Source organism: Corapipo altera, unplaced genomic scaffold (genome assembly GCF_003945725.1).
Source record: "Corapipo altera isolate COAL_440 unplaced genomic scaffold, ASM394572v1 0, whole genome shotgun sequence".
NCBI classification, from domain to species: domain Eukaryota; kingdom Metazoa; phylum Chordata; class Aves; order Passeriformes; family Pipridae; genus Corapipo; species Corapipo altera.
The window spans coordinates 27237188-27309276 of NW_020884872.1; the positions used below are offsets into that span (position 1 = coordinate 27237188).

A 72089-nucleotide genomic window follows, 5' to 3' on the forward strand; every position below is an offset into this window, starting at 1 on the left:
TCCGTGTTTAAAGTCTGTAACCGCAAAAATTTGTTGCAATGTTGTCATTCAGCCTTCAGCATAGTATCAATAGTTTGGATTTATAACACATGGAGGGTTAATGTAAGTTAGTGAATCAGCTTTGGAAATCAAACAAATCGTTTTAGAACTTTTAACAATATAACCACTTTTGGTTGCACGAAAGTTTATTTGCTTTAAAAAAATTGTGCTTTCAGTTGTCGTCTTGTGAAATTTGCTTGCGAGCTAAGGGCATGGTGAAACCAGTGTTCACACACGCAGATCACCCATGAAGAACAGTTGTAAGGAGGGATGGAGAGTGGCTTAGAAAATTGGTCTCATGAGAATAAAATATCGGAAACCAAAAACCGTCTTGGAAAATGCCAGCAACACAAGTATATGGCAGGACACTTCGTAGGAGAAAATGAAGATAACTTTCAGCTGCAATAGAAGTTCTGGACACAAATCTGCCATAATTTTAAAGTGGTGCACAAGGCTTATAAATGCCAAGTATTTTGTGTCATGGTATTGTATTTTGATAATTAAACTGCCTAATTAGTGCAGTCTCCTGTATCAGATGATACTTTCAGTTAGAGGGTACGCATTTTCCTAAAAAACAAAGATAGAAAGCTAACTAAAAATAAATAAACAAATAAAAAGAGATAACTTTATGCAAGAAGCATTCTATCTTCCTGTTATTAATGGTAGTGTCCAGGACTTTTTTATGTTGAGGGATTTAAAAGCACAAAAAAGGGAGTTGAAAGCATCTCACCACAGAGTTGGAACAGAACAGCTATTTAAAGTGAGCAATATATCCTGGGCTGTAGAGGACCAGAAGATGCAGATACAAGGACGGACGTTAAAGAAGATTGTGAGAGTGTAACTTTCCCCTGAATGTGAATGAAGCACTTAGCTAGCATTAAAATGGCTTTTTCAAAGTTTTAGGTAGCTTGCCTTTGCTCCCTACAGAACTGACCTGTAGGAAGATACCTCTAGTGGCATCCACTATGGGGAAAGGTAAGGTGCATTATTTACCTGTGTTGAAAACAAGGGTCTCAAGTATGTGCTACAAGTAATAACATTTTTTTTTATGCAACATGGCAACCCTCATCTAATTATTGAATTTCTGATACCACACATTCTCCATACCATGTTTTGTAGTTCTGCAGATGTGCTTCACAGTATCTCCTTCACTGAGCTTTCCAACAGCTCACTTTTGCAGCTCTGCCTATGGTCAGCTAATGAAATCATTCCGTCCCATTTTGCATAATGAATAGGTTCATACTGCTCTTTGTTTAGTTTTAGTTACTCACTCAGTAGCCTTTTTTCAGATCTGTGATGAATCTCTGTGCAAGCTGTATAAATGACAGAATATGTAAAGAAGGATGGACCTGTAAATTGCTTTATTTCTTTTGCGTACTGATATCTGTGCATTGCCTCAAGGTGCCTTAAAAACCCTCAGATATTAAATATCCTTCCAACTAACAAAGCTCAAATGACTATGACAATTCTGGTTTTTTATCTTCTGATTAATTACTATTTAGTTATATGAATGTGATGTGATCTCATATCTGTTTTGCTGTCCTACATAAATACTGACATCACAGTACTTTTATAGTCTAGAACCTAAAAGGGTACAGGGGCAATATGATACCAGTGTCAAGTCAGGCCTATACACCGAAAGCCTCCATCCTCTTTACCCTTCACTACAGGGCAGATCCAGAGCTGTAATATAGCTTCACCTTTCCTCAGTGCTTTATTTAAACATACATTTCCATCTTCTTTAAACATAAGACTGTTATATTAAGTTCCTTCTGATGTGTTTCATAGAGTCTGAGAAGCATTAATGTTGGAAAAGACCCTTAAGATCAGAGTCTAACTCTTGAACTAACACTACCCAGTCCACCACTACACCATGTGCCCCCCCACATCTACATGTCTTTTAAATACATCCAGGGATGGTGACTTCACCACTTCCCTAGGCAGCCTGTTTCAATGCTTAACCAACTTCTCTGTGAAGAAATGTTTTCTGATATCCAATCTAAACCTCCCCTGGTGCAAATGGAGACCAATTCCTCTTGTCCTGTCACTTGTCACTTGCAAGAAGAGACTGACCCCCATCTTGCTACAGACTCCTTTAATGTAGTTGTATAGGGTGATAACATCTCCCCTCAGACTCCTTTTCTCCAGGCTAAACAACCCCATCTTTTTCAGCCACTTCTCATAAGAGTTGTGCTCCACACAAGTCAGCTCTGTTGCCCTTCACCAGCTCTATTGCTCTTCTCTGGACGTGCTCCAGAATCTCAATGTTTTTCTTGTAGTGAGAGGCCCAAAACGGAGCACAGAATTCGAGGTGAGGCCTCACCACTGCCGAGTACAGGGTGAAGATCACTAATCTGGTCTTGCTGGCCATACCATTTCTGATACAGGCCAGGATGCCATTGGCCTTCTTGGCCACCTGGGCACACTGCTGGCTCAGGTTCAGCTGCTGTTAACCACACCCCCAGGTCCTTTTCCTTAGGGCAGCTTTCCAACCACTCTGCCCCAAGCCTGTAGCTCTCCACAAGTTGCTGTGACCCAAGTGCAGGACCCAGAATTTCACCTTGTTGAACCTTGTAGCAGGAAGAACATAGCAAAGGGGTTTGGGACTTGTAGTTTTCCGGGCTCTCACACATGCTCAATGAAATACTTTACTGTCATTGGTTGAAAGATCATGTGACACGTTTTAAGCACTGTATTAAACTGATACCCTTTGTAATAAAATTTAATTCTGCTCTTGCACTCCCTGGTGTGACTAGTGGGGTTCGTGCAACAACAAGCACTTCAGAACCTCATGCAATTGTCCCCAGCTCATCAATCCAACCTGTCCAGATCCCTGTGCAGAGCCTTCCTACCCTCCAGTAGATCAACACTCCTGCCCGACTTAGTGTTATTTGCAAAGGGACAGAGGGTGCACTCAATCCCCTTGTTAAAATCATTGATAAAGACATTAAACAGGATTGGCCCCAGTATTGAGCCCCAAAGAACACCACTGTGACTGGCTGCCATCTGGAAGTAACTCCATCCATCACCACTCTCTAGGCCCAGCCATCCAGACAGTTTTTTAACCCAGCAAACAGTGCACCTGTCCAAGCCACAAGCAGCCAGTTTTTCCAGGATAATGCTATGGGAAACGGTGTCAAAGGATTTACTAAAGTCTAGGCAGACAGCATCCGCAGCCTTTCCCTCAACCACTAAGCAAGTCAACTTGTCATAAAAGATCAGGTTGGTCGAGCAGGACCTGCCTTTCACAAACCCCTTCTGACTGGGCCCGATCTCTTGGTTGTTCTGTACATGCTGTGTGATGGCAGTTAAATGTTCCATAATCTTCCCTGCCACCAAGGTCAGGCTGCTTGGCCTGTAGTTCCCTGGATACTTCTTCTGATCCTTCTTGTAGATGGGTGTCACATTTGCCAACTTCCAGTCACCTGGGACCTCCCCACTTACTTGCTGGTAATTGATAGAAAGTGGCTTGGTGAGCACTTCCACCAGCTCCCTCAGCACCCTTGGGTGGATCCTATCTGGCCCCACATACTTGTGTGTGTCTAAGTGGTGTAGTAGGCATCTGATAATTTCTTCTTGGATTACGGGGGCTTCATTCTGCTCTCTATCACTATTCCATCTCTGGGGGCTGGGTACCCAGACAATTATTATTTAATTATTATTTAATAATTAAAATTATTAAATTATATTATTTATTATTAAACCTCAGTCTTTTCCTCAGCCTTTGTCCCTATGGTTCTTCCCACATCCAATAAAGGATGAAGATTCTCCTTAGCCCTCCTTTTGTTTCTGATGTATTTATAGAAACCTTCTTGGTTGTCTTTTATGGCAGTAGCCAGATTAAGTTCTAGTTGGTCTTTAGCCCTCCTGATTTTCTCCCTGCATAACTTCATGACATCCTTGCATGTCATCCTGAGTTGCCTGCCCTTCCCTTCAAAGGTCATAAACTTTCTTTTTGTTTCCTGAGTTCCAGCCAAAGTTCTCTGTTCAGCCAGGCTGGTCTTCTTCCCTGCTGACTCGTCTTTTGGTGTATAGGGATGGGCTGCTCCTGTGCCTTTAAGATTTTCTTCTTGGAGAATTTCCAGCCTTCCTGGACTCCTTTGCCCTTCATGTCTGCCTCCCAAGGAACTCTCTCATCCAACATCTTAAGCAGGCCAAAGCCTTCCTCTGCAAGTCCCAGGTAGATGTTCTTTTGGCACCCTTCCTTACTTCAGTGGCAATTTCAATCATCACTGTATTGTTCAGAATTATTTTGGGATTTTTTTTGCAGAAACCAGCTTAAGTTTGACCTGCTTGAGATGCTAAGGTTTGTCAGAACTGGTTAATATTAGTATGGTCAGACAAAAGCACTGCAGAACCTAAACTATCCCTCGAAATCCTTTGTGGACTGCTGGTGGCAGCAATATAATATGCCAGTCATTACAAGTAACAGTGGAAAGGGACCAATATACATCTGGGAATTTTATTTATTGGAAGAAAGACCTTCAATATCTAAAGTTTTTCATTTCCCCCTATAATGACCTTGCATTGGAACTTTTGACTGCGACAGGATCAGAATTGATGGTGGTGATTTACACTTTACTCTCCTTCTTGATTCCATTTTAGTGTCTATACAAGATTATTGACTTGCAAAGTGTTTCTTATTCAGTTGGGTCTTGGAGAGTGAAGACAAATAATTAGTCTCTGGGAGCTTTTACTCTAAGCTTTTGTTCTAAGAGCTTTTGCTCTAAAAGAAATACGTGTATCATTCATATGATTTTGGAGGAAGAGGATATTGCAACAATGAAATAAATGTTTTAATTCTGTGTATATTTGAACACAGTACATTTCCTGTGGAATTCCTGATAGTTGTTGAGAAGGTCCCTCTGACATTTCACTTACATTTATTGCTCTTGAGATAATTTTAAAAACTTACAAGGCATAGAACTATGGCACAAAAAGGCTATGAATGAAATATTTGTGTTCTGTTATTACAAGTCAATATATTTAAAAAATTCCATGTTTCAAGTCTTTTAAAGATTACTTAAAATATGTAAGTTCTAATTATTCTAATTAAGTCCTTTTCCTGTATATGTACTTACAAACTTACATTTGTGTCTACAATTAGTTTACCACTCTCTCTTCACTTCTCTTAAAATTGCTTCAATGTTCTAGATATTATATTGTACCCACTGGAAAAACTCAAGCAAGGTCTAAAAAGGGGAGACATTAAATATTAGCTAGTTGAGTAGCTAATCTGTGGACCATGCAAAAAATGCTAGGGTTTGTTTTTTTTTAAATACTTGGCCAAGAACAGGAGACAAGTATAAACATAAATCCTGGTTTAAAGTGCTTACAGGTTAAAGCCCTTCAGAAAATTACCTACACAGGGATGAAAAATCTAATTAACATTAAAGTTATGCACCGTAAAATTCAAGGAATGGTTGTTTTCTATCACAGGATTAGTATAAATATATGATATTGGCGGCATACATTTAACAGGCTGTCTAGGGCATGTGCTATTATTCCAGGGTTTCTTTAATAATTGGCTTCAAAGAAACATTTCAGTATTTGAAAGGGAGGACAGTTGTTCATTCTTAATGTGCCAGCAATGGAACTCAAATGTCTACTAGATCAGGTATACACAGTAAACCTCCAAGTCTTAGATAATGAAAGGACAGATAAATTATAAAAACAATAGTGCAGACCTTAAAAACAGACTGGAGAAATGAAAAACTACAAAGTTCATTACCTGCTAATCCTGCAGGATTCACATTTCATTAAAGAGGAGATCATTTTAGGCATTGAAGCAGAGCACTGAACTTATAAGCCTCTAAGGTGTTTTACAGGAATGTTGGAAAAGGGTAGGCAGCTCATGTGAAATTAAATGCCTCTTTAAACAATAACATTATTGTAACCAATTAGCAATTGCTAATTTAGCAGTAAATACTGTGCAAATACAGTATTTGACTGGAAGAGGGCATCTTTGCATAGCAACTTGACAGTTTTATAAATCTACTACAGGAAATAGTTCTGCACATCAAATTGTTAACACCATATTGCACCCACAAGGTCATACAAAACTTGTCAGACATTACTCAGAATAAATGAGAGCCAAAGAAAAGCCAGCTTTTGAATTAATTGTGCTAATAATATTGTACTGGGGAAATGGCTGTTGAAGCAGAAGACTAGGGATATATTTATTATTTCTAACATTATTTATATTAAAACAGAATGTAAATATTCTAGAAAAAATTAAGACCTCCTTAGGCATATTGCAGCCACATAGGAAAAGATGTTGCCTTAAAGACCTTAAAGCAAAATCCCAGAATCCCAGAATCCACCAGGATGGAGAAGACCTCTGAGATCGTCGAGTCCAACCCATGACCCAACACCACTCTGTCAACAATGGCACTAAGTATCACATCCAGTCTCTTCATAAATACCTCCAGGGATGGTGAATCCACCACCTCCCTGGGCAGCCCATTCTAATGTCTGATCACTCTCTCTGTAAAGAATTTCTTTCTAATATCTAACCTAAACCTCCCCTGGCACAGCTTAAGACCATGCCCTCTTGTCCTACTGCTGGTTGCCTGGGAGAAGAGACTGACTCCCACCTCTCTCCAACCTCCTTTCAGGTGGTTCTAGAGAGCGATGAGGTCTCCCCTGAGCCTCCTCTTCTCCAGGCTAAACAACTCCAGCTCCCTCAACCTCTCCTCACAGGGCCTGTGCTCCAGTTCCTTCACCAGCCCCGTTGCTGGACCCTCCAGCACCTCAATGTCCTTCCTAAACTGAGGAGCCCAAAACTGGACACAGAACTCAAGGTGCAGCCTAACTAGTGCTGAGTACAGGGACAGAATCACTGCCCTGGAGCTGTTGGCCCCACTGTTCCTGATACAGGCCAGGATGCCATTGGCCTTCTTGGCCACCTGGGCACACTGCTGGCTCATGTTCAGCTTCCTGTTGATTAGAACCCCAGGTCCCTCTCCACCTGGTTGCTCTCCAGCCACTCTGTCCCCTGTAGGGCTGCATGGGGTTGTTGTGGCCAAAGTGCAGGACCCAGCGCTCGGTCTTGTTAAACATCATACCATCAGCCCATTTATCCAGCCTGTCCATGTCCCTCTGCAGAGCCCCACTACCCTCCAGCAGACTGACACTCCCCCCCGGCTTGGTGTCATCTGCGAATTTGCTGATGGTGGACTCAATCCCCTCATCCAGATCATCAATAAAGATATTAAAAAGGACTGGGCCCAACACTGATCCCTGGGGGCACCACTAGTGACCGACCACCAACTGTTTGCAGCACTGTTCACCACCACTCTCTGGGCCCAGCCATCAACCAGTTCCTAACCCAGCAGAGAGTGCTCCTGCCCAAGCCATGAGCTGCTAGCTTTTCTAGGAATATGCTGTGGGAAACAGTGTCAAAGGCTTTGCTGAAGTCCAGGGAGACTACATCCACACCCTTCCCCTCATCCACCAGGTGGGTCACCTGGTCATAGAAGGAAATCAGGTTGGTCAGGCAGGACCTGCCCCTCCTAAACCCAGGTTGGCTGGGTCTGATCCCCTGTCTGTCCTGTAGGTGCTGTTTGATCACTGTGTGACCATGCATTTCAAACAGAATAAACAAGATGACAAAAATCAAAGAGGTACAGTGACTTTGTTCTGACCAGGTAACATGGGAGTGATAGGACGACAAGTCTGGTTCATTTCTGATCTAGAACAGTAGCATCCAACACCCATTTCTGTAAAAGTGCCCAAGATGGCCTAGGACACCAAAGGCCCCTTTGGATGAATCTGCCACCTGTCTGGTTCTCTGGTACTGCAGACAATGACATTCCTTTCCTGGGCCCATTGCTCCTGTTAGGTTATAAAATGGGACATTTAAGAGGCATGTAACCTGATTTGGCATTTATTATTTTTAATAGCAAAATATAAGCCATACTTGTGCTTAGCTAGTTTGTATGAATGTTTGCCCTTGTCCTGCCATTCTATTCCTTGTAGCCTTATATATATTCTCTTCTTCAGGTGTATGGGAGTAACTCTCACTAACAGGGACTTTCTCCCTATATATTTGTGTTTTTCTGCAGCACAGTGATACTGCAGGCATTTGACCTTTGCAATAATTGTCAAAACCAACATAAAATCATAAGGAGAAATTACATAAGGAGAAATGAGACAAATCCAGAAGAATAGTGCAGTGCAAAACTTTGTTATGCTAGAATAAATAAATATAGGTGATCCAAACCCTTTCATGATCTCCCGCCCTTAGTGACAGCTTGGGAAGAAAAAGATGGGACAGAACGAGTGTGAAGACTCTAAAAAACTCATATGCGTCCAAGGCCTGCTTCAGCCCTCTCTAATGTATCCTGTAGTGAAATCCAAATGATTTCACTAGAGGATACATTTCACTACCTATATGAGTTCTGTTCTTGTCCTCCTTGTCACAGACCTTCAGTTCCAGCTGCATATATATAACATGGTGGATTTGAACTTAAAAAAGCAATTTCTTGATGTCTTAATGACTATTAGTTACAGGGACTCCACTACTTATCTAGAACTCTCCATACAAAATATTTATATACAGGCCATTGCTAGCTACTGCATAGGTGAGATGGGTGTAGCACAAACACATCTAATCTATCCATTCCCATCTTCATTTGTTGGAAATGTCTTGATTTAGAAATGAAAGTTAACTTGTCATTAGTGACTATCATTATTCCCAACTTGCTTTGCCTCCATACATATATTGTTTAGTAAAGCCTAATATTTTTTTTTGCTCTTGATACAGGCCTTTGTTACCGTACAATGTCCTGTGTGACTGGAAACCATCCCAGACTATGTGTTTCAAATGAGTCGGTAACTCAGAATTTCTGCGTTGATACCATCTGTCACAATGGCTCGTTGTGTGATTAACAAGAATTTATTATTAATGTGACTTTTTTTTTTAATATTCCATTACAGTTGGTAACTCTTTAATTGCACACCCACTGTTTTTTTCCAGGACTACTCTGGCATACAGTGACAGCAGAGACAGGACCATTAGCTGTCATTACTAAACTGAGTAACGGAAATGCTCTGCATTGTCCTGGTATTGCCATTCAGTATTGTATTGCCAAATGCCTATTTTCTCTGACATTTCTTCTCATGACTGCAGATACTGTAATTGCTGTGAGACCTCTGCATTTTTATGTGCTCATTTTTAAATGAAAAAAAATGTTGTGAAAAATACCTTTTACTGACAGTTTGTCTAGTCTTTTCAGTATTCCTTAGGTTGCTGGAAAACAACGTAAATCTACAGGATGAGTGATGCAGCTGTAAATGCTTTACCAGGTAAAGTAAAAGGGAATGACATAAGAGATCCTTCAGACAAAGCCCTTCTTTCTGAACACATGGGCTAGAAGACAACTAATTTCTGGTTTTACCTTGCTAATGGTGTATGTATTTTTCCCGTAGTGTATCTGAATAGAAATGGCTCATGAATGAAAATTAGTTATAAAAGGGCAGTGCTGAGTATCCCAGGTTTTGAAGGAAGCCTTCATGCAAGATAAGTTAAACATATGTTGTAGTCAGTTCATCAGTTGTAGGACTGAACTGTTTGTGTGACCCAGATTTTCTTAAGTTTGTATTTCTTCTTTGAAGTAGGTTAAGGAGATATGGTATTGCAGGAGCAGTCATTCAACTCTTTTTAAAAATTAGGTCCCCTTAAAATGTTATCGTTGGAATCCTGTGAGAGGTTTTGTACAGGAATGAAAGCTCCATCCTTCCTTTTTTGCAGAGAAATAAGCTCTTTATGAAAACATAACTTCTTTATTTTCTTATTCAAATGTTATGTTATGCTGCTAAAATGATATTTCCATTATGTTATAAGCAGTTTTGATTAAGCGAAATCCTTGAGGACACTTCACCAGGAGTAGAAAAATGGATTTTAGACTGATGGAAAATACAAATTTGTTTTTCAATCCTAAAATTGGGTAACTGTGCTTGCTCCTCAACGTGGACTCCTTACGTGCATAGCTGCTGTAATGAGTGCATAAACAAACATCAGATACTATACAAATATCATATTACCTTACACAGTAGAGGAATACAAATAAGTATTGGTAGTAACCACTACAAAATATCTGGATGATTTGAATTTTAACTCATTGGGTCTAAATCTTTCTCTCCTTGTCTCCTTGTCTCCTACATCATCGTGTGATGACAAAAGTGGCTGTTGATCATTACTGGAGTGGGAAAACCACATTGTAGAAGAAGTCAAATTAAGATACTCTGGATTTCAAAGGTAGTGGTGTATATGAGAGCAAAAGAAGGAAACCTTAACATTGTTAAAGGAGCAATTGCATGTTATACTGAGCAGTTCCACTGGCAATGTGGAATTGCTCAATATAACATGCAATTGAACCCAGTAGAACTTCATTGATTATTTTTTTTGCGTGTGATTCTGTGGGATGATATGGTTTTTAAAGATGGCTCTCTCCCATTACTGACTGACTGTTGGTAGGTTATATGCAAGTTCATACCCAGAAAACTCACTATGGTGATGAGGAGAGACTTATTCACTATGTTTGACCATAGATCAGAACAACACAAGTACAAAAGGACTGAGACAGAGGCAAGACTGGGAGGCTGCAGGCACCTATTCATTACTCTCACCATGACCATGCTCCTGTCCAGCCTCAAAGGAGGACAAGCCTTATGCAGTCATGGCTCTGCAGTGGTTAGCGACATAATATAAAGTGAGTATCTCTGTTGTCAAAATAGCATCAATCAAAGATAATCTGTGTTTTACCTAATCATGCTGAAATCACAGGAAGCTATGTAACTGGAGCTGTCCCATTCCTTGAATAGCAAGCCCTCAGTGACACATCAGGTTTTTTTGGAGCATCTTTCCCTTGAAGTCCTTTTGAAAATTCTGTCCAATGTTTTGATGGATATGAACTTCTGAGTAGCACAAACTGCAGTTCAGCTCTCTAATCTCTGTTATTAATACATAGACAATAATTATATTCCATTAGTAAATTGGCAGGATATATTCAATTTCTTTTGCTTGCAATGAAATTCATTAGCTTGTCAAAAAAATGACCTTGGCCATTTTCAAATAAGTAAATGAATTTTAGTGCTTCAGCTATAACCATAGAAAACTCTTACTTGGAAGAATTAACAAATGGTTGAATGCCATTATAAATTGAAGGATGCCACTCAAACTTAATTCAAATGGGGTTAGACTCCTAGGATGATGTATATTAGGACCAGGAGCAACGTGAAATGTAGGTCTGTGACACGCAGGACCCAACCGTCATTGCTGTTTCATCCATAGTAGTATTTTAGCACTACTTTTGCTTTTTGCCTACAATATTCTAATTATTTCAGAAATTCAATTATGTGATGAAAAATCTGCCTCTGATTCCCACTGAAAATCTATTCTAATGTATTTTATACCCATATGTCTTTTAAGATTATGTTTCTATCTGAAGTATCTCCTCTTATCGCTCTTTGTATATGTAGATAATCTAATCACTCTTAGCTTCCTATACAAAGTGATTTTCTACTACCAAATACTTTGTAATGCTGTTTTTATGCACTAAGTACAAAGTTGAAATAGCACCCCTGTTTTTCTGAGCTTTGACTGCTTGAGGAAGAATCTATTACCCACTAATTTTTTGCCATTGCAAGAGTTTTTCTTTCCTGGTCTCTGCCACATTACAACACCCCCAATTAAAAGATTCCTGGCAAGGGAGTCTGTAGGAGGGAGTGCCACTGGACGTAGATTTTCATGGAGCTCAAGGGCTTCTCCTATTTTTTGTGACTGTGAAGACAAGGAGGAGTTTACTAAAATGAGAGCTCTATTTCCAATATGGGAGCCAGCTTTTGTGGTAGGGCTGTAACCATGGTGACCATGCTGATCCCTTGGGTGAGGGCTAGATCCCACTCTGCCAGGACTACCTAATCTCTGTGGGGCTATGCCTGTGAGACAGAACTTCAGATGATGCTGAGTGATAATAAAATAAAATCTTTATTTTTAATAGATGGACAAAACAGACCCAAAACCAGACAGTATTTTCCTGAAATGCATGGGCACTATTGAATACAACACAAATGAAGTCAAAACATATATATCTATATTATGCTTCCTATCTGCTTCATTAAGTATAGTCTTAATATAACATTTCTGACACAGACAAAAATATACTTTTTTTTTAACAACAGCCACAAATACTGCCCTGATTAATAGCAGACTTACAATAACTTACTAACTGCACATGGAACTTGATCAATACAGTTGAAGGGCAGAAGGAAAAATGAATAACAGTTTTTTTCCTATGATACTTTTATTTGAAATCCTAAATTGTTGTACTATATGAAAATAAGACTAAATCTGACTTTTACTTTATTTGATCCACTTAATGTTTACATTCAGTTCAGGTTCACAAAAGTATTTTTTATTTATAATACATATACCATCCCATTTGGACAAATATAGATGAAATCATAACTTTTTTGACATGTCAGCTATGTTTTTAACCTTGATTTTATGAAAACATCTCATGCAAAAGAGGTAAAAATCCCTGTCAAATAAATGTTATTCACAAATGCTAAGAACATGAAAATAAAATGCATGATTGTGATATGAATATTTTATCTAGACATTGAAGGCTCACAAACAACAACCTCAGTGTCTGAAAATGAGCTGTTTGCTTCACTGATTATAGATCCAATTTACTGCACAGTACTACTGTCTACAAATTGTAAAAGTGGAGAAGGAGTGTCTGATAATTCCTCTAAAAATAAAATCTACTTGAAGAATCACATCCTGTTGGCATTTTGCTTGTGGAAGCAACTCAGTTGTATTTTGTTCCTTTTTTTTTTTTTTTAAACCCACATCTATCAATCACAGATGTAGCCTTTGGTTATATGAACAGCTCCATACAAACTTAATGGTAGGAAAGCTGAACTAAGGCAAATAAAACCTATAAACAGACTTTGCATGGGGCTATTTAGTTTAGCTTTTGTAGTCATCCCATCCACTGTGCAGCCCACCACTGCAACCATGGCAGGCATTGTTGGACTTGCACAAAGACACACAAACAGAATTGGTACGTGGAAAGCAGAGTTAGGGTCACAGGATAAACAGATCACTTCCCTCCTTTGCATGATAAAGCTTCCATGGTATGCTATATGAAAAAGTGCAATAACTTTTCAGTCTCTGCAGAGAGTACTGAAAAACTTTATTGGAACCATTTTTCACACAGGGAATGCGTAGTTCCATCGGGGTAGGAATATTGTGCAAAACCACATCAATTTAAAAAATTTTCTATAGGATAAAAATGTAAAATATTCTAATAATGTCGAAAGCATCTGGGTTGAAATTTTTGGACTAACACCTTTATTTTTTTCACTTACCTTTTTTTGAGCATTATAGAAACATTTACATTTTTATCGCAACAAGAGAATACAAAAGAAAAAGATTTTTATTTTTCCATCAAAATGTCTCAATATAAAAATGTTGCAATATTCAAAGCATCTGGTCACTATGTAGTTTCTCATAGTTAAATTCTAGCAATTCCTGGACAAAACTCAGGTAAGAGAATATTTTTTTAGGAAGACCTAGAGGTGAGTGTAAAATGGAATTCTCTAACTTAACTTGGAACTGCGGCGTAAGGCATTGGCTGTGTAAGCAGGCAAAGATGTGGCTTGATATGTTCTTGTAAGAAGGGATTTAGGCTAGAGGATCTGGGTAGGAAATGGACAATAATTCAGCAGTGGCTCTGTTCTCCCCCTCTTTTTCCTATACAATCTCTTTTCTCATCTCTCCGCTGTAGTTCATGGGGGAACGAATACTGCTGGGCTTATGTTTGGTTTGTGATACCCAGCACCCTGAATTTTGTAGTCGGTTTGTTCACTCACCTTGCAGGAATTATTCATTTCTTTGTTATATTGGCTCTTGTGGGTTTTTAGTGCAGATCCTGATTTTGATTCCCTCCACCCAGAGCACACTCAATATTTGTTAGCACAGTAGTACCGCAGGTCACAATGCATATTCAGAACTGAGATGCAATGTTATTTTTAAATGCAGTGCAAGGAAAAATAATCAACATATCTAAAATTAATTTTTTCTACATATAAAATATATATATGCTGTTAAGACTCCACAAAAGGAGCAAAAACATACCTAAGAATTCAGCCTTGTGAAAGCTTATGTCAACACTGAACGCACAAGTTGATGGCTTCTTCCTTTAGCAGCAAAACCTATTCTTACATCTACTACCCTCTAGTATAGCTCCTCGTGCTGTGAGTGTTAAAAAAAGAAATTTCAGCAGTGACCAGCAACACGAGGATGTCTGGATTTCAATGGAACATTTTGTGTCATGCGCAGAGTTTAAAAAGAATTATTGGAGCATAACTCTTAACTGTACAGAAATCTAGCTACTAGAGCTCCCACTGTGAAAGGCACATACCAATGGGGACAGACACAATCATCTTGGCCGTGGGCAAATGGAAACGATGTTGCGTGTTCCCTGCCAGCCAGGGCAAAGACAGGAGAGGCCTCATCTCCCTGCTTTGCTGCCTTTGGCCATTCATGAGCGAAGTCTTGTCAGCATCCGGCCACTGGTGATGCTCCGCAGCATTACTGTGATGGCCAGGAGCACAGACAGTAATGAAGGAGTCCAGCATTTAGTGGAAGACACCACTGTGACTTTCGCTATGCTTGTGGTTTCAGCTTTCCTCTGACTTCCTCTCCAAGCTGCTTTCAGAGGCAGACACTTACAGATGTGGAAAGCTGTCCAACAAGCCTGTGTTTTGAAAAATTTTTGAGAAAGAGTGATTTTCTATGGAAAATCTACACTTTCCAGAGTAATCCCAGCAAGACCACACCAAAAGACTTTTCGATAACTTAGAGAAGACTTTTTTCAATATGTGAAAATGTCTTTTCAAGACTTCTTGACTTTCCTTACTTTTCAATATTTATTCCATTGGTGCAGTTGCTTGGTGTCAGAGTGCTTTACTCAGTGTTCATTTTGATGATAACTCAAGATAAGACTTCTTTTCTCAACACTGAAAATTTCTATCTAGTTTATCAGGGTTTTTTTATAAGAATAATTTTTAACAAGCTGAATTTCAACTCCAATTATTGCTTTAAGAATTTTTGAGACAGCCACTAACCACAAGAAAACAAATACCTATATTAACACACTTTGCTTAAGGTTGTCTTGCATTAGGTGCAACAGAATTTTAAACTGGTGAATTAATTTTAACTTTTTTTAAATTAATATATGATGTTTAGCAGTCCCGTAAGGTATTTATTACTATTTGTGCATTTTGCTGTCTCATACAAATAATAAAATACTAGATTGTGTTATTTAAATTTCTTTATGAGAAAAAAAATGACCAGACCAAAACTCCAGGGACGTTATCTATCTGTCTTTGCTCAAGCAACTAGCTCTTTAGTGATAAATCACTTCCAGCTGTGACAATATATTTTCACTTAATACCAATAAAATGATGACTGATAATATTTCAGAGTGACTGTATTCTAATCTCTTAATATGATATCCTAGCTAAATAGCTGTTGCACATTTTCTGCTACATGTATTTTCAATTGTAAATATTTTTTTAATTGCACAGTATATAGTTCAGGGTGCAAAGAATGGGATCTGAGTGTATATTTTTGTAAAAGCTCTATGAACTAATCCAACATGTTAGATAATAACAGAAAAGAGTTTCTCTCATGCTCCTGCTCCTAGAAACAACTTGAATGTGCAGTGGTATTTTATTCCCAATTCTTCCTTTTCTTCTGATAAAATGCCTCTTACTATTCTTTGTAGAATATCCTGTTTCTCGTTATTTTGCCTGTGGCTACCAGATTTTTTTAATTATCTTCAGTGTTGGACAGCTCTGGACTCGAATCAACGTAGTTGAAGGCTTCCTTGTTTGTGAAAGTTGAGCTCAAAGTTAGACTGTGTCGTGGATTCACAGGTGCAAGTTCATTTAGTACAATATTGTCACTTTTTACAAGAGTCGCTTTGTCCATGTGTTCTCTACTGTACCTGGCAACAACAGCATCAAGGAAGTCCAGCTTTGGTGGCAAAGTCCCACTTTCAAATAAGTATTTGGCTAAGTAAGAGACTATAACATTAGTAACGAAGGAGGTGAGCATAGCAAGTGTTTTAAATGGGAATCGCTGGACATAGATATTATTATCATCTTGATACCAGCCAGGATAGTAGATCAAGGGCTGAAGGTAGAGGTACGGTTCTCCTCCAGTTATTCTGAGAACAAGGCCAAATAAGTATCCTGCAATGGCACCATAGGTGTTGGTTCCTTTAATAAATAACACACACAGGAGCTGGGGGAATATGATGATATATACGAGGTCAGAGCTGAGGTACCACAGGCCGTACACTGATGAAGCCAGCAGTGCCATTGCTGTTGCTGATGCTCCAAACAGAAGAACAGTGATTCTCATGACCCACACAATTTCCCTGTCTGAAGCCTGCAAAAGAAGGGCAGTGTTAGGTGGTTTTTTTCATGATGAGACATGTATGCCTACATTTATGCACAGTTAATATAAGATGCTGCATTGTAAGAGGAAATTTTGCATGATTCATTCAATAATATTTACAAAGTCATATCTCTATCTCCACTGCAAAAGAAAACCCAAGGGTTATGGTTGCCATTCCAAAAGTCATTAATTTTTGAACACAAGGGAAAATTTGAGAATGTGTCAAAGAGAAAAAACAAAAGTGTTAGAAATAACCATTAGAAAGAAACACAATATGGCTCAACTAGAAAAATAACTGTCAGCATCAGAATTTCTTCTTCTCCATTTCCTAAGAAAAACTCCAACTCACTAGATAGACCATTTTGTTGTCAAATGACTTCCTGATAAATGAATAATTAGAAAAAATGTCTCATTTTGTTAAGGATTTAAGTAAGACTTATGATGCAGTGATAATAATTAGCTCTTTGGATAAACTGCAGTGCCATGACAACTCTTGAAAGCTGCTCTTCCCAAGCTGGCTTTTTACCTCCATCATCAGTCACAACCATAAATATTTTTATGACTTTCAGTTTGTTCAATAAACTGTTAGGAACTAAATGACATCCTTTTCCTAGTCATAGGCAGGAATATGAAAGAGGTGTTTCATTAGGAAATTACACCATAGTCAATCACCTAAAATTTTCTCTAAAAATAGAAACAAAAATGTTATCTCACATTTTGCCGAAAGGAAAGCTGGTAAATGTTCCGAGCAAACATAGAACTTGCTGATAAAATTGAAGAATCAGCTGAGGACATCACTGCAGCAGATACAGCGCCGAGGCCAAAGAATGAGATATAGACTGGGCAAAGGTACTGCAGCACGATCGGTAAAATCATATCTGCTTCTTTTTTACTCTTGGGGTCAGGGACACCATAATCAGTCTGGTTCCAAGCTACAATATGGACACAGGTATGTTATTAGTAACATTAGTGGTCATTGGCTACAGCATCGCTTGAATTCATTTGTAGTGAGCTATTCATATTGCCACACGTTCATTCACATTCAATACCCAAACTGTTATCAGGGCCAGACCAATACTTTTCAGAGAGACAGCATCCCACTGATTTCTGTTAGGCAGATTTAATTCTGCTCAGCACTTTTTCTTATCTCTAAAATAAGTCTCACCACAGCCTGGGGTTATCAAGTAGAAAGTTTAATATTAAAACTTTGCAATGCTTGCAAATGTAATTTTCTTCAAAACAAATCTGGTGTTCATGTCCCCTAGTGATGTGTTTAACTACCCTCTTGGATTACAGACAGGGTTCAAAGCCATGTGTTAAACATTTCTATCAGTTTAGCTACAAGGTCACTGTGATGGGGACAACTCTTACTATGACAAAGATCTTGACAAGGATATTTTGGTCAAGATAAGAAATTCCTGAAAAATCATAGAATCATTTATGTTGGAAAAGACCTTTGAGGTCATTGAGTCCAACCGTCAGCCTAGCACTGCAAAGACCACCGCTAAATCATGACCCCAAATGCCATATCTACACATCTTTTAAATACCTCCAGGGATGATGAATACACCCTGCGCAGCCTGCTCCAAACAAGCCTGCTTGACAAACCATTTGGGGAAGAAATTTTTCCTAATATCCAATCTACACCTCTCCTGGTGCAACTCAAGGCCATCTCTTCTCATCCTGTCACTTGTTACTAGGGAGAAGAGACCAACCTGCACTTCGCTACAACCTCCTTTCAGGTAGTTCTAGAGAGCAATATGGTCTCCCCTCAGACTCCTTTTCTGCAGGTTAAACAATCCCAGCTCCCTCAGTCACTCACCATCATTACTGTTAGGACCAAATAAAAGTACCACAATCTAACTCAAACATTGAATAGAGATATTATGTCTGTAGATACCTATAATGTGCACATGATTTCATTTCACCCACTGGGGTGGGAGCAATTTCCTTTTGGAGAAATATTCTATACTGTTATTTTTATGTGTAGTTTCCTACCCATAAAGAAGTCATGAGTTGATTAACAGTGCCACCTGACTATCTAACCTATATGTCACCTATATCTAACATAAGCTTTGTTTTTTCAAACATTGCACTATTCATTTTACATTTATTTTACTACTGATTTTTAATCATTTACCTGTAGATGCTCCAATTGCACCAATGAGTACTGCAGGAATAGCCATCACAAGACAGCCAAAAGCAGCCAGGAATGACAGAACTTGAGCATATGTGGCAGAAGATGAGGAAAGAACTCGCTGGAAATATGCTTGCCATGGTATTCCTCCTAATGTCTGCAAACACAACAGGCAGAATGCTGTCATTGGGAGCTAACTGGATTTTTTTTGCTGCCACCATATAGAAAGCATGTAGAAGCATCACTTGAATGCTGAAAGCCATGTTGCTACTTTTTAATTTATTTAGCCAGTAATAACTGCAACTTTCATTCTCACAAGAAATGTCAAACCTGTGTAAGTCCACTTAAATCCCATTCTTTTAGACAAGTTAATTTTTTGTATGGTTAGAAGCAACACTTTGTGCTTACATAGTCTCTGTAACCCCCAAATACTTAATAAAGTCTTACGAAAAGTTATAAAATACTATTGTCGTATTTCATATTTGAAGAATTTGCCTCCAATACCCTTCTCCCATCAAAATTAGATTGGACTCTCCAATAGGATTTGAAAGCAAGAGTTTATCTTCTTTGAGAATGCATGTGGTCATTTGAACAAGGCAAGATGTTCTGTATACAGTCAACTCAAGAATCTGAAAAATTATTCTCCCACTGCCTTAAGCAAATACAATAAAAATAGAAATTGAAGACAGAGTAGTAAAAGCAAGTTTTCTTTTATGGTAGAAACCCTTATCTTTTATTTCTTCACTGTTATATAACAGTGAAGATCTTGATGAGACAAAATTATTTCTGCAAAATACAACACAGGAGAGTATTAGCAAATGTTAAAAAACCAAGTTCTTACAATTCTGTCTTGCGAGCAGGATTTGAATTGTCTCCACAAAATAAAAAAGTGTCTGTTACTAAACAGCATGGAAAGAAAACCAAGCAAAGTGCTCACTAACTGGACACTGTCCAGTTCTACACACTAAATGAGGTAGGAGGCATTTGGAGCAAATATTGTGTATACAGGTGTTTCATGTATGTTTCATGCACATATAGGGACTAACATAATGTTTCACAGACAAATCTCGTTTTGACTTGCTATTTGTGACTGTTTTCCTTTGCTGCCTTAATAATCCTTTAACAAAGCTTTCCAAGGATGTGTAAATTTCTTGAGCTATAATGAAACAAACAAGATGAAACCTTCAGGCTTACCAGAGAGAATACAGCCACTTGAGCTAATGCCATACTTTGGATCTCTGAGAGAAAGCTGGATAAAATAATGTATTTTAATAGCCCAATTATCAGAAAACCCTAAAGATTTTTTATTGAGATGATTTAAAAAAAAAGACAGAGAAACTAATCCCGAAGTACAATAAAACCAGTTCAGATTTGCATAAAGACACTAAGAATGGAAAATGTTAGCATGTGTTTCTAGATCTTCTAATGGAAAGTACTTAATAACCATTGATCCCACGTGTAATACATAGTTATTAAATAACAAAAGCCCTTGGTTCATTCTGGGATTTGTGCATGTATGAATTCATCCATCCTGCCATCCACCTCTGCACAGCTTTTTCTACTTCACCTATACCTAAGGCATATTTGATCATTTGTATAACATATTTATTGCCTTCTGCAATATATAAATTCCTCTGCCAACAATGACATCAGTTAAGTATTAGCTGCACACTTTTATTTAATTTTAACATGTCAACTCTTTCAGCCTGATGATATCTAAATTGTATTCCTGGCAATGATGACTGATATGTCACTGAAATCATTCAAATGTGCAGAAAGACTGAGCAGGAGTCAAGAGGGTTTCAGTTTGCTGGAAACTCTTAACTAAGCTCTATTACTTTCAGTTGTCACAGTAACACAGTGTGAATGTATAAATGCTTCATTCCTTCATACAAATCACCACTTACCAGTAAAAAGAAATTGTCCAACCATGTGTAAATGTCAAGTGAGTTGATAGATCCAAGCCAAGGTGCTTGGTACACCTGGTGCACAGCTGTGAGCCCAATGTCTGTTACTGCAGGATGGGACATCGCAAAGGGGACACTGATCCACTGTAACCAAAGAGAAACATTCTGTTCATGTCTAAAGAAGACATTCTAAATTTGTGAAATGTTGATATTAACCCTGATCTAGTTTTCTTCTTCTTGCACGCTACAGATTGAATGCCAAACTGCCACATTGACTTGCAGTAAAGTCAAGTTATGTGCTGGAGGAACATCTCTGAAATCCAGAGAGCTTGGTAGTGGATAGCTTACGTCTCTCCTGGAGACTGTGAGAAGAGAATTAATCAATGTAAATCACAAAATCAGCAGGGAAGATATATTTATACATCTTCATTTTATTTTCCCTGAACTCCTCATATATTCTTTACACTCTTTCCTGGACCAGACAGTAGAGAAATATTTACATATAAACTTGCATGTAATAGCATCAGGATTTGCCAGTTTACAAGCATGAGACATCACAGCTGAAGGCTTGGGAATTTGTTAGTAATTCAGTACAAAACTGTATCATGACAAGAGATATCAAAAGAGATACAAAACTATATTGTGACAAGATCAAACTCTCATTAGCCCAGTGTTACATCACTTTTCTGCCTTGAGGGTGTTTTCTCGGGATCTCCTGACCATTTTTAGTCTCTCTCTTTTTTATCTAGGCCAAAAAAACCTTTCCCAGAGACAGTTTCTGCCAGAAGGTCCATTTCCTTCTCCAACTGACTTTTTGTGCATTTACTTGCCAACTCGTTTTGCAATGGTATAACTCCCTTTCTATGGAGGAGAAAATCAGCAGCTCCTACCGAGATGAAAATCAGGCTTTGTGCTATATGGGCTAGACCATCACGAGCATAGCATCCTTAAGAATCTAATGATATCCAAAACCACACAGATTGCTACAATTCAACTGATCACAGTTAAGTATATGGGGTCAACAGGAGCAAGGAAGGGAAAAATCACCTTTCTCTAATTTGTTGCACAATTACTGCAATAATGTATGAAGAATATTTTGCAGTACTGCCTGTTATTCTGGCAGTTTAACACACACCATAGGATTCTGTTCTGCTACATGTTAAACTTCAATTTAAGCAGTTGGGCAGAAAGATTCCCTTCTCACTCCATGCTTGAGCTTTTCTGTGAAAGTTCACCAAAATGTTTCAACTGCCTCCAAGATATTTTGAGGGAAAAATAAATATATTTTCAAAATTAATGGATATTAATACTGTTCTTACTGAGAAATTAATGGGGAACAAGGATGTCAAAGGATTTTTTTATTCTCGTTTCTGAATCTCAAACATGTCCGACTGATGAGCTTCTGAACAGCTGTAGTTTGACCATACTCCACTGGGATTTTCAGTGGGGTAAATCTCTGAAAGTCTATCTGGACTCTGCATGCCACAACCCAGGATTTAGTAGGTATTGTATTGCAAATGCATTATGAGCTTTTGTAAGCCATTCCAGTTCCTGACAGTAACCTAGCTTTTTGCGGTCTCGAGGACTACCTTTACGGTAGTAAATAAAACAAATCAAGACACTTTCTCTGGCCCTGCAGTTCACTGGCATGTCATGGTTTATATCCATACATTTAGACTCCTTTTCCTGGAAAAAATGACAAACCTCAACTGTTTCTGGGAATTATTTGAGAAAATAGAGAGTACAGAATGGGGAATTAATAATACAGATGAGATGAAGAGTCAGTAAATAGTGGGGATACAGTCAAGGAAAGTCTCACCAGGCAAGATAAAGATAAAGAGATGAGAACTCTAGATGTGGATACAAGAGAGTGAGGAAGGTAGAAGAGACACTACATGAGATTGTAAAGAGAAAACCACGGATGTACATATGGCTGGGGTTAGAGGTTATTGACACATAAGGAAGAAGTTGTGTCTGAAATGAGAAGTCAGGGTAGGGAACAGAAGTGATTACAACAAGTGTTTCCTCCTGGGTAAGGAGCAGGAGAGAAACCAGACATTACAGGAATCAGCAGTAAAGCTCTGCATCAGTGGGTATAAAAACTGCTCCAGGGCCTGCAGGAGAAGCTAAGTGTAACTGTGCCATCTTCTGCTGTGACATCTACTTTGAAAGTATTCCATCTCATCTAAAACTGCCTGACCTAGAGCACGACCATTTAGATACCGAGTCTTCCAGCCTCACTGATGACTCTCTCAAGTTCATGAATGTGGTTTATTCTACAGTTGTATTATTATGGATTATTTCAAACGGGAAATTACATAAAGAGCCCAATCTGAACTGAAAAACTATAAAGCTACAGATCCAACCATTTAGAAGACTGCTATACAACCTTCATTTCCTTTTTCCTGTCTGTCAGTTTCATGCTGATTTTAATGTTGTTATTCCCATGGGATCAGCGTCTTTAGCAGTTCAGAGGTTGATCTCACTGAAGAAGCATTTTGATTTATCTAAAATGTTGGGAATTTTTGTAATGCATTCCATCTGTAGAAAATGAATGTTTCACAAATATTAACCTTCATGGTAGGAAAGGAGACAGTATTTTCCTTACTGTATAGGTGAAGAACAGAGGTATGAGGAAAGAAGATCTGGAATAACTTCTCATTTGACTTGTCCAGCTGGAACTTTGGTTTGCTTTTTCAGGGTATTTAGCACCATTTCCATTAAGTCAGTTACAAGAGGGAACACTCAGCATTTCTGCAAGTAAGGCCATAGCCCTCACAGTAAGATACCACAGAGTGAGGACACACACAGAGCTGGTTAGTGACCACCTGTGCGAGTATTGGGTAAACCAATTTCCCTAAAGCTGCACAAGAACTCTGCTGAAAGTACAGAAAGAACTCCAGGTCCCCAAAGTGCTGTTTGGCTCCTTCACACTGAGCCACCTCATTTATTTTAGGCTATCTCAGTTCTCTGCACACCTGTGACTATCTATTACTGCCACTGGCAAACAAAGACAGCAGCTGCTTTGATTGCACCCTAGTGATCTGGGTTCTGTTACACTGGTGTTTTTCAGTGTGGGTCTTAAAGAACAGCACTAAATAAAAGGCTGCCCACTATCATTAGCAGCTGATGAGGGGATATTCATACTACCATATTAAAACAGCCAAGACATCTGGTAAAACCTCCTGTGTTACGGTCACCAAGGATGGTGGAGGGAAATGAGGAAAAACCCAAGAAAGTTAGCTAAGTTAACAGGAGGTTAACTAAGCTGCATGAGTAGGTAACAACCAGAGAAAAGAGAAGCAGGCGAGTATCACCTCTGCAGGTCCAATGCCAGTATTTCAGGCATAGGACTGCTTCCTATGTCTAATGCTTTCTTCCAGTGCCTGTGTCACAGTCCCATGGACAGACAGGGAAGGAGTCAGCTCCAGTCCTGTTCGTAGGAAAAAAAAGCCAAAGAAACAGACCTCTTGGGCAACATTATTTTTGAAGCACAGACTGTACCTTAAGGCAAATGCAGACTCTTAAAGTCAGTCTCCACTGTGAGTGGAGATATTCCTTTTCCATGCTTTCAGTGAAGAAAGTTCCAAAACTAAAACTGAGCAATAGGTCTCAGCAATCATCTTAATGCTCAGGGCAAAATTCTCAACAAAAAAGGAAAAAAAGCACCAAACTTACCAGTCCCAGGAAGATGCAGAAGAGCTGAACTACATCGGTGTAAGCCACAGAATAAAGCCCACCCACAAGTGTGTACATAGTTGCAATCAGGGCAGAAATAATAACTGAAATATTGACGTTAATGTCAATGATCACACTTATAGTTGCACCTAAGGGGAAAACCAAAGTACTGTGTGTTAGTGTAAGTCTGATGAGAAGGTACACCTTTGTTAAGTTGCATATATAGGTGCTGGTCTGACACTTAATAACAGTACTAACATATTCCCCCCTCTGTACACCCCTTTCTGCACCTTTGAGGGGAGTGGTAAAAGGGATGCTCCTGTTGGTGCAAGTTTAGCATCTGTCATTTTGCAGGTTCTTAAGAAAATGAGGATGGAAGGGTCCCAACAGCCCTTCCTTACAGTGCTCAAGCTCTGTAAGGACTACACTCTCTTGTTCTGCCTGGGGAAAAGCAGCTATGCACAGACAGCTGAAGGTTCCCTGGGTGAGTAGCAGCCACATGGGAGCAAATGTATCTTTGCAGTAAAGGCTTTTCTTGGGGATGTCTGCTGCATCCCACTTATGCTGTGAGCTAGCTCCTTTTGGCCAAGGAAGGAATGGTAGAGGAGGCATCTGCTAAAATGTCCACTGACATTTCTAAAGTGCTCTTGAATTTTTTATGTGGGACAAAAGTGGGTTTTTTTGCAAACTTCAAAATCCATCCTGAACTTTTCCAAGCATTATCAAGCAGATTTCATTTGTAGAAAGCAAAGCGCAATGTTGAGCTGACCACAAAACAGCTCATAGAATCAAAGAGTTGCTGACACTGAAGAACACCTGTAAGGATTGTCTCTTACAAGTCCCCACACAAGCAGTGTCAGATGAAGCAGGTTGCTCAGGATCACGTTCAGTCAGGTCTTGACTATCCATAAGGGTGGAGACTCCACAGCTTCTCTGTGCAGTCTGTGACAGTGGTTGATCTCTCACATTGTTAAAAAAAAGAAAGTTTCTTTAAATTTAAACAGAATGTCATGTAGTTCTTTTTGTACCTATTTCCTCTTGTCCTATCTTTGGGTTACACAGATATGAGCCTGTCTCCAGCTTCTTTATCCCAAATAAATAAATAAATATAAAATCAGGTATTTATGCAGATGGATAAGTTCCCCCTGAGCCTTGCCTTTTACAGGCTGAACAGCCCCACCTCTTTCTTTGTATACCAGATACTCCAGTCCCTTAATAGTCTTTGTTGCTCTTCAGTAGTGTCTCTCTGGTATGGCCACATCTCTGGTATCAGGGAGCACTGGATCCAGTATACCAAATGCGCTCTCAACCTGCTGGCAACGGTCCTTCCAATGCAGCCCAGTATGGCATTGGCTTTCTTTGACACAAGTACACATTGCTGGATAATGGTCAGCTTCATTGCCTTCTAAGACTCCCAGGTCCTAGCTGCAAACATGGTTTCCAGCTGGTTAACCCCCAGCCCGTACCAGAACATCAGGTTTTACCTTCCCAGGTACATGATTTACCATTTCTTTTTGTTGAGCTTCATGAGGATCCTGTTGGCCCAGTTCTGCAGCTTCCTGAGATCCTTCTGAAAGGCATTACAACTATCTGGCCTATTAGCAACTCCTTACCATTTTTTATTTTCTTCAAACTAGCCAAGGATGCAATTGGTCCCATCAGCAAGGTCATTAATAAAAACATTGCATAATATAGGAGTCATTGCATAATACAGGACCTCTGGGATGGACAATTGGTGACCGGCCACCTGGTGGCAGCCAGGACCATGAACTTCACCATCTCATGAACACTGCAGCCAACTCCGCCTCTGACCTTCACGCCCTTAACTAGTTCTTCCTTGTCTGTAGGTAACAGGTTCAACAGAGCACCTTCCTTCATCAGCTCCTTGATCATTTGTGTGAGGAAGCTGTTAGTGCACTCAACAAACCTCCTGAATAGCTTGTGTCCTCCTGCATTGCCCTTGCAGCAGCTGACAGAATGGTTATACATCTCTCTTAGAAGTATTAACTATTTCAAGTGATTGCAATGTTTTAAAACCATGCTAAAAAATTCCTCTCCTTCTAATTAGGATGATTTAAATGAAACATCTTGCAACAACTTTTAGGCCTTGCAGTTATTGTAGATGGATATTCTGGAGCACATATTTGGAAGAGTTCTGGCTACAGAAGACAACATGATGTGTGATGTATATTAGAATTTCTGGGAGCTGACAGGTGTGGTTTTTGCTGTACAGTGAGACTTCAAAGTTCATGTGCTTAAGGATAACAAGCTCAGACCTCTTTCACAAGTTGTAAGACCTGCTTCCCTTCTACAGCCCTGCCAAGCAAGGAGTCATGATGAAGATCAAGTAGTGAAGAGCACTGGGATTAAACATTCATCAATGAGGATAGGTGTGCAAATCAGGAGACATAAAAATTAGTCACAGAATAGTTAAATCAAAATCTTCAATGACCTTCATAATCCTTAACTGTCAGCTGTTAATATAAATCCAGAAAGGCACTCACACCACTTGCAATGAAATAAAACAGAATGGCTTGTCCTCAGTCAAAAATAATCCAAACATTCTGAGTGTTCTTCAAGTTATTCAAGTCCTATCACCTCAGTATGCAGTTTGTTCTTAGTCTTTTAAGGGTTTTGCGATGAAATTGTGGTAAACAAGCTCCCCCATTGCTTTGCAGTTCATCACAGCGCAGTTGGAGAGTACCTTCAAAGTTTATTTTTTGTTTAAAATAGCTTATGCTAGAAAGCATTACCACATGCATGTGCATTATTAGTATGATTAGCTGGTGAAAGTCAATTACTGGTGCTTCAACTCAAGGGCTTTCTCAGTTCTTGAAGGGATTGCTAAATTCAGGCCTGAAATATAATTAAAACCCCTGGAAGTTGATTTTTTTTCAGGACTGGATGAGTAGTTGGGTGATTTTCTATTGAGTCATAATTTCACTAATTCTCTGAATCCTTTCTTGAATCCCAAGTATTTTCTTCATTTTGTTAAGAAAAAAGGCATTTAGAATTGAAGAATTCTTCAATTTATTGATCAGCATCTGGTTTATTTCTATTATTTGTGTTATGGAAAGTTCTGTATATGTAGATCTCCTATATGCAAAGGATTATTTTGTTTAGATGCATTGGCAATGATGTTACACATTGTTAAGGGAAATTCTGACTGGCTTCTGTGATGCCAGTGGTGTCAAAGAAAAGCTGGGTCAGATAATACAAAAGGGGCACTTCGATTCACTCACATCACTCTCACAATCAAAGGAAATTTTTTGCTAAATCTTTTCATGCTCTTTGAAGAGGAACAACTTAAAGGTATGTGAAAACGATTAGATATCTTGCACGTCTTTCCATTATCAAAATAATTAATGGGGTACCATTTCTGGATTTAATTACTAGTTAGCGCATGGGTCTTAGAACTGTCACACTCTGAATCATTTGGCTTGAATAGTCAGCATTTGAAGCCAGAATTTTAATGCATTTCTGATATTCCTAATATTTTCTACCTGTGATAAATTAATATTTATACTGCTTATTCCTTACCTAAGGCAGAGAAGATGGCAGCAGCCCAAAACATTTCTCCCATTAAAGCTGGAATAAACAGTAGTCCTCCCATCCTTTTTCCATAAAGCTGCTGAAAAGGGTCTAGCATTGTCACATAGCCTTTGGATCGCATGGGTTTTGCAAAAAAAAGGCCACCTGCAAAGAAAAACAGTATAACACACCAGCTGCAGTTTAGAAATGCATTGCTATTAAGGCATAAAACACTCATTGTCAGTTAAGGGTACAAAAATATCAGCAATAGTGATTTTTTTTTGTTTCTTTCTTTGTTTTTTTAAAGTAAAAAGTACAGTTAAAATATCCTCTGGGAACTCTCACCTTACATCTGTCTACAGAGTTACTTAAACACACCCTTCCTGCCCATTAATATCTATAGTCTGATAATAAAAAATAAATTTTTTTCTTATTTTGTCTGGTTCAGTTTATGTAATCTGCCATTATGGATGCTGTCGGAGTTTTGTCTCATTTTGCATCAGCCTAAGGTAATGCCTTTCTACCTAATCCTGTTGATTCTTAGAGCAGAATCCAGCACGAATTTTCATACAGCCCTACTCTAAAAATAAAACTGTCTGAGATTCCTGGATCAGAAGTACAAGTTCATATGTGGTTTACATAGCAAAACTGATTCTTTTAGGACAATTCAAATTTATTATGTATGCTTAAAACAACCTTATTACACCTTCAGGGTAGGTCAGAGGTGGTCTGGGCTCTGCAGATGTCAGTTTTCCTGAATATTTGTCATACGCTTATTTCACTTATGTAAGTTCAGGAATTTTGCTGTATCACAATTCTGCTCCACCTGGCTTGTATATAGGCTTGATATGTACATAAATGTGCAAAGGCCTCCCCTCCTAAAATTCTTTCTGGCTTGGAAAAAAAAAAAGGACATACCTCAGTAAAGCTGAAAGATCACTTGTATGGAAATCTGTTTAGTTGAGATCTGCATGACTATAACTAAGTAGACTTCTACCACAGTAAAACTGCTATATAAGATACAATAAAAAAAATGGTAAACCAGTCAGTTCCCAATAAAATCTACTGTACATTATTTGGCAACCCTTAATTAGGTTCTTTATCACAAGATATGTAATGTATTCATCCTATTGTGCAGAAGATTTTCCACATTTCTATGTATTGCCTTTTATCACTCATATTTCTTCATTACATTAGGTTCCCTGAACAGAAGGTACTGGCTTAACAATCATAATTTACACTGTTTATGTGAACACTGTCTTTAGGTGGATAGATGCAGAAACTCTCCAGCATCTTTTACTATACTTGGATTAGTAATGGATCCCTTTGCTATTCTACTTGTTATGCCATAATTACAATAGACAATTAAAGAAGAAAAACAAAAGAGTCACTGGTATTATAATCTATTACGGTGTTCAAACACCTGTCAAAAGAAATAGGAGATATTGCAAATTTTTAAACTAAATTGATTGAAAAATTAGGAAAAGTGGTATGGAGAACAACACTGAACAAACAGGGAGATTATATAAATTTTAAATCCTTCCAGTCTGAAGCAATAATATTTCTCCTAGAATTTTATTTATAATTTTGATTATTTATTTTTCTAAAGAAGAATAAGCACTCCTCCACTCAAAACTTCATGTACAGCTCATGCCTACAGAAATGCTTTCCTCTCTGTGCTCAGCAGAGAGATCTATGGTCCCATGATACAGACTTCTTTACTCTGTAGCTATTGTAATTTCCAGGAAAACAAGTCTGGATATCTAAAAACATCTGGAAATGAGCAGAGAGGCTAACTCAACCCCTCCTGGGCTACTATTAATTTGTGTCAATTCTACAAAGGCTGAGAGTCAGCAAGATGCTTGTGACTACAATCCTAACAACCAGTTAATGACATCGATGGATCATGACCATCGTGACCTCATAATGACATAAACCGGTCTCTGGCCAGACAACCACTGTTATTATTTTCCTTACAGGAAATAGAGCTGTTCTCAGGGATGGGAATCACTATTGGAACTGGAGCTGGCGTGCACATGCCAGAGAGGAACATCTATGATGGGTAAAGCTTCTGCCTGGGAAGAAACGATAACCAGGACAGGCCATTGGAAAGCATTTTCAAGGGGAAAAAAAGAATGAGGAGGGAAAACAAGCGTATAGGAAGAAAAAAAAATACTGTGAAAGAAGGTCTGGATAAGCAACCAAAGGAAATAAAGGGACAGATTAGGTGGGAAAACCATGAGAAAAGACTCAGAATAGACTGAGAGGTCAAGTAATATTGGAAAAGCTAGTACACCGGGCACATTAAAGGAACATGAAAAACAGGATCTTTTTTGTAACAACACGCTTTTTAAACACTTGCATCATTACTGCAGCATTAAAAATTATAATGCTGTCTGTGTCTTACACTCTGACCTTGCATGTGGCAGGATTGTGCATTTGCATTTTGACATATGATTTGGAGTTTTGTACTGCAATTAAGAGGACGCATGGTCCAATTTTAAGGAAGTAATCTGGTTATACTACAGACTTCCTACACAAAACTAGAAAAGTTACATAGATTCTTGGTGAAGATCTGTATAAGCACTCTCCTAACCTGAAAGGATTTCTGTCTTTCTCGAATTCCAAGATTATAGGTGCCCTGATTCCTGGGCACCTGGGTCATGATACAGATCATGTAGGCATTCAAAGAAAACCCAAATATATAAAACTTGGTATATGTAATTTAAATACTCCCTCCCCCCCAAAGGACAATATGATTGTAATAATCAAATAGGTCTTGACAAGGAGTCCAGGAGACTTAGGATATCAAACTATTTATAGTTATCTTCTGCTTTCTTTGCAATAGAATGTATCGGCAGAAGGGATTCAGTTTATGTCAGCATCCTTTTATCAGACCCTAGTTGTTTCATTTGACATAATGAACTTTTCATCAGAACTGTTTAAACTGAGAAGCTATTAGTTTTAGTCTTTGCTTACCTAAAATCAGGCTAAGGGAATACCCAATAGGTGCCTGAGCCCAAGCTAGACCGTAGTCTGGAACATACACAGCTTCTGCTGTTCCATTGATGTAACCACCTCCTACCCATGTGGCTGAAAAGGAAGAGATGGAAAAGTCTTTAATGTACAGAAAGAAAGAAAAGCTCACACATTGTATAATGAAATTGTCATTACTTATAATACTGTTATTTTTTATTACTTGTACTGTACAAGTGCCAGGCACAGCATCATTCTATAAAAGGCAGCCCTAATCTGAATTTACAGCTTAAGCATATGAAAAAAGAAGTCAGATGGAACTGAGATAATCATCAAAGTGTCTAAGTCTCTGTATAGTCAGTGAAGGTGTGAGGGCTGAGTCCCCCACTACTTATTTTCCATTACTATTCTCTTTGTGTTAGTTCAAATGAAGGAGAGATGTAAGGGGGAATCTGAAGAAGAACAATAAACACACAGTGGAAAAAGTCATCCCAGCTGGGAAAACTCAAAAAATTTAAATTAGGCAAGAGTTTAATGAATGTGTAATTTATTTGGGCCTTCATGAAAAAAAAAATTGCCCTTAAAACCTTGCTGAATATTAAAATTGTTGTTACATGAAGTACATTCAGTAAACTCTGAGATATCTAAATATTTCTCTACAGGGTTGTGTTGCTTTTTTGTTGCTCTGTAAATTCTAAACAGTGAGTAATTTATTTTTGTTCTTCCTGAAGACATATTCATGCTATCTGCAATATTTCTGATTTTCTCTCTCTCTCTAAAAAGCAGTCTTTTTAATGTACCAATCACTGACACTTAATGAATTGATTCTTTGCCTTTAAGGGAAGTTTCTATACTTGACAATTTGGGATCTACAATATGTATGAGAGAAAAACTCCAACATAGAAATGTTTTGCAATTACATCTGCAAAAATATTTCATAACAAATCACATAATAAGGTTTACCTCTTCCTGTTTGCAGATTCCATGCAAAAATTTTTGATTATGTCTAATGTATACCAATAAGTTTTAAGAATCTAGGTTTGTAGTTTGAACAAAGGCAGACAGATCATTACAAGTCCTAGCTTTTTGTAATTCTGTTTTGATTTGTGTCAGAAACCTTTACTTTCTCATATAAAAGTAGCTCAGGCTTTCTTTGTAAACAGTCACAATTGTTAGAAATGTATTTTCCTTAAACATTCTTCACAATTTTCCCATCATCCACCATCAAACAAGCAAACTTGATTTTGTGTTTAAGACAAAAAATTGGACAGAAACACAAATGAAGAAAAATTCCCTCAGAAATTTAATTAAAATCTAAATTACCACTCTTTTCCACTTAACTGTGATATTTCCCAAGTAATACCAGAAGGTATTTTGCTGAATTTCACCATGGCTTTAGAAACAAAGATCTCTAGGGATGGGGCATTCACAACTTTCCTGGGCAACCTGTTCCAGTGCTTCACCACCCTCACACTAAAGAATTTCTTCCTAATATCTATCTAAATCTATTCTCCTTTCATTTAAAACCGTTACCCCTCATCCTATCACTACATGCCCTGATAAAAAGTCCCTCTCCACCTTTCTTGTAAGACTCCTTTAGGTACTGCAAGGCTGCTATGAGGTCTGCACAGATCTCTCTCTTCTCTGAGGAAAACAACCCCAACTCTCTCAGCCTGTCCTCTTACAGAGGGTGCTTCAGCCCTGTGATCATCTTTGTGGCCCTCCTCTGGACTCATTTCCACAGGTCCAAATCTTTCTTATGCTGGAGACCCCAGAACTGAACATGTTAACCCAGGTGGAGTCTCATCAGAGAAGAGTAGAAGGACCTGCTGGCCACACTTCTTTTGGTGCAGCCTGGGATGTGATGAGCTTTTTGAGTTGTGAGTGCACGTTGTTGGCTCATATTCAGTCTTTCATTTACCAGTATCAAGTTATTCTCAACAGGATTGCTCTTAATCCACTCATAAACCAGCCTGTAAGCATGTTTGGGTTCACCCCAATCCAGGTGGAGCACCTTAGACTTGGCCTATCACAGGCCCATCTTGAAAGGCCTGTCCAGATCCCTCTGCATAGCATCCCTTCCCTCTAGATTATCAACCACAGCACTCATTTTAGTGTCATCTGAAATCTTGCTGAGGGTGCACTCAATCCCACTGTCCGTGTCCCCGACAAAGATGCTGAATAGCACTGGTCCCAGTAGGAACCACTGAGGGCCACCACTTGCTACTGATCTCCACCTGGACACTGAGTTGTTGAATGTTAAGTCTGTGGCTACCTGGGATGTCTATTGTGTCTCAAGCAGCACAGGCTTATGGCATAGGCAGTAAACACCTCTATACAATATTAAAAGTAAATACTTAGGAATTATATTTGTCTCCTTCCCTGAAAATGCATGAGCATGAATTCTACATAAATGGTACTCAGTTACAGATGGGCAATAATATCCCATAGTCAACGACAGATGTCCAGCATTGCTGCAGCTGTGGTGCAAGGGGCCTTCAAGTTCCAGCGATGATTTACCTGGGCTTGCTACAGAGGTGGCAGTTGTTTTGCCAAGTGAACTTGGATGCTATGCCTAGCTGCCTCATTTTCTTTTGGAGAAGAAAAAGTCAACTCCTTTCTGTGTGATGTTGCAGAGGTCATTGCTCTCCCTGGCTGGGGAAAGGAACAGTGTCCTGCAGGCAGATATTACATAAGGTGGCATGGAGAATTCAGCCTTTATTTTTAATTTCTTGATTTCTGGATTGGAGTTTGAAAAATAGCTGCTGATCAATTTTTCTGTGCACACGACTGTATTGAAACATCTGTCAAGGACCATAGAGCTCTACAAAGGTTCTCTATGTCTTCTTCTGAGGGGGTGAACACGTAGTCAGCACATACATTGACATAAATAAATACATTAGAAGCAGAATAATGGGATGGGATTTCAACCTGGGATATTAATTTTCTGATACTCAGTTTGCTAAGCCACAATTTAAAGTTAGTTTAATACCTTTATTTTTGGTGAAATTATTTTTTTAATCATAAATTGGACAAAAGGAATATAATGTTTAGTAATCTATGGAAGCATTCATGTGGTAATCTATTTTAATCTTCTCTTTGTCTGCCATCTGAAGAACCAAAAACCACAGCAAATACCAACATCCATTTAAAACATGCACTCTATCAGACAAATACTGAGGATGTGAAGTGCAATTCTGCTCCTAGTTCTTATGAGGCACACAGAAGTTGATCTCAGACTTCTTTACATATATTGACATATATTAGAAAACCAGATATTTTGGCACTTCTTTGGGAATGATCCACTGATCGTCTGACCACTCAAATTATTTCATAAAATCATCAAGTTCTGTAAAATGAAAATCCTGACCCAAGGATTAGAACAAAACATAATGTTGTAATTTTTTTTTTTTTTCTTATTACCTTTTGGGTCATGTTTGTGAGCATTTGGTCACGTCATGTCAAATATTTCCTTTGGGTTTTAAACTCAATCACCAAAATCAAAGTAGACTCAAGTTTTTTGCAGTCTTAATTCTTCTTAAGAATTTAATTCACAAAATAAGGAAGTCTAATATTTAAAGCAACATTTTATCTATAATTATGTAAAAATCATACACATTAAATGCATATCTTCTATGGTAAGGTGTTAGTTCATTTTAATATGAGCTGCTGTGATCCATCCACAATTCAACCTTTTCACTCTTTCTATTTTCATAGTTGCAGACACACTCAACTTTCAACAGATTTGTGTTCAGTATTTCAGTAGCTAGTTGATACAGCTACTTCTTCAGGATCATAGAGTATATTTAAATATATCCATAGCTGTTACTCATAGGTAGTGCTTTAAGATTTTTCAATGCTGTTTAGAGAATCAACTATAATTACTCAGGAATCTTGAGTTTGATGCTTATGCTCCGATCTGTATTTCAAATTTATAGGTTAAGTGCTGTCATCCTCTCAACCAAGTAGTCCTGGAAACTGCTACTACTTCTGTAGCCAATATCCATGGAACATTGCAGTGTTTGTCTCAGGAAACAAAATTAGGCCTTATCTCAAGGTGCTTCACATCCATACAAACAATATTCTTTCTGGGGATCTTTAAAAAAAAAGTCTTGTTTTCCTCTTTCAGGGTAGGTTTTGCTTTTTAGTTCGTATTTAGATAATTAAACCAGTAGAATATAAAGACAGTGTTGGGATACTCCTGTATCTTTGTTTGCAAGGTGCCATTTCTGCACCTATCATTTTTTGAGGAGCAAAGTATACCCTTGAATAATGTGACCATTTTGTAAAAATTATAAATCTGTAAAAAATATTGCATATTTTGATTAGCTTACTTTCATAATTGTTTTATTATGACTTTACAAATTGAGTGTCCCAAACACCCTCACTGAAACAAAACTCGGACTAACCCCTGGTTCAGGAGATTTGTGCCCACGTCTAGCTTCATGTGCCAGGCATGGCTCCCTGCAACTGAAAGTGCAGTTTAGTTGCCATTTCAAGCTTTAATTGCCATATCTAATGAAGGCATAGGAGAGAAAGTGTGTAAACCCTGACAGTATAAAATCCATGACAGTTTTAGCTACACGAAGGCTTTGGGATAAGTCGGACATTCTACTGCAGAGATGAGATACTGTGCCATCCCTAGAGCTTCCACGAAACAGAATAAGCATGTGTGGATGTGAATTGTGGTGGTTGTAGTAATTGCCTGCAAATAGGAAGCCCCAGTTCAAGTCTCATCTGTGCTTCAGCTGTTACGCAAAGTGCTCCTGTAAAATAGGATTAAGGAGACCAGAATTTGTGTCTTCTTCATGCAAAACCATTAGACCACTTCTGTGGGGCGTGCCTTGTTTTATCTCCACTCCCTCTATCTAATGTTTACTGTTTTGTGAAAACCAATATTTCTGCAAAATATTTTTGTTTCAGTGCTCTTGAGAATATTTCATTCAGCAGAAAGCAGTCCAATCTGTTCTTGTTAGGAGTAATCTCATCATATCTTATGCTTCAGTAGCTGATGGATACGTGATACAGTAAATTATAGGAAAGTGCAAAAAGTAGAACTGACTGTATTCAAACTTTATTGACTTTTACAAACATTCTTTACTCAATATCTAATATTCAGTCTCTGAATGAGCGAAATGCCCCTGCAAAAGGACGAGAATTTATCTAGATTAAAGAACGCAGAATTTTGGCCCAAGTTTTACGTGGCTCTTCCTTATTAAATAACTCTGAAAGCAGAGTAGGGAAAAACTGCAAAACATAAATACAACTTGATAAATTCAATTTGACAATTGAAAGGGTTTTGCCTGCATAGGATTTAGAATAAATTAAAAAAAAAAAAGGCATGATTAAAAATTCAATAGCCTAAATAAAAATAGTGTGCTAATTTATTGTTCTTATAATGCCTTTTTGTTCCAATACCATAATGTAAGTTTTAAGATTTTAGACTGCATTGTGAATATCTTATTTACCCAGGGAAGGCAGCTGGTTTGACTGGCTCTGGGAAGCCAGACAGCACTGTTCACAAAATTAGTGAAGAACTCTTCATTAACCTAGGCTTTTCTTACTGATACTACTATTGATAGTAATGTATTATTTTTTCAAATTGCTGCAAAAGAAGCTGAAAGAATCCACAAAGTAAGTTTGCTGAAATGTGTAGAATTATGAGTTTGGAACCACAACAATTTTCTTTTAGAAAGTTGATTGATGTTGCACACCCTCCTCTCCACCCCCCCAGTCTTTTTCCCTATAAACTTGGTGTTACTCAGATTAAACAAAACCAAAAATAACGCACAAATTTGGATGGCTTTAACAACAATAATTTAATACTTATTAATCTATACAAATTCCATACTTCTGTCCTGAACATATCTGATCCACAGGTAAATATGGAAGCAATGAACACTAACATTAATATATTCTTCTTTTATGATTTACAAATATTTGTTGTTTTATACAGATGCTACATTTGGCTGTTCACTAAACAATTGGATAAAAAGTATATGCATTTTCTCCATTTTGCATTATTCAAAATGCAGGTTACACTTCATTCAGATGGAAAACTGACAAGTTATACACTGGCTAAGAAAAAAAAAAGGAGTGTTTTTTACATACCGGTCATTGTAAATCCACCAACTAGCAAGCCAATGTCTCTTCCACCGACTATAATAGCTTCGCTGCGGTCTCCTTCGCTGCCAGTGTTCTTGGTTTTCCAAGCAGCCCATATCCCTACTGCCAGGATAGCCAGGTAGAAGACAACTATGGCCACCAGTCCCTCCACATGGAAAGCCATATTGAAGTCTCAACTGTTTCTTTTATTGCAATTTCATTAAGACCTCTGGAGAGAATACAATAATAGGTCTGCTTTTAACAAACCTGACTTTTAGAATCAGTGTACAAAACCCCCTCAGATGGTTATTCCAGTGAATTTATGAAATGACAATTTCAGGTGTAATTGAGATTAATGTTGCATATGAATTAAAACGCCTGTGGAGCAACAACCAATGGTTGTAGCCTCTGATTACAAAGGGGGATGAATGATATGGCTGAAAGCTACACTATTCTTAGAAATCAGTTATTGAGCACTGATTTTTTTTTTAGTGTCACCAAGTTCTCAGTGTCTGGGAACTCTTCAGTCAAGGAATACTTTGGTACAGAGAATAGAAGAACTTGGCCATATGGACTAATACAAAAGTCTCTAGCTTGAAGACAAGCCACAAAACTGCTTTAAGTTATATAAGAACTATGGATAAGTAATAGCTACAACAGCAAAATACATCTTTTACGTCTTTGTGTTGGAATGCTGAGTCTTTTCCCCCTTCTATCATCTCCTGTATTTTAAAATCTGCACTTTCTTTTTTGCAACATTCAATTGTCCAGCATGAAAAGTATCAGTCTGTTCTCTCTCGCAATCTGAGAAGCAAACGGAAAGCTTACGAGCTGTCGGACGGCAGAAATGTCGAGGTATACGAACTACAGCTGGGGGAGAACTCCCGAGCGACGCGGACAGCGGCTGCCCCGAACCAGCCTCTCCCAGAACCCGCTCCCAACCTCGACTCGCCGCTCCGCGGTCGCTCCCCCAGGGCCGCGCCGGCGAGACCCGTCCGCGCTCCCGACGGATCCCGCGGACCATCCCTACCTACCGGGGCGCTCCGCGGAGGTGCCGCGCCCTCGTGCGCGGCCGCGCATCCCGCTCCGCGCCCGCGGCAGGACCGCCCGCCCCGCCCGCCGCCCCCGCCGTCGGGCAGGGAAGGGTGTCCGCGCCCGCCGCCCACCTGCGCTCCGCCGCCGCGCTGCCCCCGCGGGGCACGGCCGCACATCCCGCGGGGCGGTGTCGGGGCCGAGCCGCCGGGAGCTTTGCCCCCCCCCCCGGGGGTTTTCCCGCTTGCGGGGGCAGGGAGGGATCAAAGGCAGGATCGTCTCTTTCCCCTCTGGTGGGGAGGTGCGCCGAGTGCTGAGGCTGCGACGGGGGGCTCGTGGATTAAAAAGAGGAAAATCTCTTTTATAAAGGAGGAGGGTTCAGTGGGGTGAGAGGACCGTGTCCGTCAGAGCTAGGGGGAGGAAGGGGGAAAGACGTCAGAGTGCTAGGGGACGCTGGGGGGGAAGTAAGGATGACTCAAGGGAGACTGATTGTCGTGTCATGGCAGGGAAGCAGGGTTAGGAAGTGGAACTGGGGTGAGAAAACAAAAGAGAATGAGGGGAGACAGGAAGGAACAGGATCATGCCAAACCAACGGGAAAGAGGAAGAAGAGAAAGGGCTGATCTAAAGAGATATGCTGAAAAGAGAGGTGAAGGAAGGGGAGAGAGTGGAGGTACGGAGAGGGAATGTGAGCTCTGTGCTCTCTTTGCTCTCCCTGGCACCCTTGTCGCTCCATCCCTGGGCCTAGCATTGAGCAAGCACCAAGCCAAGGCATGTCTATGAGAGGCTGGTCAGGACCATCTTTCGTCACAGCTCCCTTTCAAACCTGGTTAAACATGCATCGTCTTCTCCCACATGCAGGACAGCTAGTTCTTGGGGAGTCTCCATTTTTTTTGCGATGCCTGTCATAAATGTCCCCTGCAGAGCTACAGTAATACAAGCTTTCCTGTTATAGGACTCTTGCTCTCTGTCTCCAAATGATGCTGGACAATGAATCTCTAAGTGCCATGACTAAGGGTACATGTGCAAAGAAGACCCATATGTGCCCTTACCCCAGTTTTTACAAAGGGGAGATCATGCTGAGCTGTAGCAGTCTCAGCTCTTAAGACGCAGTTAACATGGGCCATTGGCTCATGCAAGTTGAAAAGTAGAAATAAGAAGCCCACAGGAGTACAGAATTGCTGTTGACAAAAGAACTAATTTAAAGCAGAAAATATGAAGTCATATTAGACTCAAGAGGAAAACTGTAGTATGGGAAGATGTAAAATCAGAGAGAAGGAAGGTGGCAATTCAGGAAAGCTCAGCCCACTGCAAGAAACAACCCAAGGGCTGGCACTTTCCTGCATATTTGCCAACTGCCTGGCCAGCCTGGCTGGCAGAGCAGCTTCATCTGGCTGGTCACGAACTGCTGAGCACATCACACCACATTGGCCCCAGCCATTTATTATGTACATCATGCACAATAAATTATGATTGCATACTCATAAATTGATTGTGTGCATAAGACTGCTTTCAAGTCTGGGGTCAGTTGAAGGAGCCCAAATAAAGGTGGCCAAAGCATTAAAGGTTAGAAATGTTACTATTTTTGTCAGCCAAACTTGTAGGTTGTTAAGTGACGCCAGTGATGCAATGTTTGCTTTGGGAGTGCACAGTAAAAACCTCCTCCCAGTAAAAGGCAACTGAGATGCTTTAGACACAGGTGAGCATAAAGGCATCACCTAAACAGAAATCCTGTCATAAGCAAACACCATAATATAAATAAAATGTAGAAGTCACACACCTTGGAAACGATGTTGAGGGTGTCTCAATTAGAAATAAACAAGTTTCAGCAATTAAAATGTGATAGAAAATGCTTGGATGCTAAAATGGATGTTAAATTAAATTCACATAAACTTTTAATTAAGAAAGAAGTCATGACAACACAAAGCATGGCTCAAGTCTGTCTGAGGCAAATTCAAAAAATGTTGACCTGTGGAAAAGAATCCTTTCTTAGATTAAATTCCAACTTTGATCTTCCCTGAAGACTATAATTAATTTCTTTTGTCCTTAGTAGGTCATATTAACACTTGTTTATGGCACTGGAGTGGGGAAGCTACTTTTTAAAAATAATTATTTCTAGAAAATAATTAATTTTGAATTAATTATATTTTTAATTAATTAATCAAAACTAATCCTAAATGTCTATTATTTTTAATTTGTGTAGCCTCTTTGGACAAGTTTTGTCTCTTTGATTCTCAAGAGTGGTTTGCAGCCTTCCACCCAACAAGTCAATTGTGCTGACCAAGTTTTACCTTACATGTGTACTCTGCTCCTGTAATTACTTAACTACAAATAAGTTAAATCATACATTCTCTCATGAGATATCCACTTAGACTATAGGTTCCTTGAGTCGATAAGGCCTTCGGTTATGAAATCATCTTCACCTGGATGTAGCTGAGAAGGTCTGATACAATTATTTTAGTGAATATTTGTTGGTTTATTAATTTACTATCCCTTCTTTGCTCATCCACTACTACTGTATCAGGTAGTTTTCTAATGCTTTCTTTTGGGAAAGGACCCTGCTAAACTGGATGCCTGTGTGCATTTTGCCAACTGCATCCCAGCAGCATCCATCACCCACAGCCATACACAAAGCTCATTTCTCATAATATCTGAAGGTGTGCACAAATGAGTACCAGTACATTTTATGGTTCTTGGGAAAAGATCTGCTTTGGTGCCAGAGATACTACATGCAACTGCAAGACAGCGTCCATACTAGACCTGAGTCCATTTCCAAAGAGAACTGCTGTTGAAACGCTTAGAACTGAGGTCACCTTTTCCAGGAAAGAAGTAGTTAATTGGCAATTTGTGGCTTCTAAAATAATTGTTCTTTATTTGAATGTAATTTTCTTTTTTTAAAGAGCATAGATTGAAAATATACTCTTCAAAAAGAAATCCTGAAACTTAGTTTTGTTTATATTTAAGAAAGGACACACTTTCCAGTGGAAGGTGTTCCTACCCATGGCAGGGGAATTAAACTGAATGATTTTTAGGTCCCTTCTAACCAAACCATTCTATGATTCTATGAAAGCTGGCATGGATGCCTGCATTAATCACATTTCTTTATACAGCTCTCAAGGAGTGTTTTGTGGAAAGAGTGGAAATTAGCTTTCATGTACAGTACTTGTCTTTTAAGCAAAGATATTACAGTATGTCCAAAAATTTATTGAGCCTACATATGATTATTTGGACTCCCTCTGAGTAACAGTAAATATTTTTGCATTTTTAAACCTATGTTTATCACTCAGACTTTACTTAGAAAAAGGTCACCCTGGATACAACTCATGGAGCTGATAAAGATATTTGTTTAGGGACAGGTAGCCTAAACTGTCATCCAGTTTCTTTTTTTCTAATGCCTTCTGCTAGTTGGTCTCTCAGAGGTGTTTGAACAATAGGAAATATAAGGGGCACAATGAAGCCTAATCCCAATGAACATTTATGTGAAGGACTGTAATTCGCAGTATTAAACACAGGTTTAAGTCATGATGTAGAACATCTAAGTAATAAATATGTTTATGGCTATATAGATATTTTATGTATATATTTACTTATATATTTTGCCTTTGAGGTAAAATTCTAATTTCTCATAGATTTCTATGTTTAAAATTTTCAATGTGTAATTATGCATTTTATGAGATTGGATTACAGAGTTGCTTAAAATTACACTAGCTTTCTTAAGAAGAAAACCAACCAACTAACAACAGCAAAAACAAACCCAGTGTTTTGATGCTGCTCCCTTAAGAAAAAAGCTTTTACTACAGGTTAGTTTAAGGCCTGTACTAAAAACTTTCTTGAGACTGATGCTACAAAAAGGTTTGCGATAGAATTATTCTAAAAAAAGGACCTCTCGATCAATTTGTAGTTTTTGGGGTAGTATCCATCTTAGATTCCTTCTATAATTTCTCTATTAACCATGGAGTCCCCAAAGAAATGATTGATGCTCAACAGCTCAAAAAACACCCATCCAGATGAGAACTCTTTTGGAAGATATATTTGATAGGTATTAACAGTCTCTGGTTATCTTGCAGAAACATAAGGCTGCAGTTCTGAGCTTTTAGGGTTCCAGATGGCGTAGATCACTGATGTGGCTTGTTTCATAGTAAAATGGAAAAAGTGTGAAAGAAATAGCTCTTTTTTCCCTATTGTGGCAAATGTTACATGTGACATATTTTTAATACTGTGCTTTACATACTTTCTGTAAGTTTGTGGTATAAAACAAACAGAAATCCAAAGTAAAACAGTGAAGAACTGTAAGAATCTAAAGTTTAGTACTTAAAACCATAAAAAAAGGAGAGTTGAGACTGTGCATGAAATCTTAATACACTCTTCTTTTCCATGTACTTTTTGAGCCTTTACCTGCATGATCATGTGCTAATTTTTCCTTGAGATACCTGTCTCTTCAGTAAGAGTTAATCTTCACTTTTTCTATTTATATTCCTCATTAATTATGTGGCCTTACAACTACACTTCATTCAAATTTCACAATGAAAACAAAACTGGTGATTTTCTCTGGGTATTTCTGTGGTGTAAAATATTAGTGCTTCACAAATACAGATAATTTTATCTACAGAGGACATAAGGGAATAGGTGACATTTTTGTACAGCTTTATATATTTTTATATATTTAAGCTATAGCTCCAGTCAATCTCTGTTGCTGTTTTATGCAAACCTAAGAAGCAACTAGTTGGGGTTTTTTTCTTTCCTTTTTTTTTTTCCCTCTGAAATTCTAAAGAAAAGAAAATCAATATTCAATCTAAGTCAGACATCTAGCATGAAAAATTTCAGCCTGTAGCCTGGTGCCTGGCAAAGTTGTATGCAATTAAAAGTAAGCATTTTATTATGTGAAATTTCAGGCAACTTGAACTGAATCAGCTTTTGAACACTTGTTGCAAGAAAGCTGTCATAAAAAATTGAAATTAAGGGATTGAAAGAGAAAATAGAGCATGTTAATTTTTTTCATTCTCTGACATGTTTGTATTGCATTATTCCTGTTTTACTTTAGTGTAAATAATTAGTGTAAATCAGAGAACTGCCTTATGGTAAACTGTACTGATTAAAATGAAACAAGTAAGGATGTTGTGCATTATTATAATTATTGAATATTGATATTGACAGTTGTTGCCAGAGGCCAGTGACATTAAAGCTCCATTTCAATAAGGGCTATGCAAACATATTATAAAGTGAAAACCCTGACTTTTACTGCAGGTTTTTCTGCATTGTTGATCAGCATCACTGAATAACATGAGAAGTAAGCAAAATAACTGTAACAAAATAAGACAATAATACAAATTAGAGATTCTTAATATAGGAAATAATACAAAATAGCTATTTGACAATCTGTTTGGAAGTAATGCTTGTTATTATTTTGATTTTTTTAAAAAGACAGTGAATTAGGATCAGTAAAGGGGAATAGGTTAACCAGGGATCCACCTTTCTTTGAATGCCTTGAACTAAATGAGATCAAACTGATTGAAATGCTTATTGGGTTTCTGGGGAAATCTCTCCCTGAGCAATATATCTGTCTGAATGGAGACTCACCATTTATCAAGCTTACAGCAAAGGGCCTTTGAACTGGTGGACAGTTGGCATAGAAACACCCTCAGCTAGGCTGGCATTTCTAGCATTCACATTGTATGACAATTTACTGTGTGTCAGCAACCAGTCACATACCCAAGAAAGCAATGAGCATGACTACATGGGCATTATGATCTTGAAACCACAGTAGTACTTCCCATCCACACAGAAAACAGAAAACCAAATATAAGCCAAAGCTGAAAGAGAAGTGTGGTGAATGGAGGGTGCCAGAGCCTCACCCCAGCAAATCAAGTCATGACGTCATGAGGGAACTGATGCAGCAGTGGACCACAGATCTGTTTGCAAACTTTGGAAACAATCAAGTGCCATATCGTAAGAGAGAGCACAGAAAAAAGGGAGAAAGCAAAGGAGAGAGAGCAGTTTCTGAACAAATCTTGGAGCCGTTACTGGCTATATGAACATTCTTAAACCACGGTGAAGACAGCTGTAGTCACTTTGGGACTGAACTGAAAGGGATGCAAGAAAATACAGCAACTAGCAGGTGAGTTAAATTCTCACTCTGCTGTTTACATTCTTCCACTTGGCCCTGCAGTGCCAGTCATGATGGCTTGATGTTAATCTGTCTGGATTCAAATAGTCCATTATTTACTAGACAATTTTCTGTTGCTGTATTGGGAAAAAAATATGTAGAAATTGAGAAAGTATTTCAAGAACTTTCAGTTTTCAAATTTAGTTTATGAAGGATTTTTTTCTGGTGATATCATGGAAGAGATTATTTACAGCAACAGTCTCAGGACTGTTTAGAAAAACATGCTTCTGTACCTTCACCAAAAACCCACCCACCCAGCACCATGCCCTCTCAATCTTTGCTCAGACTTCAGTCTTAAGAGAAAACTGATGAAGAATTTTGGTAAAGACTCTGATGACTGGTTCTTTCTCATGATGAACTTCAGATGAATAATATAACTTTTATAGATCCATGGATACCACCTTCTAGTAAGAAATCAGAAAGCAAACTGAATTAAAAACAAAAAACACAATAAAAATCTTATACACTAAACAAAACCACACAGAAATTGTATTTTGTTAACTATGATTCAAAGATACTATATGAACTTTATCTTACTATTATTAATAGGTATAGTGCTCGTGGTCTTATCATGAACATGGTTAAATAAACCTGGTAATTTTCAGTGCATAATTTTGACCAAGTAAGAACTAAAAAAAGAATTTGAAGAAAGTCCCTTTATGATTTAAACATGGCAATTTCCTTAGAAATATCTAATGAGAGCAATATCTAGTGAAAATTTCCTTAGAAATATCTAGTGAAAAACTGGCCTTCCAGGTATCACTATCAATAACTAATCCTAAGCAATATAAATTCATTTTCTCTGTGGCACTGGGCAAATTTATTTATTTATTTATTTATTTATGGCTGAAATGTCCATACAGTGTAAGTCTGATGACCCTGTTTGGGCAATGAATTCATCTGTTACTATGTGAATGGTCTGTAATAATGAAAAAGTTGAAACTAGTGTCAGTGAATTTCAAAATCTTGAGAAAGAAGAAACATGTATCAGTTTTAAACTACTTTCCAACAGACCCCTAGACAGAACAATTTATAGATCTCCTATATACTAGTTACAGAAGTGTAATTAAAGTCTACATCCACTTAGCTTGTTGTGAAAGTTGCATAGAATGTGTTTTAAGCTAGCATGATTCTTTTCACAAAGAAAGTTAGACAATGAAGATGAGGCATATGAAGATGGTCAGTCACTGACAGGTAGTAACCCATTAAACAATGATATTTCCATCCTTGTTCACACTTCTAAAGCTTTCAGAGTAATCATGAGATCTGTATCCTGCAGAGATTTTAAATTCTGTCTTTGAAGTTGCCCAGTATCTCTTCAAATGTCTATTTCAATTCTCTTGTTCCACCATTCCATCTATTCAGGAAAAGTCTGTACCTACTTACTGTTGTATTAAAGAGCACACACAAGACAAAGTGAATAGAAGAGAACCAAAATAGAAATACTTACTATGAAAGCCAGTAATACTAAAAAAAAATATGACAGGTTCTCAGCAGGCAACAAGCTGCATACAGCCATCAGGGTGTATTTCAGAGCTGTTTCTGAATTCCATGATTTAATTTATAAGTGATCTATGAGAAATGCAATTTGGCATTTTCAAATTAAATAACCTGTCTAAATAAAAATGGAAAATGTATTATTTCACTACAGTTAAGTCAGACAACTTGAAATAGCATTTGCAGCCAAATTGAAAGCAAATGGTAAAATTATTCTGATTTTATCCCCTTTGAAGTAATTCTTCTCATCAGTGTCAACTGATAAGAGGAGATTTTATAAGCACATCTACTGCTACCAGGAATTTGTAAACAATGTTTATAATTAGTGGGGGAAAATAGTATCACAGTAAATATATCCTTGGAGGAGTGTGAAAGAAATGTTTGTGGGTTTTTTGTTTGTTTTGGGGTTTTTTGTTTGTTTGGGTTTTGGTTTTGTTTGTTTGTTTGTTTGTTTTTGTTTAGTATAGACTTAGACAGAGTATTAAGGAGTTAATAAAGATCCTGTTTAACTGCAAACTCTATGTTAGCTAAAGCTCATTAAATATGTCCTGAATTTATGTAACATTGTCAAATTGGAAAACATGCACATGAGGTTTACAAAGCCAATACTTCTGGTCTGAAATACTGTCTAGTTTCACCAGAACAATCCTTTCTAGTCACAAGTTATTACTTTATGACTGCAAATGGTTTCAAACTTCACAGGAGTAGTAGATTAATTTTTTGTGGTTTTTTTTTTTTTTTAAATTTACTAATACACATTCAGAAATGTTATTGAACACAGTACTGTAATACTTAGTTGAAGCTGACTGGAGTATTTCTTCTTGTTTTAGAACAAGTTTGTTGAAATTGATGAAATTAAAAAAGCACCTCTAACTTCCTCCTTTTGAAAAATCTTCCTTTTTAAAATCTTCCTTTTGAAATCATACAGCGTTTCACAGGATTTGGAACAGAAAGGAAAGACAACTGGATTAACAGGATAATCTTGACCCTTGTAAAGATACAGTATAAAAATATTTATTCAAAGATCTGGGCATTCTGTAGGCCCTTGTACACAAATGTACAAAGCATCATTTTTCTTTTGTGTTTATCACTTTGTTATTTGCTTCAGTCAGTGCTGCTTAGATAGAAGTACCTTGTTTACTGTATCTGTAATGTCAACTATTTAAAACAGAGAATATTTCTGTGTTTTGATGTTTGTTGTTATCAGTATTTAGTGATTGCATCACTATTTAGTGATTGGGCTCTGCTTTCAGTAATTCAGGTTCCCCTGATGGATAACTAATTGCTCATCAGGCTAATCCTGTGGATTTCAGTGGTTCCACTAACAGGTTAACAAACTGCTTTAAATCTGAATCTCAGTACCTACAGGTATCTTGAAAGTGATACATCAGAGCTGAAAAATACTTGCACTGAAAAGGTTTTGACTGTGGACAAAAATGTCTTATCTCATTTGAGATGTCTTATTTCATTTGAATGCTTTCATCCAAAACCCACCATTTTATTTCTGCGCTTCCTGATCTTAGTGTTTATGCTTTACATGCAAAAAGAGAAGACTTAGTACACAAATCTATTTTGATAAAATTACAAACAATATCTTTTGTATCTTCAGTATATCAGTAAGTGTATGATCCCAATTCAAGAAGGCTGCTTCACTGCTTGACAGAATGACTGTAACTGACTTCAGTGAAACTTATATCAGTACGTAAAAAAATGGCGAATTATAGAAATAAAATAGAGTCCCCAAATACCATAGATTTATAACAGGAATCTTAGCCTGCAAAGCAGAGTGTAAAATATTCTAGATTGTGAGACAGAGATACTTGATAAAAGAGTATCTGATCACAATAAGAAGGATTTTGAAAGGAGAATTTGAGATTGGAATGGCCAATGTTAACCAGAACACCTTGTATCTACAGCTAATTCTTGGGCTCTTGGTGCTGTTTGCAAGGCATTCTAGGTTCTCTGTGAGTCAAAAACCCCCACAGTTCATAGTCATACTTGCTGTCTGTTGCTAATCTTGATGTACTCAAGGAATGGAGCAGGTGACCTTTCAAGATCTGTGGTTCCTGCAGGCCTGGGTCTAGCGGGTCAAGGAAGAAGGAAACTTTGCATGTTGTTGCTAAACTAATTTGTGGATATGTAAGAAGCATAAGTATCTAGTTTAAAATACATCACTGTTACTAAAGCACTGGTGAAACTGACACTGTCACAATAACTTTCTTTAGCAGTTTTGGTTAATCCAATTTTGTATTAGAATAATTACTTCTATTGCTTTATTTATGAAAAAATGTAAATAACTGAGCTCACATTTGTGAACTAATCCTTATGGTACTAGTGCTTTGACACATTTGGGAAGCAAATGTAAACAGCATGAAAGCTGGTATTTTTCTATGATTTGTTGTTCATTTAACTTAAAGCTGTTCCTTGAAATTGAAGAAAATTTGGTATTCCATAGATGCATTTCACTTGGGGAATTTTCTAAAAATGCACTTTAGAGAATAATTTTGGAAAGGGTTCATAAATTAGCTGAGGTGAAAAATTAAAAGATAAGAAAAGAAAAGAAGCGAGGCTCCATTACCCAGTACTCTAGCAGATTTATTGGGAAGTCACCCTTTCAGCTAGTGTTTTTATAACTTAAACAAATTACAAGTAAACATCATATTTGTATGTGACTTTTCATGAAAGCAATGCTTCAAAGTGATTCATTATTTATTACACGCTCTGTGGTATACAGGCTATCCATCCTGCAGCTGTTAGACATAATGAGAACAAGAAAAAGACCTTGTGTGCTTTAGTAAAAGGTAGCAAATCTGGAGTAACTTTCAAACAATATAAAAGAAAGGGATTTATGTACAAAACTGATGAAACGTAACGAATGAGAGGCTCTCCAGAAACTCAGTAGCTCTTCCTATTTACCTTCTGACTCTGACTTAGTGCTTCAGTGTATGGGGTTTATGCTTATATATAGGCTTAACCAGTATTTATGGTTATGTACTGGTTTAACCAGGTTCTCCTTTTCTGCTTTTATTTAATTAAAAATATCAACGCATGGGAAAAAAAATTAGCCAGAGGCACATACTCTTCTTCGATTATGAATTTTTCTGATTTTTTAACATATTTTTGTAATTTATAGACTGGTTTCGTGCTGCAATTCCAAGACACATTAACTGGCACAAGGAATTATGTGGGTATTTATATTATCACAATAATTATTAAGTGGTGTAGTAATTGTAAATTCTTATATTTATAATATAAGAATGAATATTTTGAACCCCAGTGTTTCACTGACTTTCTAATAAAACTATTATTTTTACTTCCCCCACCCGTTTACAGAACAGGAACCAGGCAGGAGCCGGGGGTGATCAGCACCATGGACAGAAGCCACGGTGGCAGGTGGTGTTCAGCGGCACAAGGGACACCCACCCATCCACCCATGCGCGAGTCTAAAGCCTCCCGAAAGACTGATTGCCTGAAACACATCTTAACCTGCAGCAGAGCCTGTCACTGGAGTCATAGATCAGCTTCAGTCACCCAAATAACCAGTGCATTGGGAGCAAGGAGAGAAAGATTACAGTGTGTGAAGGTCTCTTAAGTTCCAAGACCTTAGTAAACACATCGCAATGAAAAATGAAGTAAATCATTCTTTGTCAGCTATATAAACTACTTTGACACCGTTAACTCTTTGATGCAAGGAGTTTATTTTCCCTTGGAGCTTTTGTTTGTTTGTTTGTTTGTTTGTTTGGGGGTTTTGTGTTTTTTTGTTGTTTTGTTTTTTGTTTATTTTGCTTGGTTTGGTTTTGGTTTTTTAAGATAGTGTTAAGCATATTTCAGATACTCTTAAAACACAGTGAAGTACCCATATTTGAAAATAATGGTCTAAGCAATATTAATTATGGCCCTCTTACCTTTAAGTTATTATGGACTAGATAGCTACTAGTCAAATTAAGAGACTATTTTGTTCTCTTCCTCCCTTCTTGAGGAGAAGATCAATACTGGAAAGTCTCCCTGGGAGGTTGGATAGATTCCCACACAACAGAATTGTGAAAGCATATATGGTATGTGACACTGCATTCATTAAAAAAGCCCCAAATAAAACATCAACGTTCTGTCAATGGCATTAATTTCTCATTAATATTCTGATCTGCGTCAAGAATGACTTGGGAAATAATTACATTTTCCATTAGGTGAGTTGAAAGCCTATATCAAAACCAGTTACTGTGGTGGCAGTAGATAGCGTCTGTGGTTCAAGTGTTGCAATATTAACCAAAAAAAAAAAAAAGAAACCTTCTTACCTAACTTCAGACCACAACGTTGTAGGCATCTTCATGTGAACTAGTCATTCTAGATTCCCTTCATCGTCAGTGAAGTGTGTGTTCACTTGAAGTGAAAGGTGCAGGTCACCTGAAACTTTGGAGACATCTGCTAAGGACAAGGCAAACTTTGGTCTTATTTTTTTTCCAGTGGTTAAAAAGGAACACTACTTAAAAAGGTAACTGCTTTAGAAGACATATCCACTCCAGATGCATGTTTTTATCCAGACAGACCCCTTGAACACTGGCACTAAGTAGTGTGCAAACAACTGGGCAAGAATCAAGAAATGCCAATGTCTTTGGGAAGATTAAATATCTGGGGGTGGGGAGGCTGCTGGGAAGCTCCACACAACATCTCATTTGCCTGTAGGATGTGCTGTCAGATGATAGATAGTATCTAACTTGTTCAAATACTTCCACTCATACTGAAATACAACCTAATGACAAAAGTCTACAGATTAAACTCCCTCAGTATGCATTTTATACCTCAAATATAAGGCTTTGCCAAGAGTATTTTATATGAGACCATAATTAATTTAGCTTCACGTTCTCCTCACTAAATTGGATGCTGGTTATACTTATTTCATTTTTCAACATCACTCCCACTAAAAATATCAACCAAAACAAGTGAAATTACACAAGAGACATTGAAAGCTGAAAAGTATGTTTCAATTCAACTGCCCTTTTAAAATTGCTTTTTATTTAGGTATTGATACAGAAAAGCAGAGTGAAAAGATGGAGATAAAGTTTACGTTACAGGATCAGGTGATTAAAGGAAAAGTATCTAAAACTCCCTCTTCTGTATTTAGGGTCTGCCTTGAATGAAATCTCTTCTTCCTCTCAGTCCAGTGGAAATCAAATGCAGAAAAAAATTCATGCAGTATTGTTCTCTTGGGTCTGCAGATAGCTGAAGAAACGGTTCTGCTTCAGGAAATAGGAAAGATACTCTAAACTCATCTAATGTGGTGGATGACTGATAAAGACTGGAGGTAAAAGCTGAAAATAGGCTATCCAGTTTTAGGCATCTGATAGAGCTACTTGAGCCAAAAGTTGAGTTTTCCCTAGACTATGTATGCAGCCAGGGAAGAGAGACTGGACTGGAACTGGAGCATCTACTGAGATCTGTCTGTCTTCCTTACTCTGCTGGGAAATATTACATTTTTAAGCTCTTTCTATAGGCATCTTTACTTACTACCAGAGTTATGTGGTATGGGCTTCTTTTCATCCCCTCTCAGTGCCTCTCCATCCAAATTATGGAGTGAATGAAAAATTATCTCAGTAAATTATGATGAGATTCAAGAGGTCAAAGCTGTTTTCTGAAGTCTTGGTATGCCAGAAAGGAGGCCATGTAATTGCTATAATTTTCAGAGGGCAATTTCTCTGATGTAATCATCAGCTTTTCTGATGTCATCGGATTTTGATTGTCCACCCACTACCAAAATCTTTCTAGGTAAAAAAAAAATTTGTAGGTGTAGAAAGGATTATATCTTGTGTTGCAATGAGTAGATTTTCCCATGTTGCCATAGTAAGGAATACTCATTCATAGTGCCAGAGTGGTAGACAATTTACTCATATCTATGGTAATCTTGAAACTGGAAATTTGATGGCACAAAATACAAGAAACATGGATTTTTTTAAAAGTTATTTCCTTTTTTTTGCAAATGGAGAAAAACCACTGTTCCACTTGATCTATTAATAAATTTCACATTTAATACTGAAAAGTATTCCTCATCATAAGGAAGTTGTTGTGGCATTTCCAGTCTCCCAGAGCACTTCTGCAGTTCTCGCAAGAGAATTTAGACCCACCTGAGGACATCAAGGATCACGGAGCAGGTCCTCCCTTTCCCTCCCCTCCTCTCTCCTCCTCTCCCCTCTGTAGATAATTTACAGACTAATATGTTATCGCTGGATACTTATTATTTGTTTAAGCCTATGGGGCTCATGCCTTACGTGTCAGATGGTGAACGTGAAAGCTCCCTTGGGTCAGGGCCGATGCATGAGTGCCATCGTGGGGCACGGTGAAGGGAAGGAATCTCTCCTCAGACAGGCATACTTCTACTTTAGTTCTGGCTTCACTCCCATATGCTATTAGGCTAGATAAAAAGCAGACATAACGTGCCTTGATAGTTGGTGTCATGTACATGCCAATCCCTTACCCACTTTTTCCATTAGTAGGAGGGGTCAACAGCAACCACTGAGCCCAGCATCCCAACCTGTGGTATCTGGAGGTGATACCAAAGGATGAGTACTACCTGAGCAGGGATGTGGTTTGGACTACAATCCAGCGCATACCCAGTAGCAGAGTTCAAGAGGGCCCTTGCTAAAGTCTATTGCAAACAATTTTGGTTATTCAGGAATAAGATGGCAATACAATTGTAAATAATATTTTTTAAAAGGGTCGAAAAAGAGGGAACTAAACGATTTTTTTTTAAATTTTTGTAACTTTCTGTGCCTTTTAATGGTAACTACAATAAAAATTCGATTTGCTTTATCTTTATTTATTTTTTTATTCCAAAGAGAAACACAGTCTTAGCATTTCCAGATTCAAATAAAATTAGATTTTGGTACTGAACCATTGAAATATGACCCCATGGAAAAAAATGAAATGCGTGTAACCTCAAACACAACAATTTTTGGAAAAGAAAAAGATTTTTGGAAAGCAAAGTCACTGTCAGCAAGGAAATTACTTTGTATGAATCTGACACTGACTTCAGTTCTCTGTCCCTCCCCCCATACTTTTTCCCCCTTTTCATCACAAGGGCTACAATGGAAAGTGTAGCTCATTGTTAAATGATCTGAGAAAACAGGCAGGAAAGAGAAAAGGACAAGATCATTTCACTTGTATAGATGAGCAGACAGAAAAACAACAACAAAGCAATCAGTTGAGCAAACAGAGACTGTGGCAGTAACACAAATGATCATCACTCTCAAAATATGAGATGCAAATAAATTTGTAGTGGAGATATTAATCATGACATAATTCATATCAAATAGATTTGTTTATAGAAGGACTTTCATTCATAGCTATAAAATACTAAAATACTAAACAAAATCAGTAACCCTATTCCTCTGTGCAAGATTTTTAAATCTCAGCAGACCCCTTTTTCCCCATTCAATTAGTTTCAGACTAGATCTTCCACTGCTCTGAATTACCATGCTTCCATGACAATCACGGTACTTTGTTGATGTACTTTACCTGAAGTTTGGGTTCTTTGTACTCAGTTTAGTGATTGTGAAGATATGAAAATAAAGTACGGAGTTGAAAACCTTTTTCTGTTCAAGATATGAACATAGCCTTGGAAATACAAACTTTTCTGCAGCATGTGAAGGTATCAGGAGCAAGCACCCCACAGAGAAAGAAAGCATACAAAGTGTACAGTGTATTCTACCATTTAAACTGTTTTCTATTCTGGTTTGGCCTTTAGCTTCTAAATTAGCAGGAATTTCTCTTAACAACAACAACAACAAATTTAAAAAAATCTCTTCAAATATGTTTAAGTACCTCAGATCTGGTTTTTTTCAGAGGATATTTAATACATAGATCTGGTAAAATTTAATAGCAGTTGATCACCGTATTGATTAGAAAATCTTAAAAAATTGCTCTTTGATATTGAGTTCCTGGCATCCATAAGTTTAAAAATTCATAGAACCATAGAATGGTTTGGGTTGAAAGGGACCTTATAGATCCTCTATTTCCAATACCCCTGCCATGGGCAGGGACACCTTCCACTAGACCAGGCTGCTCAAGGCCCCATCCAACCTGACCTTTATATTTCTCACAGTTTTGTGCCTAAACCAAAATGAAGTCCTCTAGTAAGGTTACTATCTTCAGAGCTGAGTATATCAGGTGAATTACTTCAGTATTTCAGTCTGTAGTCTTGTTTTATTATTTGTTTGAATGGTGGTTTTCCTTTTGCAGCTGTATTGAATATCTATATAACTTGGTTTATAGATATTGGTTTATAATTGTCTTTCTTTTTTTCCCCTTTTTAAAATATATTTTGTATTTCTCAGTATATACAGCTAAAAAGTAAGGATAGATGTAGTTTCTCTACTAAAATCAGTGTCAATTTTCCCATTGTTTTCAGTGAAGCATAGAAGTTATTGCAAGATACCTCAGTAGAGAAATTAATTAAAAGAACATTACCTTGAAACCTGAGAAATTTTAAATTTTTTTCTATTTAAAAGTATTTGTTAAGAGCCATAAAACACCATACACGGGTATTTGCTGCACTTTCTATTAAATGCTTGAGAAGGATGTTTTTTAGTAGCACATACATACATTTCAAAAAAACTGCTATTTTATATTTAGTAGCTAGACGTTTTTATTCTAGATATACTCTCTAGGCCTTGAAAGTATTACAGATCTCACAAGAAGTTTTCACTAAAATAAAAAATCATGGAAGAGTGGTTTAGTGGGCTGAGCACAAGAGAAAAAAATATGTGTCCTTTAGATTTAATTCTGTTGTAAAGCAGAGTTGTGAACCATGGGAGAAGTAGTCTGCATGTTGAGAACACATATTACAAAATAATAAAAAAAAAAAAACAACAAAAACCCCCTTACCTGGAGATTATGTCAGGAAGGCTCAAGTAACTGTGGATCATGAAAAAAATTGGCAAGTTATAATTGTTCAATCACACAGAAATGTGAAAGAGGCTCATTTCTTAAATGGACTGTCAAGAAAGCATTTGCTCTTAAGTGTTTAAGACATAGTTGGTGATTCTCAAATTCTTTGAGATATTTTATTCTTCATTTCAGGGAGACTGAGAATCAATAGGAACATGTATCAAGTTATATATCCAGGAATAATTATAATTCCAATATAAGAAATATGAGGAGTTGCATCTCACAATAAATGGTTTGACTTCCTGGCATCTGTTAACACTTCTAAGTAAACAAGCTGGACAACTGGAAATGGTCTTCTGGAAATTTAAGTAGCATACTCATATAACCTTTGAAATAAATAGAGCAAAGTTTTCATCCAACACCTGAGTGTTAGAACTTGTTTTGTTAAATATTCAACTTAGTTTTCTGTTCATTAGAAGGGCTTATATTCAACCATTAGCATACAGAATTCCTGCTCATACAGTATGGCATTGCTTGCTTTCCATTGCTGTGCTAAACCTACCCAGCTAATGTGACCCATCCCCTCTGGGTAATGCCATTTTTAAGAAGAAGGAGCTAATAAGAAATATTATAACATATATTTTAGAGTAGTTCTGAGAAGAAAAAAATCATAAATGCAGAGGAAATCTTGTTTTAGTTTTAAAAAATCACTTTTGATTCTTCAGCTTTTTAATATTTTCTCTTTTTTCTAAAGGCATTTTATTCTGAGAAGCTGAACACACTCCTATTAGCAATATGTTCAGTCAAGAGCATCTGGGGAAATATATTTGTTATATTATAAAAACATATAAATATTCTCACATTTGCTGTGTGGGATAACACACAGCAGCTGTATTGCAAACCCTCATGCTTTGCAGAACACAGTCTATCAGAAGAGACTTGTTTTGGTTCATTTGAGAGTGAGATGACTATAAATCACCTGGTGGTAATAGGAATTGTCAGGGAAAGCTCTACCTGGCAGCCCAGGAATGGAGGCACAGAGCAGAGTTTGTTGGGAGGCCGACTTCCCTACCCACCTGTCACTCCTTCCCTGTGCCCCTACAGCCATATGCTCCCAATTTTAATTTCCTGTCCCAGGCAGGACAGCTTCCCTCTGCCCTCATTTTGTCTGCCTTAAATGCCTCTGCCTAATTTAACCTGCCATTGCCTCAAACAGAAGAGTTCCTCATCACTTTCTACCAACTGCTTCCCTGAGTATGCTGCCGAGATACTTTATTTACCGGCACCCCATTAGGGACCTGCCTGCCTGTTAATAGGTGTGATCTCATCTCTCCAAAAATCCTTGCTGCTTTTCTGTCAGGGACATGCAATGCTCATCATAGGTGAGAATTAATGTCTCAGTATCATAAAATGAATTCCTAATGGAGTTTCAGACCTTGGAGATTGTGAGAAGCACAAGTAGTTAGTGTGTGACACTGGATCTGATTGTATATCTGTTTTATATTAATGGAGGTGGGAAGCTGCTAAGAGAGTTGTGATTAGTTCCCAGCTCAGTGAATGCAGGTACCTTCCAGACTCCACTGGGATAATTCAGCTGCTTTGACAAATCCCACAATTTCTGGAAAAAGGTTTTCTTGTAGATACCTGGTGATTTCTTCAGCTTTTATTTCGCACAGGAAGGCAAAGTTATTTTAATTTTTTTTTCCTACAGATAGAAGCCTAGAAGCATGGAATGGTTTGCATTGGAAGGGACTGTAAAGATTATCTAGTTCCAATCCCCCTGCCATGGGTTGCAACACCACTAGAACAGGTTGCTCAAAGCCCCATCAAGCCTGGCTTTTTCTATCTAATCAGTCAATGACATTTTGCCTTGCAGAATGAGTCATTTGTTCATGTTTCTTACAAAAAGTTTTCCTGAAAAAATACCCTGTTTTGGCTCAAGAATCCTGATGTTGTGGTGTTTTTAAAATAGAGCATTGATTTTTCAGTATTTTAGAAATGCCAGTCTCCTGCAGTAACAGAACTGAGTAATAAGTCATTTGATGTTGACTTTGAGGTAGTGAAATTTAGTTAAAGCAGAGGAAGGGTGAAAGGGTTGTACTGCTATAATTACTTTTATGTCTGTCCATTTTATTTAAAAATATTTCTGTGTTTCAGGCATACTTTTGGGGAGTTATACTGTGGTTGCAAATTACTATATTTCCACACATTATCTGAGATAATTCTACTGGATTTACCACAAATACTAGCAGGTAAGGCCCTGCATGGTGAAGCAGTGAGATACTGGAGGCACTGGAGGCAAGCAGATGCAACAAGATATGCTATCACAGATCCTGTAATCCTGCTTCTGGCTTGCATTCTGGACCCAAAGATTTCCATGAGTCCAACAGGTTGGAAGGGGTTTTGTGTACTCTGTTATTTGGAAGTGGTGTTGCAGGATGATGTCTGCAGAGGTTATCTATGCATCTGTAGAATTGAGCCAGGGGTCACAGTGGGTCCCTTACTGAGGAACACAAAGCAAAGCTACATCCATCTGCATCTCAAACTCCTCTAGGAGTAGAGGAAGAAAGAAGCAATTTAAAGATACTGTGATTCCAGATGTTTCATGTGAGAAGAGCCATTTGAGACTAGTAAAGGTTACAGTCAAGTGTACGATATCTACTGAAGTGTGAAAATCCTGGAATTAGAGAAGATAATTACTCTCCAAGCAGCACCCACAGCTCAGGGAAGGGGAGCTGTTCTTGCAGTGTCACACAGTGACAATCTCCAACAGAGCTGGTGGGGAAACAAAACACTTGCCACTCTCCTCAGCATTTGGTAGAAACAAGGCTTCCTTTCCCCAGCTGGGTGAAAGGAGGCATGGATGGCAAGTTCAGTCTTTAGTTCTCTTACTAGAGATCAGAGATATGCTGACATGGCTTCTATTCCTTGGCTCATTCAAGGAGAGCAAAGAGCACAGAGCAGAGAAATATAGTGTTTACTTCTTCCTCAGGCCTTTTATTTAGAAGAAGACTGTACAAAAATAGAACCAGATTTTTAAGGCCTTTATCCCGTCTAGTATCGGGATAAGAAGATCATACAGGCATGCTGTATTGTATCTTTCTTATGGGAAAAATAAAGGAGACTATTGGAAAGACCAAGATTGTGACATATATAAAAATTGTAGGGTTTTTCAGATAGTCAGGTCTTGTTGCACTTCTATCATGCTGATTTTTAAATAGAAACATGCAACAAATTTGTGGCCTCTTGTTATGAAGCTTAGAACATGATTACCATTATGAATAGTGCACGCAACCTAGTTAGGGAAGTTAATCTACACTAAATTACAAGTATCCTTTTATTAATCTGCATTGGAGGTAATAAGAATGTCTGGTGAGTCTGGTGACTTCAACAGGTCAACCTCACAAGGTCATCAGCACAATCCATTTGTTTATTCAGTGTCAGGCACTGGGCAAGGTTCATGGCAGCAACAGCACTGTAAAAGCACAACCAGACTGTCCACACCTGAAAGTTTACAATCTGAAGAGGTTACCATCTCCCTCAGACCTGTATTTCCTTCTCTAGTCCTCATTGTGTTAAATGTGCTTCCAAGCTGGAAAACATTGATGTCTCATGTAGCTGCAACCCAGCTCTTCTCGAGAGTCGCTGCAACTGGGCCCAGCAGCCAGCAGGTGTCAACCTACTCAGATGTCCACTTCTGGGAGTAGGTGTTCTTGGGAATGGCCGTAATAGGAATGATTTCTATTTCTGAGGCTTATTTCTCTCCAGGACAAAATCTTCATTGGGAGGTCATAAATATATGTGAAAACACATCACAGAAAGTAGATCAGCTTTCTTCTAGGACTGAGCAGGAACCATCAACACTGCTAGTGTTTCTGCAGTTGTTCTGAATGTGCCCAGAGCTCTTGGTTGCTGTGCAAAAGTGCCTCAGTGAGATATCTAGCTTTACTAACTACAAACCCAGCCTTTCATCACCTCCATGAGTAATGGTTTTGGATCTCACCAAATATATTCTATATTCACAGGTAGAAAGGGAAAAAAGACAGAACAATGCTGTTTACATTGTCCCTGCCTCCAAACCTAAGCACAGAAAACAACTATTTATACCAAAATAAACTAGTGAAAAACAAGGGACAATCTGGGAAAAATTGTTTTGCTTCCAATTCACAATTCAGACTAGCATATTGAGAAGGTATTGACTTCTTGCAGACATTGTGTGGCTGCTACGTATAAGCTGATGCTTTCAGCCTAAATCTTCACTGACCTCAGAGCAAAACTATATCCAGAACTGGCTATTGAAGATGGGCACTTACTGCCAGTTAGACTCTCATGCATCGTAATCCTCAAGGACTTTGTACATACTTCAGAAGATCTTTACAGCCATGGCCACCACATTCAGGAGGGAGTGGATTTGCCATAGCTATTCTATTGCTATTGCCTGTTGACATATCCAGCTTCATTTGTAAACATTGGGCAGGTTTATCTTAATTGAGACATAGCTTATCCTTAATGAAACTATCTTGTGGTAAACACAAGCAGTTACCACAACAGAAATGACATATTACAAATCAATGTATTACTTCATGCAGTGTATCCTATTCTTGTGCTCATAACCAAAATTATGTGCCTGCCATCTGTCATGTGAGGCTTTCCCTTTCTCTGGTAAGGGATTTCACCTTCAAGCAGAGACATCATTATTTATTGACATATTCTAAGGATATATATTTTCTGTTGTAATAGTGGGCCCTGTTTTTTGTTTGTTTACATGGTGCATCTCCCTGTCAGGGTGAGATGATTTATGTGTTGTCATAGAAGAGAGGGGCACCAGATCTATTCTTTCTGTAACAGAGGCAGCATCAGAGCAGCACTAATGCTGCCACTTGTGCTAGGCTAGTTGTATGAACAAATACAGGTGTCCCATTTCTGATGCTGCCAGTTAGAGACATTCTAGAAGTTGAAAACTCACAGAAATACCAAAAGAAATAAAATAGATAGAGGGTCAGAGCTGGCTTCATCAACAAACATCTGGAAGCCAAGAAGGCAGGAGACCTGGCTGTTATCATGCTCAGAGACTTGAGGTCATTTGGAGTAGAGGATAGTGGAGAATTTCTAGCTCGCCAGGATTTAATAATTTCAAATGAATGACGATACAACTCTTGCATGTGTTGAATATATTTTTTTCATGGAATACACATCACATTTCATTGAATATATAAACACGAATGTACATTTTTCCACAAAAAATACTTTTTCACTTGAGTAATATTGTTAACATGAGTTTCTTAAGAGTCTCTCTTGAAATACAGTGGGAATTTAGGTCCAGCCATTGGTCAGTCAGAAGACAACAGAGATTGGAAGATAAAAATCTCATCTGTAACCCTTTCCTCACCAAATGATGAACATATAGCATTATTCCTTCAGATGTCAAAGTTTTTAAAAAGTTGGAGACATAAAAAAAGGGAAGATTGTCAGAGTAGTATGAAGTTAGGTGTGCTGTCTATTCTGTTTGGTTTAGGAGAAAATATAAATATGTTTTATCAAGGTATAAACAATAGCCTATTATAATAAAACATAAAGTAATTTGCAGTGATAAAGTAGAAAAAAACCCATAGTAAGCTAAATATTTAAGGAGAAAATGAGAATTTTTATATAAGACTATGTAAAATTGTATGTGTTTAATGCAGTTGTGGAGGCAACCGGAACTTTAATATCTGAAAATAAACTATTAGCTCATGAAGAACAATGGCTAATGAAGCAAAAATTCCAGGAGATCTTAAAACTTGTGTCTCTCATTCTTTGCATTGTCTGTTCTTTTGAGGCAAGCCCGGAAAAGACAGATCTGTCTCAGAGAAGAAAGTCAAACCTAAAAAGAGGAGTAGGAGTGTTAAACAGTGAAGCCCTTAGGAGTGATAAAGGTTCACAGAAAGGAGACTAGGGAGCGATTGCAAGTACTCTTGGGGAAGGAGTGATGCTGAACTTGGAAATATGAAGCTAATCCATCTGGAGAAAAAATAAGCTGACACATATGTCAATGACAAGGAAAAACCTCTGAAGCAGTAGTGCTAAAAGCAAAGAGGATGTAGAGATAAACATTTGCAATGCAATATTGCTTAAGAAGAAAAGGCTGGTAGAACTTGCAGCTGGATGGAGGGAACAGGGGGGATGTGAGGACATATATCAACTGCTGAGAAGCAGCAGCATTCTTCACACATGACTCTACTGCTCTAGGCCTTGCTGGTTACACATGGTTAGAATAACTCCAGAGGTGAGACTGATTTGTATAAAACTTTTAAAATAAGAAAAATAATTCACTTTGACTAAAGACAGGGCTCAACAGAGGTAACAATTAGCAATTAATTGACAGGTGAAATCAGCAGGGGATAGAACTGATTATTACTTTATATTAACCAATCAAATAATTTTATAGCCACAAAGAGAATGAATATTCTGATAATGTGATATGTTCGAAGGGAGAAAAGTAAGTCAATTCATGGAAAAAGAGAGTAAGAAAACAAAGTAATAGTAAAGAAACAATATTGAAAAACAAGTACTCTAAAGCTATGCTTAAATAAGTATCTCTGTGTGAAAGCTGTTGATTTCTCAGGCTTTAAAGGCTAAAGCTTTAATTGGTGTCCTAGAGCTCTTTGACCAAATACTCCTTTGAATCTCTTTGTTACAGCTAATCTAAACCTACCCTCTTTCAGTTTAAAGCCATTACCCCTTCGCCCTAAAAGTACCATACCGGCTTTCTTGTAGGCCCCCTTAGGGGGGGAAAACTAACATACATTTGTCAGAAAAGCTTAAAGGCATGTTCTGTTTCCATAGTATTTCAGAGTTTCATTTGTGGTCAGGCAGTGAAACGCAGCCCACAGGAAGCAAGTTTATCTCCCCCTTTTTTTGGAAAGGTCATATACTCCTGGTGGCAGTGACAGTGAAAGCAGAGATGAGGAGAGCGAGCAGGGCGCTGGGAAGCCCGCGCTGCCCCACCGGGAAAGCCGAGCCGACAAAAGGGCTGGGGCTGCCTTTCTCTTGATTTCGAGTGAAGCTGTAGGAGAATAAGAAGTAGGAGGGTTCCATCTGCCGGCCAAACAATTAAACCAATTGATCCTGAAAAAGAGATGGGTAACGTTTCCGTCTGCGATTCCGTGTGTTTACCTGCGCGAGGCAGAGGGAGACCAGCAGCATTGGTTTGAATGCTCTCCATACCCATCAGCAATCACTGTTGTATGCAAAGGGGGTTTCATTACTGTAATGTCTTCTCCTGCAGTGATTTTCTCTCGAGGTTAATAGATTAGTATCAGAGGTTTCCAGGTTTCCTAATTAGCCACAGACATAAAAGCAATCAGCTCAGATATATTACATGCAAAACCCTCTGTCCTGTCTATTCTACTGATGGTTGCTGAAATAAATAATATAGCTCTTAAGGAGACATTTTTCTTGGGACTAAGAGGCGCTGAGAGTTGCAGGCACGACGTTCATTACCTAATAGGAGGATTTTTTTCTTGTGAGTCAGAGCTAACCCGATGCCCCAGAATGGAAAAGTGAGACACAGTGTTTATTAGGCAAGTGTCACAACCCTCAGAAAGCTGACACTTTTAGAAGCTGAAATTTGAAACTCAGGTAATAAATTACTGATTTTCTGTCTCCTTTCAAGCACTGTCCAAAATACCACTACAGCTGGTTGAACTTTCTGCAGGTCTCACCTGACTTGACTCATGACCTTGTCTATTGACACAATTTGGAAATCCAAGTAGCACCATTTTGCATCTTTGGGATTTTTATTTGAATTTGCATCCTTTGCTTTAGATATCCTGGGGCAGGCGCTGCCTCATACTAGGGTTTTGAGCTTGCTCCAAGCCCTACTATGACATTGGCAAAAACATCTGCATGAATCTACCACCATGCTGGGGTTCTGGAAGAAAGAGGAGCCAAGGAGTTATTTGTATTTAAAACTCTCTCTGTATACATATTATGCAAAGACAATATATGTAACGTGTAGTATTGCAATTAGTAACATTATTTTCACAGATTCCTTACCCAGTTTCTTGTCTCCTGTGGGATATTGAATAGGATGTCAGGTAGAAGTTATCTGAAAGCTGCACAGACCACAAGGAAGTAATTGATTTCCTTTTTCTCTCTAAAATGTACATTCTTACAGAACACTCTACAGCAGAGAAAAGTGGTAACACCAATAAGTGAGCATATTTCTAACGAATCTAGTTCATATCAGACATACACAAAGCAGAAAGAAACAGTAAAAAAAAAAGAAAAAATCACTAATGTGGACAGATGAATCTTCTGCTTCTACAATACCGTGACAGTACCAGAAGAAAAAACACAACAGAGATATGTAGAATACAAATCTCCAGAAGTCTAGGATGTTTGTGGTTGTAGTGTGTAAACAGTATCTAATTTTGGGGGGGAACTGGTTAGAAGCACCACTTGTCCTCAAAAGATCCAGATAACATATTTTTAAATCAATCTGTAGCTGAATAAATGTGCAATTGAAAAGGCTCAGTGAATTCCCAGGTTTGAATGGATTCTTGCTACAGGTTACCATAATGTAAAGGTAGCATTAGTCTTCTCAATCACCCTCTTGGGACTCACTTTCTCACCTGCTGTATGTTAATCACACATTGGATGGGAGAGAGAGATACCACCTTGTGGAAATGGTTAAGTGTTCCCTCTTGATTTCAAATTATTGTCTTAGAAAAATACTGCTCTTTTGTAGGATGTAAAGATAGAACCAAATTTCCCCAGTGTTGAAATGTGACTGACCCTTAGAGTGAACAGTTGGCAACTCACTGCATGAAGGAGGGATCAGTCCAAAATAGGTGTCTGGGTCTTGCAGCAGCTGTGGAGTTTGCAAGTTGGCTTCTTACTTTCTTGCTTCAGCAAGAACATTCACCAAATGCGAGGAGTTAGATTCTGCTTTTGACTTTGCAGTTAGAAAAGAATATGGACCTGGAGATTATAATGAGTGTTTTATTGGTGCAGGATGGAAAATATGTCATATGCTGTACTTGCTAGTTCAGATATGAAGCTTTAAATTAATTTTAAAGTAACTGGCTTTAAACCAGTAGGACTACAATAGTCTGTTTTAGGGTGCTGCATGGCCATATACATACACTGTCTGCATTTCAAAGAGAAGGCTTATAACATGTAATGCGAATAACTATTTTTAACATGCTGTTTCACTAGAAGATCATGTTAGGAGGATGTAAATAATTACATTTGCTGTTGGACTCCATACTTTTACTTTCTGTATCACAAAAATAATTGAGATGCAGCTGACAGAGAGACCTCATCTAAAGATCCCCCAAGATAGTCTTTAAAGTGGAATAACCATATCCCATTTACTAGTCAGACTTAATACAGAAATGATAACAGCTGCCTAGATGTTGTCATCAGAATTTCTTAATTCATTCATCTTGCTTACATTTTGTTAGGAGAACTAACTGGAGTGATTTTTCTTTTTCAAACACCTGGAGTTTTGCAATCACCAGGAAAGGCTTAGTCATCCCTCCTTCTGTGAGCTGAAAGAAAAGTGTAAGAAGAACAACAGAGCAAAACCCACATACAAAAGTTTTGTGTGCTGTGCAGGTCTTTGGTTTGTTTGTTGGTTCGTTGGTTTTTGAGGAAAAGTATGACAATGTGTGCAATGAGGCAAAAAAAGAAAAGAAAACCAGCTGTGGTCGGTGGATGAATGCTTGAAGATGCAGAGAAGTGGGGCAGGAGGAGGCAGTGGCCGCCCTTCCCGGGTGCTGCCGCTTCGCTAGAGGGAGGCAGAGGAGCAGCTTAGAGTTTTGTTTCATCTAGTTTTAGCCCCTGGAAAGGTTTTCTTCTGCGAGAAACCTCCTTGTTAACCAGCCTTCTAAATCCTCCCCCGCCCTTTTGCAAGGGCCCATGACTGATAAAAGAGACCCAGCTGAGGCTCTCGCAAAAACGTTTTAGAATCAAAATATACAAAGTGCAGTGCCACTATGTATAGTATATGGATCTTTGTAGCATGCTGGCAGTGTGCCAAATGCTAGGATAATTTCTCCCTTATTCTTGCTACGGAATGGATGACTGGGCATTTGTACAGTGCTTGTGAAAGGAGAAAGTTTCTCTTCAGGCCAGGCAGGGAGCTGGCATCTGCAGTTTGCCTTTCTTTGTGTTGTTTTGCCAATGCCATCAATCTACACCCCCCTTTATAAGAGTGAAAGGCAATCTGAGAACAGTGGAGTAGCTACCTTAAACCAAAATAAACCCACAACGACAGATGAAGCTTGTAGCACAAACCACACTTGTTCCAACCCCAGGGTAAAAATCATCTCTTTACGCTACCCTGTCTAAAGGGGTCTGGGCAAAGAAGAGCACGTGGATTTATGGAAGGGCATCCTGGTTTCTGAATAATGCCCCTATTCAGGGAGTGAAATTGTAGAGGTGTCCAGCACAGATGGCCAAATCATAGAATCATAGAATATCCTGAGTTGAAAGTGACCCACAAGGATCGTTGAGTCCAACTTCTGGCCCTGCACAGACAGCCCTAAGAGTCACACATGTGCCTAAGAGTATCATCCAAACACTTCTTGAACTCTGGAAGGCTTGGTGCTGTGACCGATTCCCTGGGGAACCTGTCCCAGTGCCCAGGCATCCTCTGGGTGAAAAACCTTTTCCTTTTCCATGAAACCCACTCAGTTTCATGCCATTTCCTTGGGTCCTGTGACGAGTCACCAGAGAGAAGAGATCAGGGCCTGCCCCTTGTCTTCCCCTTGTGAGGAAGCTGTAAATGCAATGAGGTCTCCCCTCAGTCTCCTCTTCTCCAGGCTAAACAGACCAAATGCCCTCAGCCACTCTTCATACAGCTTGCCCTCAAGACCCTTCACCATCTTTACTGCCTGCCTTTAGACACTCTCTAATGGCTTAATATGTCTTAGGTTGTGGTCCCCAAAACAGTGCACAGTGCTCGAGGTGAGGCAGCACCAGTGCAGAGATGAACGGGACAACCCCTTCACTCAGCTGGCTGGTGACGTTGTGCCTGATGCATCCCCGGATGTGGTTGGCCCTTTTGGGTGTTGAGATGGAAAATGCATTCCACCACTGTGGATGTGGTGACAACACCCCACTGGGGAGCACTGTGAGCAACTGTGGGCAGTTCAGGGGAAAGGAGCAATAATCTTGGAATGGTACCAGTGGAAAAGGGGTCGGGAGAGGGGGGCTTAAGAGGAAAGAGAAGGGAAAAATGAGGGGTTGCATCATGTTTTTTGGGAGAGGGGGAAAAATGAGGCAATAGACCTGACCTATGAGGAAGACGAGCAATCAAGTCTGTCATTGCACCCAGGAGCAGTGAGATATTTCCTTTTTTTTTTCTTTTTAAATTACCGAACAATCAGTATTTCATTCCATTTCAAAATGGAAAGCTGTTCCTTATTCATTAAAAATGTACATTCTGTAAAATATGGATCAGCAGCAGGTCCCTCTGGTGAACAGTGAGTTACAGTCCTCCCAATTTGAACTAAATTATTTGTGTTGGGTTAACGATCTGAAATGCAAAGTTTTGTGCTCCAGTGCTTCTTTCCAATGCTTTTAAGCAATTTTATTATAATACTTGCAGTTTTTTATGTCCGAACAAAGCAATACATTCAGGGGTTATGAGAAGAAGAGGGAAAGGAGACCAGAAAAGCACCACTCATAATGGAAAATAATAATAAAATGGTTGTAAAGCACTTCTGTGTAGGGGAATGGGGAGAGGGGAGCAGGACTGAGTAATGGAACCTCGATGTACAGTCTCTTCAAAATTTAAATACTTCATACTGAATCATTTGATTTAAATATGAGCCTACGGTTATAATTACAACTCAGTTCTGGAACATGAAGGGCCTTGTTGCCTTGCACAATGCAGAAAATTTTGCCTAAGTATCACCTTTTAAAATCTAGTCTCAGTTTGACACAGTCTTGTATAGAAACTCAGCTAATCTTACATCATTAGTTGCAACCATGAAGGAACACCAGAAGAACATGAAGAAATGGTATGTTTTGTCACTAAACAACAGAATCAAGCCCAAACTTGCCTTTATCTAAGATTTGGAATTAAAATGATTTTCCCTTACTTTTGCTCAAAATCAAAACTATTAAAGCTCTTGGACTGTCTTGAGTCAAAAACATCTCTAACTTCTGAAACTTAAATTAGAGCCAGGATGCAAATTTACATTCCTTTTTCTTTCTAAATAGTTTTGTTATATAGGACTGTGCAAAATGTTTCTGTTTCTTCATTGTAGGAGTTCTAGGGAATAAATCTCACATTTACTCTAATTAAAATGTGTAGGTTTTTTTTTCTTTTTCAAAGATTTAAGACAAGTTTAAAAGAACTCATTTTCTGACTAATGAAGTCATAGGCTTGAAGTTCACCTGAAGATTAAGGATACTGTCTTCTCTATGGAGTCACACTATATTGAATTTGATTTAAAATTCGTAGGAATGATGAGTAGGAGGAGACTCCTGCAATGTATTTCATCCATTAATTTAATGAATATAATTATATGCACATGAAAAATAAGGAGGTGATTTGAGACAGCCAACATGACTTCAACACTGCACAACATCCCTGTCTCTAAGCTGGAGAGATGGATTTGATGGATAGACCACTTAGTAGATAAGGAATAGGCTGGATGGTCACACTCAAAAAGTTGTGTTTAACAGTCTGAGTGCAGACTGGTACCAAGTGGCATTCCTCAGAGGTCATAACTGGAAACAGTCCTGTGTAACATTGGCAACATGGACAGTGGGATTGAGTGCACCCTCAGTTTGCCGATGACATTAAACTGAGTGATGTTGTCAACATACTGGATGGAAGGGGTGGTATCCAGAGGAATTTTGGCAGGTGGGCCCATGAGAACCTCATGAAGTTCAGCAAGTGTAAGATCCTGTACCTGGGTCAGGGCAATGCAAAGCACAAAGGTAGGCTGGTCAGAGAATGGATCAAGAGCAGCCCTGAGGAGAGACACTTGCAGTGTTGACAAGAAGCTCAATATGACCCAGCAATGTGGGCTTGCAGCCTTGAAAGTCAACTGTGTCCTGGGGCTGCATCAAAAGCAGAGTGGCCAGCAGGTCTAGGGAGGTGATTCTTCCCCTGTGCTCCACTCTGGTAAGACCCCATCTGGACTACTGCATCCAGCTCTGTGGACTCTGGCGTAAGATGGACTTGTTGGAGAGAGTCTAGAGGAGGGCCATGAAGATGATCCAGAGGGTTGGAGCACCTCTCCTATGAAGACAGCTGAGAGAGTTGTGGCTGTTCAGCCTTATGGCACCTTCCAGTCCCTAAAGGGAGCAAATGAGAGCTGGAGAGGGACTTTTTACAAGGGTATGTAATGATAGGATGAGGGGGAATGGCTTTAAACTGAAAGAAGAGAGATTTAGACTAGGCATTAGGAAGAAATTCTTTACTGTGAGGGTGGTGAGGCACTGGAACAAGTTGCTCAGAGCAGCTATGGATGCCCCATCCCTGGAGATGTTAAAGGCCACGTTGGATGGAGCTCTGAGCAACCTGGTCTATTTGAAGGTATCCCTGTCCATGACAGGGGAGTTGGAACTAGGTGATCTTCAAGGTCCTTTCCAACTCAAACCATTCTGTGATTCTATGATTCCCTAGAAGTTATGCATAATACTTGCCATCTTAAAAGAGTACTTTGTACAGATATTTCAGAGTATTACCCCTAAACCTCCCTAAACATCTCTCAACTTACTTTTTGAAATGCACTGAAAATTACTTCTGGGAACTTCATTACTACATGCTTTATAAGTTCCTTCCACACAAATTCATAAATATTGTAGTGCAAATTATATATTATAGAATTATTCATTATTCATTATTCATCAATCAGATGTAAATGCATTTACAGTCCTGAGCTGTGTCCCGATGAACACCTTTTCCCTAGCTGAAAATTGTTGAAATGTTTTTGAACTTTAGAGCTGGTCACCAGTGCCTGATGCAGCTCCTATTGAAGTCAGTATGGGTGTCTCTGTTGATTTCAGGGAGAGATAATTTTGCTCTTTGAAGTAAATTTCGCTGGCAGATACCTGAAGATATTAAAGACAGCAAAAACTTCTATGAGACTCTTCACACTGAATGTTACAGATACCTAAGAACAAACCATATAAGTCCAATAATTATTATGTGGTCTCCAACACAGTTAAACCTTTACTTTCCAAAATTTAAGACATTGAAACACCCAGGATGATCAGCTGGATGCCATCGCTGCCGCAGCCTGGAAAAATAACCCCCTCCAGTGTCATCCTTGCCTGGGGTGGAGACCAAACGATCAGAAGTGCAACAAGAGCCCCAGGTCCTGAATGTGGGGAGAAAAGTGGGATCACTATCTGCTCTTCCTATACATCACTGAACTTGGCAGGAACCACATGCTGCAGAGCACATGGGCAGAGAGGTCTGAGGGTTTGCACAAGTAATATATAAAGGAATAACATAAAACAATTACAGATCTAGAAGTAGGCTCAGGATTTTGCTACTTGCCACAGCTGCTTAAGCACTTATATGAAACTAACTGGTAGGTGCATGACAATTTATTCAAATGGAATTCCCTGTTTATAATACCTACATAAATTGTCATGTCAAGTTTTTAATGGTAGAAAATTGAGACTGAGGTATGAGCAAACACAAAAACCCCTGAAATTTATGACTAAAAAGCAATTGGATAAAAAAATGGAGAAAAGAACACCTGTGATCAAAAGATTTAAACAGATTATTTGACAGACAACTGAGTCCAGTATATGCAGCTATTCTATGTATACTGACTTATATGTTCAAGTATACCTAGTATACTTAAAATCTCTTCAAGTTATAAACACCTGATGGAATGGATGAGGATATTCTGTGGAGAAATTAACTGCAGGGTGGGCACCTGAGGCATGCAAAACAGATCCAGGCCAAATTGTCTGAAATCCAGACTGTGAAGGGTCAGGTCCCAGCACATGCCTCCCACAGACTTGGCCCAAGACTTCACACTTTTCACTATTTGCTTCTGAATGCACCATTTGCTGCTGAAAGAAATCAGGCTGGAATGTTATAGGGAGAGGAATCTAGTGATCTACTGAATACCAGAACAGAACAACACTGCCCTTTGGCTCAGAGCCTGTCCAACCTAGATCCTGAGGGGGAGCTAGACTCAGCTATATACACATTTACACACTCAGTTTGTTGGGGCTAATAATTTTAAGATACTTGTCTAAAGAGATGGAAACCAAGAGGAGCCAGGTCCACACTATAGTTCAGAACCACACCAGACTCCGGACCCATTTCCTGCACATCCCTCATCTGCCTTCTGTTTTTGGTGAATAATTTTACCAAATTTTTGTCTGTCCTATTGCCAACACATACACAGCACTGACATCCTCCGGTAACTGAATCATATCCTTCTTGGTGAAGTAAAGCATCAGGGCTGTTGATACAGGAAAGATAAAAATAAGTTGCCCCTACTCTGAAACCTGGAAGAGGCATCTGCAATAGCAGATACCCTGACAGTGAAGAGGTTTGGAAAATCAAAGATGCATGAGCAAAAATGCACAACAGCATCTTTAGCAAACAAGTATGTGCTGAAGTCAGTGGGAGCAGCAGGAGAGCAGCACCTCTAGGAAAAAAAAGAGGAATTGCTCCATATGTTTTGAATTGGAGGCCAATACATGAAAGAGTGGAATGTGAATCTTTCTGATGCTTAAAGAGTACAGAAAGAGGCGTGCTTACCAATTATCTTTTGAATTGGCTAATATGTCACCTGATGAGTATGTGCCTCTGCTGGGCCATCTGGGAGTTTAGTAGCTGCATGAGGCATTAGGGTACATTACAAAACACACAGGAATTCATTATCTGGGGAAATTCTCTTTCAGCCATCAAGCTATTCCCTCTACTTGAAGCCAATGAGTTTACTTTCCCATGAAACCTACTCTGTATTCACTCCCTAAAATAAGTACTAATTAGCTAAACATAACAGTCAAATAAACCACTTTAATTGGGAAACAGAAATTGGCAGTTAAACATAAAAATGTGTATGTAAATATGCTGATTATCTTCAGAGTTTGAAAAAACATCTGTTTTCTCTGCGGAATGCAGGTATTTCTTCCCAAACCATGAGAACACTGCTATCATCTGAGTGCCTTAACTATACAAATTGAAAAGAAGTCCAAAATAATTAACTCAATGCCTTTTTTTCCCCCCGTATAGGAGATGGTGGACTGCCTTTTGCCTTGGTAATACACTCCTTTTAGTACCTTCAGTTAAAAAATCAGAAACATTTTACCTTTCATTCCTTCTTCATGTTGTGAATGAAAAGTAAAAAAACTTCATGGAGCAAATTAAAAAGGGTGAAAAACATTGTCATGAATTTATTGAAAGACTTCATACTTAGTTTCTTGCTTTGAACTTTATATTGTACCTTATGCATTTCAAATCCGGATACACTAGTTCAAACAGAGATTTGTGCTCACATCAAGCTATGAACTGCAGAATTATTCAAACAACGTCGATGATTTTGTGTCAAAATCTTCAGGACAATGTATATGTTCTTGTGCAATGTCCCAGTTCTGGAATCATTCTCCAAAGGAAAAACATTCTATCAGAACATTTTCAGCCACCTCTACTCCCCAGCCTTACAAGGTCATTCACTGTAAAGCAGTAAGGTCATAGAGTAATTATCCTCTCTAGACACCTTGGTTTTATTAGCATGACTGTTCTTATTACTGAGATGGTTGTAGTCATTCTATGACAGAATTAACATATGTAAATATTACAGTAGGTTATATCTACTTGGACTGAGCTTAATCTCATGTGGAGCCTGATTTTTGAGGTCCTTGATCATGCATTAAATTTTAAATAGCACAGAATTGTCACATCTAAACACGTTTGTAGGACTGAAGCCATTCACAAAGCTAGTGGGGCTGAATGCTTGTGAAACCTGCATGGGAGCAACACAAGAGCCTCTAGTCTTCCTGATGGGAAAAATGTTTATTGTATTGTTCAAAAGATGAATTTTGTTTAGTTGTTTATTTTGAAAGGGCAAATTCAAAGCAGATACTGAGGTAAATGATGTAAATTCTTCACTGAAGTAAGTGCTATCTTAAAACCATGCCTGTGAGCTCAGGGACAGATGACTCTCAAGGCTACTTTAGGTTGAATGAATGTCTGAGGACCTCATGTCTGTCATGCAGTAACCCTGAAGACTGTAGAGATTTCTTAGAACCTCTATATTCCCTGTTAGGAATATAGAGGTTCTTTGGCCTGTTCAAAAGCTTTTTTGGAAGAGTCCCATGGGATATGGCCCAGGACAGAAGAGAGATCCAGGAGAGCTTGTTGATTTTCAGTCCTCAGTTTCCAAGCATGGTCCATTCTGACACAGAAGAAATCAAGTAATGGTGGCAGTAGGCCTGGCAGACGAACAAAGAGATCCTGATGGAACATGGACACAAAACCAAAGTGTACAGAATGGGGAAGCAGGGACAAAAAACCCCAGGAGAGATAACATACAGTGTCACAATACAATGGAGACTTTCCTTGGTTATACCAGCTCTGAGCTGGCCATGAGCCCCTCCAGCCAAACACTCAGGATGGGGAATGCTTCTAGGGTCCTTATGTAGGGATGGGGTTTGGAAAGCCAAAGCCCATCTGAGGCTGAATCTGG

General features: G+C 38.6%; 1 protein-coding gene across 2 annotated transcripts; it reads right to left on the minus strand.

Annotated features, from left to right (window-relative positions):
* Window positions 1-12864: 12864 nt before the first annotated feature.
* On the minus strand, window positions 12865-38118 carry SLC5A7 (solute carrier family 5 member 7). Of its 2 annotated transcripts, none has more exons than XM_027649282.1 (9): window positions 38020-38118; window positions 36860-37080; window positions 30752-30865; window positions 27782-27937; window positions 24242-24390; window positions 20564-20707; window positions 18660-18813; window positions 17234-17451; window positions 12865-16510 (listed from the first exon to the last, which is right to left on the minus strand). In XM_027649282.1, the coding sequence occupies exons 2-9, from the start codon at window positions 37035-37037 to the stop codon at window positions 15887-15889; spliced, it is 1737 nt and encodes a 578-aa protein (XP_027505083.1). In that variant the 5' UTR covers window positions 37038-37080; window positions 38020-38118; the 3' UTR covers window positions 12865-15886. The 2 variants fall into 2 exon arrangements, with proteins under 2 accessions (XP_027505083.1, XP_027505089.1); XM_027649288.1 differs by lacking the exon at window positions 38020-38118 and adding an exon at window positions 37682-37699 and having other exon boundaries at window positions 36860-37082.
* Between the last annotated feature and the right edge of the window lie 33971 nt (window positions 38119-72089).

Bases quoted from the DNA above. Each gene is read 5' to 3' on its own strand.
- SLC5A7 (XM_027649282.1), bottom strand. From the start codon at position 37,037: ATGGCTTTCCATGTGGAGGGACTGGTGGCCATAGTTGTCTTCTACCTG. The intron at 30,866-36,859 runs GTATGTAAAAAA...CTTCCTTTTCAG, and splicing joins TGGTGGATTTACAATGACCG to CCACATGGGTAGGAGGTGGT. The intron at 27,938-30,751 runs GTAAGCAAAGAC...TTTTCTTTGCAG, and splicing joins TTCCCTTAGCCTGATTTTAG to GTGGCCTTTTTTTTGCAAAA.